General features: G+C 43.9%; 1 protein-coding gene across 1 annotated transcript; it reads left to right on the top strand.

The window, feature by feature from the left end:
- The first annotated feature begins 9,377 nt into the window (after positions 1–9,377).
- LOC115152797 (potassium channel subfamily K member 1) lies at positions 9,378–27,977 on the top strand. The gene is made up of 3 exons (XM_029697602.1): positions 9,378–10,258; positions 20,027–20,422; positions 23,938–27,977. Exons 1-3 carry the CDS (start codon positions 9,904–9,906, stop codon positions 24,201–24,203), a joined length of 1,017 nt encoding a protein of 338 aa, XP_029553462.1. The 5' UTR covers positions 9,378–9,903; the 3' UTR covers positions 24,204–27,977.
- Positions 27,978–60,948: the final 32,971 nt, after the last annotated feature.

Here is a 60,948-nt window from a genome sequence, read left to right as displayed (position 1 = left end):
AACAGGCTGAGTTGGACTGGGCTGACGTACTGGAAGCATAGTGCGTGGGGCTGGTAGTGGAGCTACCAGACTGGAGACACGCACTTTAAGGCTAGTGCGAGGAGTGGGAACAGGCTGAGTTGGACTGGGCTGACGTACTGGAGGCCTGGTGCGTGGTGCTGGTACTGGATATACCGGGCCATGGAGACGCACTGGCGGTCTTGATCGCACCTCCTGCACAACCCGTCCTGGCTGGATGGAACTAGTAGCCCTGTATGAGCGAAGTGCTGGTACAGGGCGAACTGGGCTGTGCAGGGTCCTGATGGTTGCCGTGCGTAGAGCGGGCGTAGGGTAGCCTGGACCTAGGAGGCGCACCGGTGACCAGATGCACTGCGCAGGCATCCTCCTACCAGGCTGGATGCCCACTCTAGCACGGCACTTGCGAGGGGCTGGGATCACTCGCACCGGACTGTGCGTGCGTATGGGCGAGATCGTGCGCACTTCAGCATACCTCGGCGCTCTCCACTTCATACGTTCCCCATAATAATCATGGGGAGCTGGCTTAAGGCTCACCCTTGGCCCAGCCAAACTACCCGTGTGCCCCCCCCAAAAAAATTATTGGGGATGCCGCTCCGGCTTCCTCGCCAGCCGTGTTCCCCAGTAGCGTTCCCGGTCCTCACCAGACTTCCTCCATGGGCCCTCTCCAGCCAGAATCTCCTCCCAAGTCCATGACTCACGACAGTCCACCCGTTGCTCCTTCCTCCGCTGCTTCGTCCGTGTTTGGTGGGTAGTTCTGTCACGGCTGTCGAAGTGTAGAGACCAAGGCGCAGCGGGTTGCGTGCTCATAATTATATTTATAGCGAACACAGAAAAACAAAGAACGACAGATAACAGATTTGCAGGCTAAACAAACAGCAGTGCAAATACAACTACCCACAAACAACCAGATGAAAACAAGCTCCCTATATATGACTCTCAATCAGGAACAACGATGTACAGCTGTTCCTGATCGAGAGCCACACAGACTGACAAAGAAATATACAAACTAGAAAAACCTAGAATACCAAAACAAGAACATACACCAAAACCCCGGAACACATAAATAAAACACCCCTCTACATACACATAACTCCCGAACCACATAAAACAAATACCCCCTGCCACGTTCTGACCAAACTACAATAACAAATAACCCCTATTACTGGTCAGCACGTGACAATGATTTAACAAGCGCATTTGTGAAAAAAGCACTGTCGTTGCATCAATGTACCTAACCATGAACATCAATGCCTTTCTTAAAATCAATACACAAGTATATATTTTTAAACCTGCATATTTAGTTAATATTGCCTGCTAACATGAAATTGTGTCACTGCTCTTGCGTTCATTGCCTGGCTCGTTGCGAACTAATTTGCCAGAATTTTACGTAATTATGACATACCATTGAAGGTTGTGCAATGTAACAGGAATATTTAGACTTAGAGATGCCACCCGTTAGATAAAATACGGACCGGTTCCGTATTTCACTGAAAGAAAAAAACGTTTGTTTTTGAGATGATAGTTTCCGGATTCGACCATATTAATGACCTAAGGCTCGTATTTCTGTGTGTTTATTATATTATAATTAAGTCTATGATTTGATAGAGCAGTCTGACTGAGCGGTGGTAGGCACCAGCAGGCTCGTAAGCATTCATTCAAACAGCACTTTCGTGCATTTTGCCAGCAGCTCTTTGCAATGCAATGCACTGTTTATGACTTCAAGCCTGTCAACTCCCAAGATTAGGCTGGTGTAACCGATGTGAAATGGCTAGCTAGTTAGCGGGTGTGCGCTTATAGCGTTTCAAACGTCACTCGCTCTGAGACTTGGAGTAGTTGTTTCCCTTGCACTACATGGGTAACGCTGCTTTGAGGGTGGCTGTTGTCGATGTGTTCCTGGTTTGAGCCCATGTAGGAGCGAGGAGAGGGACAGAAGCTATACTGTTACACTCGCAATACTAAAGTGCCTATAAGAACATCCAATAGTCAAAGGTATATGAAATAAAAATCGTTAGAGAGAAATAGTCCTATAATTCCTATAATAACTACAACCTAAAACTTCTTACCTGGGAATATTGAAGACTCATGTTAAAAGGAACCACCAGCTTTCATATGTTCCCATGTTCTGAGCAAGGCACTTAAACGTTAGCTTTCATACATGGCACATATTGCACTTTTACTTTCTTCTCCAACACTTTGTTTTTGTATTATTTAAACCAAATTGAACATGTTTCATTATTTATTTGAGGCTAAATTGATTTTATTGATGTATTATATTAAGTTAAAATAAGTGTTCATTCAGTATTGTTGTAATTGTCATTATAACAAATTAATAAAACACATTGCAAAAAAAAATCGGCTGATTAATCGGTATCGGCATTTTCTGGTCCTCCAATAATTGGTATCGGTATCGGCGCTGAAAAATCATAATCGGCCGACCTCTAGAGGAAATATATGCTAGGCAGGACATTAGATACTCTAGTGCATGCAGACAGTATTGTCAGTGGAGGATGTGATGACCCTCCCACTCTGTCTGCCGTATTCTGTCTCTTTGTTCTTGTTTCCTTATTAGGATGCCGGTGGGCGGAGTTGGAAGGGTCGTCAGCTAAATGGGAAGCACCTGGACCCGGCTGTGTCCCAGGATAAATAGACCTCTTCCACAGTCATTGGGGAGACTCTCTCCATGCAGACACCTTGTTTTTGGATGTGCTAGTTGTGGTATCTAATAAATATATATTTTGATACTCCTTGTCTCCACGTTGTCTCCCTTTTGTTGCGAACTCTGAGTCGGTTCGTAACAAGTGGGGGCTCATCCGGGATCTTGTGTTTGGGAGAAAACGTGGAGGTATGTTCAATTCTGTAGGTGCTTTGTTTGAGTGTGGTGCTCAGTACTGGTTGCCTTTTTGTTTGGTTTGTGTGCTGTGTTGGAGAGAGTACATTGGTTAGTTTCCAGACCCCTGCCTAGCCTGGAAACGCTTGTTCTACTCGCTGTTGGGACATCGGTCTGAGGTGAGTGCAATCAGCTGTGTACCTCGGTGGGAGATTTGGATAGGGTAGTGAACCTTACCACCTGGAGCTATAGCCTTTTTCCCCTGATAGGCTTAGCGACGTGTTTCATTTTGGAATATGTTGGGCATTGTTAATGTTTATTATTTTTGTGTGGTGTCTGTGGACAGAGCAGTTGTCTCGGGGGCACATCCGTGGCTTGGTGGAATCTACCAGCGTGCTGGGGGGTTACTTCCTTGCCAGCGAGCTACAGTGCATAATTACCCACTGCAAATCTGCATGAAGACTAGGGTTGAGTTATTTTAGGTTTTGGGGAAGCTCCATATCATCTCTTTTCTGTGGTGCTCGGTGTGATTGTGTTTTCTCTTGTTGTGGTCTGGTGTGCTCAGCAGAACCGTTGGAGTGACTATGAACCGTTGGAGTGACTATGAACCGTTGGAGTGACTATGAACCGTTGGAGTGACTATGAACCGTTGGGAGATGTTGTTTGTAGCTGATGTGGTCTCTCGTGTGCCCTGTTCCTGAGTGTTATGTGACTGACCATTGTTTGGTTTTGTCATGTTCTAACTTTCCTGTCTGTTCCCTCCTGGTCTTGTGTTCTTCTTTCCTCTTAAATGTTGCTTCCTGTGCGCAAAGGTTGCTGAGGTCTGGGGAGAAGGAGGTTGGCTGGGGCAAGTGGAAGGTGAACATGTAAGCCCTCATAAATTTGGGACGCAGAGGGCCGTGTCAATTTGGGACGCAGAGGGCCGTGTCAATTTGGGACGCAGAGGGCCGTGTCAATTTGGGACGCAGAGGCTGGTACGTTGTTCCCGGGGCCCTTGTTGGTCCCCGGTTTTATGGGGGGGTGTGTGACGACCCTCCCACTCTGTCTGCCGTATTCTGTCTCTTTGTTCTTGTTTCCTTATTAGGATGCCGGTGGGCGGAGTTGGAAGGGTCGTCAGCTAAATGGGAAGCACCTGGACCCGGCTGTGTCCCAGGATAGACAACTCTTCCACAGTCATTGGGAGACTCTCTCCATGCAGACACCTTGTTTTTGGATGTGCTAGTTGTGGTATCTAATAAATATATATTTTGATACTCCTTGTCTCCACGTTGTCTCCCTTTTGTTGCGAACTCTGAGCCGGTTCGTAACAAGGAGTGTTGACACACGCACATTGTTTGATTTGATTTCAGCTGCCAGTGATGGGCAGGACTTACAGGAGATATGTTGATAAATCTTATTAAGATGGCGCCAGAACAGAAGGCTGACATTTTACGTGTTCTTATCCAATTGTGTTTTTTGTTTTCTTTGCGTTTGTAACTTATTTTTGAACTCATTTTTTACATAATGTTGCTGCTACCATCTCTTATGACCGAAAATAACTTATGGATATCAGAACTGCGATTACTCATCACGAACTGGCAGAATCCTTTTTTACCTTTAACGAGTCCGTTGAGCCTGATGTGAATGACATACTGCTTTCTCTGGAACAGGCCCAGATCCCCATCATTTGCGTGTAGAGTAGGCGGAGAAAAAGGGGCCGGAGGGCGGGCTGCCTTCTGAGAATTTGTTGACTTTTGAATAAACCTACACTGCCTTCCATTCTGCTAGTAAACTTTGGAAAATAACATTTTGAATAAAGAGGAAGATTAAACTGCCAATGGGACATTCAAAACTGTATCTTAAGATTCACGGAGTCGTGGCTGAACGACGACATTATCAACATACAGCTGGCTGGTTATACACTATATCGGCAGGATAGAACAGAAGCGTCTGGTAAGACAAGGGGCGGCTGTAAATAACAGCTGAGGCATGATATCTAAGGAAGTCTTGAGGTTTTGCTTGCCTGAGGTAGAGTATCTCATGATAAGCTGTAGACCACACTATCTACCTAGAGAGTTTCCATATGTATTTTTCGTAGCTGTCTACATACCACCACAGACTGATGATGGCACTAAGACAGGCAAAGCATCAATACAGGACTAAGATCGAATCGTACTACACCGGCTCTGGCACTCGTCGGATGTGGCAGGGCTTGCAAACCATTACAGACTACAAAGGGAAGCACAGCCGAGAGCTACCCAGTGACACGAGCTTACCAGATGAGCTAAACTACTTCTATGCTCGCCTCGAGGCAAATAACACTGAAACATGCATGAGAGCACCAGCTCTTCTGGAAGACTGTGTGATCACGCTCCCTGCTGCTGATGTGAGTAAGACCTTTGAACAGGTAAACATTCACAAGGCCGCAGGGCCAGATTACCAGGATGTGTACTGCAAGCATGCACTGACCAACTGGCAAATGTCTTCACTGACATTTTTAACCTCTCCCTGTCCAAGTCTGTAATACCAACATGTTTTAAGCAGACCACCATAGTCCCTGTGCCCAAGAACACTAAGGTAACCTGCCTAAATGACTACTGACCTGTAGCACTCACGTCTGTAGCCATGAAGTGATTTGAAAGGCTGGTCATGGCTCACATCAACACCATTATCCCAGAAACCCTAGACCCACTCCAATTTGCGTACCACCCTAACATATCCACAGATGATGCAATCTCTATTGCACTCCACACTGCCCTTTCCCACCTGGACAAAAGGAACACCTATGTGAGAATTATATTCTTCGACTACAGCTCAGCGTTCAACACCATAGTGCCCTCAAAGCTCATCAGTAAGCTAAGGACCCTGGGACTAAACACCTCCCTCTGCAACTGGATCCTGGACTTCCTGACGGGCCGCCCCCAGGTGGTAAGGGTAGGTAACAACACATCTGCCACGCTGATCCTCAACACAGGGCCCCTCAGGGCTGTGTGCTCAGTCCCCTCCTGTACTCCCTGTTCCCTCATGACTGCACGGCCAGGCATGACTCCAACACCATCATTAAGTTTGCCGATAACACAACAGTGGTAGGCCTGATCACCGACAACAACGAGACAGCCTATAGGGACGAGGTCAGAGACATGGCCATGTGGTGCCAGGACAAGAACCTCGCCCTCAATGTGATCAACGCAAAGGAGATGATTGTGGACTACAGGAAGAGGACCGAGCATGCCCCCATTCTCATCGACGGGGCTGTAGTGGAGCAGGTTGAGAGCTTCAAGTTCCTTGGTGTCCACCTCACCAACAAAATAACATGGTCCAAGCACACCAAGACAGTCGTGAAGAGGGCACAACAAAACCTATTCCCCCTCAGGATGACTGAAAAGATTTGGCACGGGTCCTCAGATCCTCAAAAGGTTCTACAGCTGCACCATCGAGAGCATCCTGACTGGTTGCATCACTGCCTGGTATTGCAACTGCTCAGCCTCTGACCGCAAGGCACTACAGAGTATAGTGCGTACGGCCCAGTACCTCACTGGAGCAAAGCTTCCTGCCATCCAGGACCTCTATACCAGGCGGTAACAAAGAAAGACCCTAAAAATTGCAAAAGACTCCAGCCACCCTAGTCATAGACTGTTCTCTCTGCTACCGCACAGCAAGTGTGACTGGAGCGCCAAGTCTAGGTCCCAGAGGGTTCTAAACAGCTTCTACCCCCAAGCCATAAGACTCCTGAACATCTAATCAAATGACTACCCAGACTATTTGTATAGCTAAACTACTGTAGCTAAACTACACTCTGTTGATGAGCCGTTTCTCATGAGAAACTGTTAACATAAATCTAACCACACACACACCCACCCACGCAAACACACACACACACACACGCACACACACATACACACACACACACACCCACGCAAACACACACACACACCCACGCAAACACACACACACACACACACACACACACACACACACATACACGCACGCACACACACATACACCCACGCACACACACACACACACACACACACACACAGCAGAGTGGAGTGCTGCAGTCAGGGAGATGTGGTCTGTCAGTGCACAACATCTGGTGCCAGTCTAGGTACTCTGTAAAGGTTGTTTCCATAGAGATACTTTGCCAGCTTGCGTTGAAATGAGAAAGGTATTGAGGGGATAGTGGAAGAAAGGAAAAGTAGTGGAGGAAAGGCGGATGAGAGAAAGAGAAGTGCTGGTGGATATGAGCTTATCATAAGAAAGTAACAAAGTTAGTAGGGTACAAATAAATGCCGTATGAAGGCCTATCCATTTATCTTAAAAGAGCAAAAGACTATTAAGTCTCATAGGCTGTGTTTACACAGGCAGCCTAATTCTGATATTTTTCACTAATTGGTCTTTTTGACCAATCAGATCAGCTCTGAAAAAGATCTGATGTGGAACAATCTGTGATTTGTCAAAATACCAATTAGAGGAAAAACATATCAGAATTGATCTGCCTGTGTAAACGCAGCCTTAGATTGTTAACTTCTTACAGCTAGCGGAACTCCTCACCAATATCCATTGGAATCGCGTGGCGCAAAATGCAAATACCTCAAAAATGCAATAATTTCAATTTTTCAAACATACAACTATTTTACACCATTTTAAAGATAAGACTCTCATTAATCTAACCACATTGTCCAATTTGAAAAAGGCTTTACAGTGAAAGCAAAACATTAGATTATGTTAGGAGAGTACATAGCCAAAAATAATCACACAGCCATTTTCAAAGCAAGCATATATGTCACAAAAACCCAAAACACAGCTAAATGAAGCACTAACCTTTGATGATCTTCATCAGATGACACTCCTAGGACATTATGTTATACAATACATGCATGTTTTGTTCAATCAAGTTCATATTTATATCAAAAAACAGCTTTTTACATTGGCGTGTGATGTTCAGAAAATGTATTCCCACCGAAAACTTCTGATGAATTTACTAAATTACTCATCATAAACGTTGACAAAATACAGAACAATTATTTTAAGAATTATAGATACAGAACTCCTTTATGCAATCGCTATGTCAGATTTTAAAATAGCTTTCCGGCGAAAGCACATTTTGCAATATTCTGAGTACATAGCTCAGCCATCACGGTGAGCTATTCAGACACCCGCCAAGTTCGGGGCAACCTAAACTCAGAATTAGTATTAGAAAAATTGTATTACCTTTGCTGATCTTCGTCAGAATGCACTCCCAGGACTGCTACTTCCACAAGAAATGTTGTTTTTGTTCCAAATAATCCATAGTTATGTCCAAATACCTCCGTTTTGTTCGTGCGTTCAGGTCACTATCCAAAGGGTAGCACAATTCGAGACAAAAAAAATCAAAATGTTCCATTACCATACTTAGAAGCATGTCAAACGCTGTTTAAAATCAATTTTTATGGTATTTTCCTCGTAAAATAGCGATAATATTCCAACCGGACAATAGTGTTCAAAGAGGAAAGAAAAAACAGCGTGGTCGCGTGAACGCGCATATCCAATCTCTTTGTCACCAGGCAGACCACTGAGAAACTGAGCTACTATACTCTGCCCAGAGACAGGAGACACCTCAATCCGCTTTCTGAAGGCTTTAGAGAGCTATTGGAAGCCTTAGAAAGTGCTACGTAACCCCACAGATACTGTAGTTTTGATAGAGAATCAAAAGAACTACAAATTCTCAGACAGGCCACTCCTGCTTGGAATTTTCTCAGGTTTTTGCCTGCCATATGAGTTCTGTTATACTCACAGACACCATTCAAACAGTTTTAGAAACTTCTGAGTGTACCCAAATCGACTAATGATATGCAAATATTTGACTCTGGGCCCGAGAAGTAGGCCGTTTAATTAGGGTACGTTTTTCATCCGGCCGTGAAAATACTGCCCCCTATAGCGAAGAGGTTAAATTACACTGCAGGTCAAAGTGCATAAAACATTATGCAATACAGGATCTGGAAAGAAGCCAATTTGACAACTGGCCTCTAATCCTTATTGAAATGCTGTCGATGGGGACGGGGCCTGGGACAGCGACGGGGTGCTGGAGATACTTTTTGGAGATTTAAAAATATATGTATATACATTTGTATTACTATTTATCAGGGGTAGCAGCAGCACCCTCAGCACCTCTACTTAGATTTGTGTGTATTAGGTTGCTGTTGTGGAATTGTTAGATTACTTGTTAGATATTGCTGCACTGTTGGAACTAGAAGCACAAGCATTTCTCTACACCCACAATAACATCTGCTAAACACCTGTATGTGACCAATAAAGTTTTATTTGATTTATGGGTGAACCTGCAATAAAGCATTTCCTTGCACCTTGTACTCCATGTACAGTATATTATATACTGTCTACAGTATATACAGTGTATATGACAAATAAACAAACGTGTCTTGACATACACACACACACACACTGGTAGTCTATTGAAAGAGGGATGAGACAGGCCACAGCACAACCTACTAAAATAATAAAGTTGTCCCTCTAATGCATTGCTCTCATGTCTGTCAGTCTCTTTGGTAGGGGTTAACTCACAGTCAACAGTCAACCCCCCAATGTCACTTTCAGCAATAGCATCTAATGTTAGAAAACGGTGTGGTTTCACTACGCCCTTGGCTTTCTCACTGATCGTATGTTACCTTCGTGAACAATGACTAAAGACAAAGAGGTGCTATATACTAGCTCTCTACGCCCACGTGTCTGTCTCGATGTGTTTCACCTAGGAGGAGAAGAGGGGAACAGACTGACGTAACATAGTCCGGCACCCTCCGCCGCCACATCATCCTCTTCTCAGCAGCAGAACGACCCTTCTCGGTGAAAGTGAACAGAATATACACAGGACAGACAGAGGAGACGGAAAAGAAACCAAAACGTATAGAGTAACGATTCTCACATGCTTGCTTTGGTCGTAGTTGATAAGGACCGCGCGCTTGAACTAGAAATAAGCTACATGATATTTTAGCCGACGTGTTACTATTTTAGCGTCTATAAACTATTCATTGTTTATGTCAAGAGTATAAACTGTAACACATTGAAATTTCAAGAACTATTGGAAAATGCTACAATCTCTAACTAGCAATTCGTGTGTGCGGTTGATACAAAGTCACAAATCGACATGGTATTTTTTTATTTTAGTCTTGGGATATATTCTTTATCTTATATTCGGAGCTGTTGTCTTTTCATCGGTGGAACTGCCTTATGAAGACCGGCTAAGACAGGAGTTACGAACCATCAAAAAACTGTTCCTCCAAGACAACGAATGTCTGTCGGAAGAACGTCTTGAGGAGTTTTTGGAGAAAGCGCTCGAGGCCAGTAACTATGGGGTGTCCATTCTCAATAACGCATCGGCAAATTGGAATTGGGACTTCACCTCCTCGCTCTTTTTCGCCAGTACTGTATTGTCTACCACAGGTGAGTCCGTCATTGGCCTATTAAAGTGTACTGCATTTCAGCCATCTAGGGTTGGGCTGGCTGGAGGTGATGCATGCTGCGCGTCATAGCTCGTTCTACGTTGGCGCAATGACATCGGTCCCAGAAATGAATAGGTGACGTTCAGAAATGTGTTGCCCTATATCTATTTTCGGAAAAATAAGGGAGTTGCTTGCTTATTTAGTTATGGATGATGGTTATACAGTTGATTATTGTCATAACCTTCTTGTAACTAGGCACACGACCTGAAAGCAGTTTGCGTTTTGTTGCCTGTGACACTGAAATGTACCCTTTCGAGACACTGTACACCCAAGTATCACCTGGCTATGTTACCTGAACTCAGCTCAGTGATGACAATACATATATGCCCCCAATGCAGCCATTGCACACAACAAAGGCCTACTATATAGGCCTACCCCCCAAAATAGATGTCTGCATAGCTGTGGGATGTGGGCTGCTGCAGCACTCCCTGACACATTAGAATAATAAAATAGATGTCTGCATAGCTGTGGGATGTGGGCTGCTGCAGCACTCCCTGACACATTAGAATAATAAAATAGATGTCTGCATAGCTGTGGGATGTGGGCTGCTGCAGCACTCCCTGACACATTAGAATAATAAAATAGATGTCTGCATAGCTGTGGGATGTGGGCTGCTGCAGCACTCCCTGACACATTAGAATAATAAAATAGATGTCTGCATAGCTGTGGGATGTGGGCTGCTGCAGCACCCCCTGACACATTAGAATAATACAATAGATGTCTGCATAGCTGTGGGATGTGGGCTGCTGCAGCACCCCCTGACACATTAGAATAATAAAATAGATGTCTGCATAGCTGTGGGATGTGGGGTGCTGCAGCACTCCCTGACACATTAGAATAATAAAGGACAAATTAATTTTAAAAAGTAAGATATATTTTTTCGCAAAAGTAGTGCACTGGGCGTTTACTAGTCCTGTATTAGCGGACAAATATAGGCGTCTGTAGCGCAGGCCAAAAACAATTGTGCTCTGCCACACCCTCCCCCCTGATCTCATGACCTGGTCAGGTAAAACTCTGGGTCCTATTCGTAGGCTATGACAAAACATTATTATTATTCCCTTTTCATCTGTGTTATGACTATAGGGCTGAGGGTTTTCTTGTCGGGTCATGTGAATTGGAAACCCTTTCAAACTACCACAAACCTTGTTATTATTCATTCTGAATCTGATATCAAAAGAGCCAGAGACAACAATTTAAATGGACTGTTGTTGTTGTTCTGTAGTATAGTTAAGCTGCAGCCGGCCCAGAACAGAGATGCACGTCTTGCTCTTCATTGTAATCAGAGGGCTAATATTAATACTATGCATGCATGTCTCTCTTGGCTAAGAGTTGAGGAGAGACTGACTGCATCATTTCTTGTTTTTATAAGAAGCATTAATGTGTTGGAAATTCCAAATTATTTGCATAGTCAACTTATACACAGCTCTGATGCACACACTTACCCCACCAGACATGCCACCAGGGGTCTTTTCATAGTCCCAAATCCAGAACAAATGCAAGTAGGCATACACTGACTTGTTATAGATAAAAACCAGTGGTGTGTTTCCACCAAACTGACTTGTTGTAGATAAAAACCAGTGGTGTGTTTCCACCAAACTGACTTGTTGTAGATAAAAACCAGTGGTGTGTTTCCACCAAACTGACTTGTTGTAGATAAAAACCAGTGGTGTGTTTCCACCAAACTGACTTGTTATAGATAAAAACCAGTGGTGTGTTTCCACCAAACTGACTTGTTGTAGATAAAAACCAGTGGTGTGTTTCCACCAAACTGACTTGTTGTAGATAAAAACCAGTGGTGTGTTTCCACCAAACTGACTTGTTGTAGATAAAAACCAGTGGTGTGTTTCCACCAAACTGACTTGTTGTAGATAAAAACCAGTGGTGTGTTTCCACCAAACTGACTTGTTGTAGATAAAAACCAGTGGTGTGTTTCCACCAAACTGACTTGTTGTAGATAAAAACCAGTGGTGTGTTTCCACCAAACTGACTTGTTGTAGATAAAAAACAGTGGGTGATGTCATAGTGCACACAAAATGTACTTTTTCGCATCAGATTTCATGTACCTATTATTATTATTATTATTATTTGTATCTATAGTTTTGTCACAAAAACTGTTGCGTTAAATAGCAAATGTGTCTACTCTGGTCTTGGCAGGTGTGCTCTAGCCAACAGCTGGCAGATACAGTGCAAGAGGGCTGTGTGGGTAGGCTCATCTACATGATGACATTATTATCGATAAGAGCAAGAATAGTTTTATTTGTCAGATGGCAGTCAAGCATCAATCATCATGTCACCAGAATAAGACCCTGGATAGTTATTGGAAAGGAGCATCAATCATCATGTCACCAGAATAAGACCCTGGATAGTAATTGGAAAGGAGCATCAATCATCATGTCACCAGAATAAGACCCTGGATAGTTATTGGAAAGGAGCATCAATCATCATGTCACCAGAATAAGACCCTGGATAGTAATTGGAAAGGAGCATCAATCATCATGTCACCAGAATAAGACCCTGGATAGTTATTGGAAAGGAGCATCAATCATCACGTCACCAGAATAAGACCCTGGATAGTTATTGGAAAGGAGCATCAATCATCACGTCACCAGAATAAGACCCTGGATAGTTATTGGAAAGGAGCATCAATCATCATGTCACCAGAATAAGACCCTGGATAGTTATTGGAAAGGAGCATCAATCATCACGTCACCAGAATAAGACCCTGGACAGTTATTGGAAAGGAGCATCAATCATCACGTCACCAGAATAAGACCCTGGATAGTTATTGGAAAGGAGCATCAATCATCATGTCACCAGAATAAGACCCTGGATAGTTATTGGAAAGGAGCATCAATCATCATGTCACCAGAATAAGACCCTGGATAGTTATTGGAAAGGAGCATCAAGCTCATCACCTTGCACTTTCACCCCCCTGTGAAGTTCATCATAACTTATTTCATCTGTAGCCTAATTAACTGCATGCTTCCCCAGTCGTAGTGGGATGATCACTCACCATGTCATCGTGTGACTCCAAGTATACTTCCATATGACGCTTATTATATCAATATTTGCGCATAGAGGTGTTTCCAGCACCATTTCTCAAATAATCTCTTTTACAGATACAGAAAGATCCCACCGTCGCGAACGAACAGATCTGTTGTCGTTTATAAAATTGTACCGAAACTAATTGTTCCATCACAGCTGCCATTCTTTTTTTATATGGTATGACTTTACACATGTAAAAACTGTGGATGAAAACATGGTTAGTGTCTTTCAATAATAATTGAACTCTATACACATACAATGTTAAACAGTGGACTTGACAGAAAGGTTTCAATGTAGAAAAGTATTTTCATTTTATGTCATAAAACCTAGTATGTGTTAGTCTGATTACAGTGCTCTTCTGGAATGATTCATTCTGTCAGCTTTATGCAAGGTAGGGTTACATTTAACACTATAGAGAGTAGACTGTTACAAGGCAGGGTTACATTTAACACTACAGACAGTAGACTGTAACAAGGCAGGGTAGACATTTAACACTATAGATAGTAGACTGTTACAAGGCAGGTTTACATTTAACACTATAGACAGTAGACTGTTACAAGGCAGGGTTACGTTTAACACTATAGATAGTAGACTGTAACAAGGCAGGGTTACATTTAACACTATAGATAGTAGACTGTTACAAGGCAGGGTTACATTTAACACTATAGACAGTAGACTGTAACAAGGCAGGGTTACGTTTAACACTATAGATAGTAGACTGTTACAAGGCAGGGTTACGTTTAACACTATAGATAGTAGACTGTAACAAGGCAGGGTTACATTTAACACTATAGATAGTAGACTGTAACAAGGCAGGGTTACGTTTAACACTATAGATAGTAGACTAACAAGGCAGGGTTACGTTTAACACTATAGATAGTAGACTGTTACAAGGCAGGGCTACGTTTAACACTATAGATAGTAGACTGTTACAAGGCAGGGTTACGTTTAACACTATAGATAGTAGACTGTTACAAGGCAGGGTTACATTTAACACTATAGATAGTAGACTGTTACAAGGCAGGGTTACGTTTAACACTATAGATAGTAGACCCTAACAAGGCAGGGTTACGTTTAACACTATAGATAGTAGACTAACAAGGCAGGGTTACGTTTAACACTATAGATAGTAGACTGTTAAAAGGCAGGGTTACGTTTAACACTATAGATAGTAGACTGTTACAAGGCAGGGTTACGTTTAACACTATAGATAGTAGACTGTAACAAGGCAGGGTTACATTTAACACTATAGATAGTAGACTAACAAGGCAGGGTTACGTTTAACACTATAGACAGTAGACTGTTACAAGGTAGGATTACATTTAACACTATAGACAGTAGACTGTTACAAGGCAGGGTTACGTTTAACACTATAGACAGTAGACTGTAACAAGGCACGGTTACGTTTAACACTATAGACAGTAGACTGTTACAAGGTAGGATTACATTTAACACTATAGACAGTAGACTGTTACAAGGCAGGGTTACGTTTAACACTATAGACAGTAGACTGTAACAAGGCAGGGTTACATTTAACACTATAGACAGTAGACTGTTACAAGGTAGGATTACATTTAACACTATAGACAGTAGACTGTTACAAGGCAGGGTTACGTTTAACACTATAGACAGTAGACTGTTACAAGGCAGGGTTACGTTTAACACTATAGACAGTAGACTGTTACAAGGCAGGGGGGGCAGGGAGTCTATTGGGGTCAAGGAGCCTATTGGCCAGGGAGCCTAGAGACCTGTCAGCCTAGAGGCCAGGGAGCCTAGAGGCCTGTGAGCCTAGAGGCCTGGGAGCCTAGGGGCCAGGGAGCCTAGGGGCCAGGGAGCCTAGGGTGGGGAGGAGGCTGGGGAGGTGGTGGGGAGGAGGCTGGGGAGGTGGTGGGGAGGAGGCTGGGGAGGTGGTGGGAAGGAGGCTGGGGAGGTGGCTGGGGAGGAGGCTGGGGAGGTGGTGGGGAGGAGGCTGGGGAGGAGGCTGGGGAGGTGGTGGGATATCAGAACACAAGAAGCATATGAGTAGCAGCTTGTGACAGCAGCAATGCAATGGCAGCAAGATACACCAGTGCATACGTGCCCGTGACATCCGGCATCGAGGACGCGTGTGCAGAGCTGGTCAACTTAAATAGACCACAGAACTGATCAAAATAGACCACATAACTGGTCAACTTAAATAGACCACAGAACTGATCAAAATAGACCACAGAACTGATCAAAATAGACCACAGAACTGATCAAAATAGACCACAGAACTGGTCAACTTAAATAGGCCACAGATCTAGTCATCTTAAATAGACCACAGAACTGATCAACTTAAATAGACCACAGAACTGGTCAACTTAAATAGACCACAGAACTGATCAAAATAGACCACAGAACTGGTCAACTTAAATAGGCCACAGAACTGGTCATCTTAAATAGACCACAGAACTGGTCAACTTAAATAGACCACAGAACTGGTCAACTTAAATAGACCACAGAACTGATCAAAATAGACCACAGAACTGATCAAAATAGACCACATAACTGGTCAACTTAAATAGACCACAGAACTGATCAAAATAGACCACAGAACTGATCAAAATAGACCACAGAACTGATCAAAATAGACCACAGAACTGGTCAACTTAAATAGGCCACAGATCTAGTCATCTTAAATAGACCACAGAACTGATCAACTTAAATAGACCACAGAACTGGTCAACTTAAATAGACCACAGAACTGATCAAAATAGACCACAGAACTGGTCAACTTAAATAGGCCACAGAACTGGTCATCTTAAATAGACCACAGAACTGGTCAACTTAAATAGACCACAGAACTGGTCAACTTAAATAGACCACAGAACTGATCAACTTAAATAGACCACAGAACTGATCAACTTAAATAGGCCACAGATCTAGTCATCTTAAATAGACCACAGAACTGATCAACTTAAATAGACCACAGAACTGGTCAACTTAAATAGACCACAGAACTGATCAAAATAGACCACAGAACTGGTCAACTTAAATAGGCCACATAACTGGTCATATTAAATAGACCACAGAACTGGTCAACTTAAATAGACCACAGAACTGGTCAACTTAAATAGACCACAGAACTGATCAAAATAGACCACAGAACTGGTCAACTTAAATAGGCCACAGATCTAGTCATCTTAAATAGACCATAGAACTGATCAACTTAAATAGACCACAGAACTGGTCAACTTAAATAGACCACAGAACTGATCAAAATAGACCACAGAACTGGTCAACTTAAATAGGCCACAGAACTGGTCATCTTAAATAGACCACAGAACTGGTCAACTTAAATAGACCACAGAACTAGTCATCTTAAATAGACCACAGAACTGGTCATCTTAAATAGACCACAGAACTGGTCGTCTTAAATAGACCACAGAACTGGTCATCTTAAATAGACCACAGAACTGGTCAACTTAAATAGACCACAGAACTGGTCAACTTAAATAGACCACAGAACTGGTCATCTTAAATAGACCACAGAACTGATCAACTTAAATAGATCACGGAACTGATCAACTTAAATAGACCACAGAACTGGTCAACTTAAATAGATCACAGAACTGATCAACTTAAATAGATCACAGAACTGATCAACTTAAATAGATCACAGAACTGATCAACTTAAATAGACCACAGAACTGATCAAGTTAAATAGACCACAGAACTGATCAAGTTAAATAGACCACAGAACTGATCAAGTTAAATAGACCACAGAACTGATCAAGTTAAATAGACCACAGAACTGGTCAACTTAAATAGACCACAGAACTGGTCAACTTAAATAGACCACAGAACTGGTCAACTTAAATAGACCACAGAACTGGTCAACTTAAATAGACCACAGAACTGATCAACTTAAATAGACCACAGAACTGATCAACTTAAATAGATCACAAAACTGGTCATCTTAAATAGACCACAGAACTGGTCAACTTAAATAGACCACAGAACTGATCAACTTAAATAGACCACAGAACTGATCAAAATAGACCACAGAACTGATCAACTTAAATAGACCACAGAACTGATCAACTTAAATAGACCACAGAACTGGTCAACTTAAATAGACCACAGAACTGGTCAACTTAAATAGACAACAAGTAGACTGTGAATCCAATTGGTGTAATATCCGCTGATGTCACCACACTGGGGCTCCCCTTCTAAACAGGCATTGCTTCATTTTACTGCAGGGTTTGATTCCTAACATAACTTTCTATCCATTTTGACTTAATAAAGATATTGAAAATCATGGTAGGCCTACTCTGACATGAACTAGCCTAGTTTTCCATGATTGTGTAGGAGGGCCATGGCATTTTGAACACTCATGATAGGAACACTTCAACCAAAACATGCTACATGCTCTTTTCTTTAAAGGGGCAATCTAGAGGTGGGGCAATCTAGAGGTGGAACAATATCCAAACGGGCACCACACTACTGTTTTGGTAAAAAGCTAAGAGATGTGGCTGGAGAAATGTAACCACTCTCATCTTCATGTAAAGTTTTAACCATGTTTTGAAGCTATATAGTGTTTGTTTACATTTACATTGTTACAAACATTGGATTAAAACAAGCTTCTATTTTGGGTTCTGATGGGGTAAGACAGTTGTATGTATGTATGTATAAGCTATATTCTTGAAGAATCAATGGGTACATACAGGTAACTGCCAAAATAAAGGAAACACTTGAGTAAATGAGGGATACTAATTACAGTCAGGGAAAAAAGTATTTGATCCCCTGCTGATTTTGTACGTTTGCCCACTGACAAAGAAATGATCAGTCTATAATTTTAATGGTAGGTTTATTTGGACAGTAAGAGACAGAATAACAACAACAAAATCCAGAAAACGCATGTCAAAAATGTTATAAATTGATTTGCATTTTAATGAGGGAAATAAGTATTTGACCCCTCTGCAAAACATGACTTAGTACTTGGTGGCAAAACCCTTGTTGGCAATCACAGAGGTCAGACGTTTCTTGTAGTTGGCCACCAGGTTTGCACACATCTCAGGAGGGATTTTGTCCCACTCCTCTTTGCAGATCTTCTCCAAGTCATTAAGGTTTCGAGGCTGACATTTGGCAACTCGAACCTTCAGCTCCCTCCACAGATTTTCTATGGGATTAAGGTCTGGAGACTGGCTAGGCCACTCCAGGACCTTAATGTGCTTCTTCTTGAGCAACTCCTTTGTTCCCTTGGCCGTGTGTTTTGGGTCATTGTCATGCTGGAATACCCATCCACGACCCATTTTCAATGCCCTGGCTGAGGGAAGGAAGTTCTCACCCAAGATTTGACGGTACATGGCCCCGTCCATCGTCCCTTTGATGCGGTGAAGTTGTCCTGTCCCCTTAGCAGAAAAACACCCCCAAAGCATAATGTTTCCACCTCCATGTTTGACGGTGGGGATGGTGTTCTTGGGGTCATAGGCAGCATTCCTCCTCCTCCTCCAAACACGGCAAGTTGAGTTGATGCCAAAGAGCTCCATTTTGGTCTCATCTGACCACAACACTTTCACCCAGTTGTCCTCTGAATCATTCAGATGTTCATTGGCAAACTTCAGACGGACATGTATATGTGCTTTCTTGAGCAGGGGGACCTTGCGAGCGCTGCAGGATTTCAGTCCTTCACGGGCGTAGTGTGTTACCAATTGTTTTCTTGGTGACTATGGTCCCAGCTGCCTTGAGATCATTGACAAGATCCTCCCATGTAGTTCTGGGCTGATTCCTCACCGTTCTCATGATCATTGCAACTCCACGAGGTGAGATCTTGCATGGAGCCCCAGGCCGAGGGAGATTGACAGTTCTTTTGTGTTTCTTCCATTTGCGAATAATCGCACCAACTGTTGTCACCTTCTCACCAAGCTGCTTGGCGATGGTCTTGTAGCCCATTCCAGCCTTGTGTAGGTCTACAATCTTGTCCCTGACATCCTTGGAGAGCTCTTGGGTCTTGGCCATGGTGGAGAGTTTGAAATCTGATTGATTGATTGCTTCTGTGGACAGGTGTCTTTTATACAGGTAGCAAACTGAGATTAGGAGCACTCCCTTTAAGAGTGTGCTCCTAATCTCAGCTCGTTATCCGTATAAAAGACACCTGGGAGCCAGAAATCTTTCTGATTGAGAGGGGGTCAAATACTTATTTCCCTCATTAAAATGCAAATCAATTTATAACATTTTTGACATGCGTTTTTCTGGATTTTTTTGTTGTTATTCTGTCTCTCACTGTTCAAGTAAACCTACCATTAAAATTATAGACTGATCATTTCTTTGTCAGTGGGCAAACGTACAAAATCAGCAGGGGATCAAATACTTTTTTCCCTCACTGTATGTGGTTCAGCTGGGCAGTAGACTACTGTCATCACTACTACTGCCTTATATGTGGTTCAGCTGGTTAATAGACTACTGTCATCACTACTACTGCCTTGTATGTGGTTCAGCTGGGCAGTAGACTACTGTCATCACTTTTACTGCCTTGAACGTGTAGATGAAAAAAGTGATGCAAATATTTGGGAAGTGGGTAACACTTTGTATTAACGTTGGTCTTAACTAATATCAATATTGTATTAACATGTCGTTAGATAATGCTGTACTTTAACATTGATCATAATCTTAATTAAACACTGCTTTGTGTTTCCTCCAGGATATGGTCACACCGCTCCGCTCTCCGACGGGGGAAAAGCTTTCTGTATCGTCTACTCTGTGCTCGGCATCCCCTTCACCCTCCTCTTCCTCACCGCCGTGGTCCAACGCATCATGATCTTCAGCACCCGCCGGCCCGTCCTATATGTGTCCACCCGCTGGGGCCTGTCCAAACCTTTGGTAGCCATGGTCCACGCCACGCTCCTCGCCATCCTGGCTGCTTCCTGTTTCTTCCTCATCCCGGCGGCCATCTTCTCCTCCCTAGAGGAGAACTGGAACTTCCTGGAGAGTTTCTACTTTTGTTTTATATCTCTCAGTACCATCGGACTGGGAGATTACGTACCAGGAGAGTCCTTCAACCAGAGGTTCAGACAGATCTATAAAGTGGGCATCACTGGTGAGTGTTCACATTTGTTTGCTTAAATTTCTTTTAGCCCACAATAGGTGCTGGTGTTCCAATAGTCCATGAAAGATTGATGAATGATCTAGAACTGGGGTGATGAATGATCTAGAACTGGGTTGATGAATGATATAGAACTGGGGTGATGAATGATCTAGAACTGGGGTGATGAATGATCTAGAACTGGGGTGATGAATGATCTAGAACTGGGTTGATGAATGATCCAGAACTGGGGTGATGAATGATCTAGAACTGGGTTGATGAATGATCGAGAACTGGGTGATGAATGATCCAGAACTGGGTTGTCCAAATTAAAGTGAACTTAAATAAACAGATAAATAGAGATACAGCAACATCCAACACCTTGAGGCTCGATGCTATTGGACAGGTTTGTCTTGAGGCTCTGCATTGGACAGGTTCGTCTTGAGGCTCTGGATGCTATTGGACAGGTTCGTCTTCAGGCTCTGGATGCTATTGGACAGGTTCGTCTTGAGGCTCTGGATGCTATTGGACAGGTTCGTCTTGAGGCTCTGCATTGGACAGGTTTGTCTTGAGGCTCTGCATTGGACAGGTTTGTCTTGAGGCTCTGCATTGGACAGGTTTGTCTTGAGGCTCTGCATTGGACAGGTTTGACTTGAGGCTCTGCATTGGACAGGTTTGTCTTGAGGCTCTGCATTGGACAGGTTTGTCTTGAGGCTCTGCATTGGACAGGTTTGTCTTGAGGCTCTGCATTGGACAGGTTTGTCTTGAGGCTCTGCATTGGACAGGTTTGTCTTGAGACTCTGCATTGGACAGGTTTGTCTTGAGACTCTGCATTGGACAGGTTCGTCTTGAGGCTCTGCATTGGACAGGTTTGTCTTGAGGCTCTGCATTGGACAGGTTCGTCTTGAGGCTCAGCATTGGACAGGTTCGTCTTGAGGCTCTGCATTGGACAGGTTCGTCTTGAGGCTCTGCATTGGACAGGTTCGTCTTGAGGCTCTGCATTGGACAGGTTCGTCTTGAGGCTCTGCATTGGACAGGTTTGTCTTGAGACTCTGGATGCTATTGGACAGGTTCGTCTTCAGGCTCTGGATGCTATTGGACAGGTTCGTCTTGAGGCTCTGCATTGGACAGGTTTGTCTTGAGACTCTGGATGCTATTGGACAGGTTCGTCTTCAGGCTCTGGATGCTATTGGACAGGTTCGTCTTGAGGCTCTGCATTGGACAGGTTCGTCTTGAGGCTCTGCATTGGACAGGTTCGTCTTGAGGCTCTGCATTGGACAGGTTCGTCTTGAGGCTCTGCATTGGACAGGTTTGTCTTGAGACTCTGGATGCTATTGGACAGGTTCGTCTTCAGGCTCTGGATGCTATTGGACAGGTTCGTCTTGAGGCTCTGCATTGGACAGGTTTGTCTTGAGACTCTGGATGCTATTGGACAGGTTCGTCTTCAGGCTCTGGATGCTATTGGACAGGTTCGTCTTGAGGCTCTGGATGCTATTGGACAGGTTCGTCTTGAGACTCTGGATGCTATTGGACAGGTTCGTCTTGAGACTCTGGATGCTATTGGACAGGTTCGTGTTGAGGCTCTGGATGCTATTGGACAGGTTTGTCTTGAGGCTCTGGATGCTATTGGACAGGTTTGTCTTGAGGCTCTGGATGCTATTGGACAGGTTTGTCTTGAGACTCTGGATGCTATTGGACAGGTTCGTCTTGAGACTCTGGATGCTATTGGACAGGTTCGTCTTGAGGCTCTGGATGCTATTGGACAGGTTTGTCTTGAGGCTCTGGATGCTATTGGACAGGTTCGTCTTGAGGCTCTGGATGCTATTGGACAGGTTCGTTTTGAGGCTCTGGATGCTATTGGACAGGTTCGTCTTGAGGCTCTGGATGCTATTGGACAGGTTTGTCTTGAGACTCTGGATGCTATTGGACAGGTTTGTCTTGAGGCTCTGGATGCTATTGGACAGGTTTGTCTTGAGTCTCTGGATGCTATTGGACAGGTTTGTCTTGAGTCTCTGGATGCTATTGGACAGGTTTGTCTTGAGGCTCTGGATGCTATTGGACAGGTTCGTCTTGAGACTCTGGATGCTATTGGACAGGTTTGTCTTGAGGCTCTGGATGCTATTGGACAGGTTTGTCTTGAGACTCTGGATGCTATTGGACAGGTTCGCCGTGAGGCTCTGGATGCTATTGGACAGGTTCGTCTTGAGGCTCTGGATGCTATTGGACAGGTTCGTGTTGAGGCTCTGGATGCTATTGGACAGGTTCGTCTTGAGGCTCTGGATGCTATTGGACAGGTTTGTCTTGAGGCTCTGGATGCTATTGGACAGGTTTGTCTTGAGACTCTGGATGCTATGGGACAGGTTCGTGTTGAGGCTCTGGATGCTATTGGACAGGTTTGTCTTGAGGCTCTGGATGCTATTGGACAGGCTCGTCTTGAGGCTCTGGATGCTATTGGACAGGCTCGTCTTGAGGCTCTGGATGCTATTGGACAGGTTCGTCTTGAGGCTCTAGATGCTATTGGACAGGTTTGTCTTGAGGCTCTAGATGCTATTGGACAGGTTCGTCTTGAGGCTCTAGATGCTATTGGACAGGTTCGTCTTGAGTCTCTAGATGCTATTGGACAGACTCATCTTGCTCTTTAGAAGCCAAAAACCAGAAGCCTTTTGATGTGAAAGAGAAGACAGCTCTTGGCTAAGAAGAGAGAGAAAAAGGCTGATTTTAACTTAATAGTGGGTCCTGTATATTTTATTTGGATTTCCCTCAGCACTTCTGGTATGTTTTTGAAGTTTGGCTGACTCTGAGATAGGAGAATCTTCACATATCTTTCCTGAACATCCCCTCTTCCCTCATCAATACACAGAATGGCTTGGCATCATTGTAGACCTCTAAATTAATGTAGACTGCTACTGCTATTCAGAGACTTTAGTTGATCTAAATTCTAGTTAAAAAATGATTATGACCATAGTAATGATCATGATAATAATGAACTCATCAATTATTGGGAAATCCAACACCAAAACCTTTCTACTGACTACACACTGCTTGCTGGGCTCATCAGTGCCCTCTCCCTCCCCCTAGTGGTTAGATAGAAAAACGAACAATGTTGTGAGGTTGTGATTTCCATGATATGAACTGAGTCAGCTGAGGGTTTCAATGAGCCAGTGATGAGTTGGAGAAGAGGAGAAGAGGAGAGCTGCAGATAGCCTATTCAGTATTTATATCACACTATGCATGTGAGGATATGAACCATGGAGGGAGAGTGATCAAATGACAATATTAATGTCCAGGGATAATACCTCTCTGTCTCTGTCTCTCTCTCTGTCTCTCGCTCTCTCTCTCTCTCTCTCTGTCTCTGTCTCTCTCACTCTCTCTCTTTCTCTCTCTTTGTCTCTGTCTCTCTCGCTCTCACACTCACTCTCTCTCTCGCTCTGTCCCTCTCTATCTCTCTCTCGCTCTCTCTTTTCTCTCTCTATCTCTCTCTCTCGCTCTCTCTATCTCTCTCTCTCTTTTCTCTCTCTCTCTCTCTCCAGTCTACCTCCTCCTGGGCCTGGTCGTGATGCTGGTGGTCCTGGAGACACTCTGTGAGCTGCAGCAACTGAAGACCCTGAGGAAGATGTTCTATCTGAAGAAGGAGAAACCACAGGACCGCTTGGCTATACTGGAGCACGACCATCTGTCCTTCACCTCAGTGTCCCACCGGAACAACTCCTCCTCGCTCAGGGAGGACAAGAACGTGCCCTTCGTTAGTGTCCCCGAGCTGGCCTCGCCCGGTGGGGACGACCCCATGATCGGCTAGAAAGGGGGTTTGGATAGTTAAAATGTTGGGGTGAAACTAGGGAAGGACAAGGAGAGTAGAAGTGTAGTGAGGGGGGAGGGATGGTGAAACTAGGAAAGGACAAGGAGAGTAGAAGTGTAGTGAGGGGGGAGGGATGGTGAAACTAGGGAAGGACAAGGAGAGTATAAGTGTAGTGAGGGGGGAGGGATGGTGAAACTAGGGAAGGACAAGGAGAGTAGAAGTGTAGTGAGGGGGGAGGGATGGTGAAACTAGGGAAGGACAAGGAGAGTAGAAGTGTAGTGAGGGGGGAGGGATGGTGAAACTAGGGAAGGACAAGGAGAGTAGAAGTGTAGTGAGGGGGGAGGGATGGTGAAACTAAGGAAGGACAAGGAGAGTAGAAGTGTAGTGAGGGGGAGGGATGGTGAAACTAGGGAAGGACAAGGAGAGTAGAAGTGTAGTGAGGGGGAGGGATGGTGAAACTAAGGAAGGACAAGGAGAGTAGAAGTGTAGTGAGGGGGGAGGGATGGTGAAACTAGGGAAGGACAAGGAGAGTAGAAGTGTAGTGAGGGGGGAGGGATGGTGAAACTAAGGAAGGACAAGGAGAGTAGAAGTGTAGTGAGGGGGGAGGGATGGTGAAACTAGGGAAGGACAAGGAGAGTATAAGTGTAGTGAGGGGGAGGGATGGTGAAACTAGGGAAGGACAAGGAGAGTAGAAGTGTAGTGAGGGGGAGGGATGGTGAAACTAGGGAAGGACAAGGAGAGTATAAGTGTAGTGAGGGGGGAGGGATGGTGAAACTAGGGAAGGACAAGGAGAGTAGAAGTGTAGTGAGGGGGGAGGGATGGTGAAACTAGGGAAGGACAAGGAGAGTAGAAGTGTAGTGAGGGGGGAGGGATGGTGAAACTAAGGAAGGACAAGGAGAGTAGAAGTGTAGTGAGGGGGGAGGGATGGTGAAACTAGGGAAGGACAAGGAGAGTAGAAGTGTAGTGAGGGGGGAGGGATGGTGAAACTAGGGAAGGACAAGGAGAGTAGAAGTGTAGTGAGGGGGGAGGGATGGTGAAACTAGGGAAGGACAAGGAGAGTAGAAGTGTAGTGAGGGGGGAGGGATGGTGAAACTAAGGAAGGGCAAGGAGAGTAGAAGTGTAGTGAGGGGGAGGGATGGTGAAACTAGGAAAGGACAAGGAGAGTAGAAGTGTAGTGAGGGGGAGGGATGGTGAAACTAAGGAAGGACAAGGAGAGTAGAAGTGTAGTGAGGGGGGAGGGATGGTGAAACTAGGAAAGGACAAGGAGAGTAGAAGTGTAGTGAGGGGGGAGGGATGGTGAAACTAGGGAAGGACAAGGAGAGTAAAAGTGTAGTGAGGGGGGAGGGATGGTGAAACTAAGGAAGGACAAGGAGAGTAGAAGTGTAGTGAGGGGGGAGGGATGGTGAAACTAGGGAAGGACAAGGAGAGTAGAAGTGTAGTGAGGGGGGAGGGATGGTGAAACTAAGGAAGGACAAGGAGAGTAGAAGTGTAGTGAGGGGGGAGGGATGGTGAAACTAGGGAAGGACAAGGAGAGTAGAAGTGTAGTGAGGGGGAGGGATGGTGAAACTAGGGAAGGACAAGGAGAGTAGAAGTGTAGTGAGGGGGGAGGGATGGTGAAACTAGGGAAGGACAAGGGGAGTAGAAGTGTAGTGAGGGGGGAGGGATGGTGAAACTAAGGAAGGACAAGGAGAGTATAAGTGTAGTGAGGGGGAGGGATGGTGAAACTAAGGTTGCATCCCAGTTCTCTATCCTTCTTCTGAAGTGTGCACTTGATCACTGCATTTGTCGTTATACCCCGATGAAGACAGCTTGTCTGTGGAAACGTTGGTTATTAGGTGATTAAATGGTTGCATCTGAGCCCCTGGGTGTGCAGCTCTCCTGTTCTTTTCCAAGTGTTCTACTCCCTAAGACAGCACCTCGCCTAAACACGTGTGTGTTTCTATCGCCTCTTGATCACTGCCTACCATCAATTCTCTCTAGGTGAAACTCTCTGTAACATTAGCTGAAAATCTCTAGGCGAAACTCTCCCCAGTCGATGCTAACACCAATTCAATGCTTTTCAATAAGAAGGGTAGAGAATCGGGATGCAGCCTATGAAGGAAGGCGTGGGAACGGGGATACCGGGGACTCATAGGAGAGTAGAAGGGTATTTCAGAGAACTTCAGAACTTAAGCTTCAGCAAAAGGACACATTTTAAAAACAAAAGCTTGACTTCAAACCACTGTTAGTAATATTGAATACGATAGTATTGTAGCCCTTTATCATCCACGGGGAACTTAACTATCCCGCTCGTATTGACACAAAACATGTAGCCTTCATATGTCTAGTTGATGTGTACGCTGGTTAACTTAACGATAAGGGAAATGTCAGCCTTACTATTGGAGCTTGGCTCATTGCCAGGATCCTTGTTCAGAACAGCCTTGCTATCTATCTACTGTTCTTATATAGACTATATCCATATCTATCATGTGTTATCAACACGCACATAGTGAGTTATGATGCAGTCATAATGCGTTATGAGCACAGTTATAAACACATAGATATGGGCTTGGTAGAAAGTTGCTAGAAAGTCCTACTAACTTGACAATAGCACAGTTGGGAACATTTACTAGGACATCCACCTGGGAAAATGGATTCTAATATCACATTATACTGTTAGCGTCTGTACACATAGTACTGGATGTAGTTCTAAGGTATATTTTACAGGAGTGAACTGAAACACATGTATTCAGGTTAACTGGATCAGGTATACAACCGTAGCACATTTCATCATTGTGAAATGCCCTGAATATGAATTACAGTAAGATGTTTATTTGATGCTAGTTTAAAGTACAAGTTGTGATGTTATTTTGAGGCAGTTAAATGTTTGTTGACTAGTGCTGTACTGTGTGTATTTATCATGTTATTTAGTCTGAAAGAAAGGGACTTACTGTGTCTGTGTGGTTTATTGTATGTTAAAGGGACGGTTAAAAGGGGAACACGAACAAGGCAGTCTGAATCCTTTTACACTGCGAGAAGAAATGATGCTGTATAGAACCATAAAAGGTTCAGTGACTCATCTCATAAGGCCCTCATAAAGCACCTTATTTTTACCAGTGTATTCTCATCAATCATATGACCACAGCAGGTTACTGAACACCTTATGTGAACCACTCAGAAATGGGAAATGACCGGGTTGAACATTTTGGACCAAAAATGATTGGTTCTGGAAAGTACAAAAGTGATATCCTGTACTTCAGATTTAAGTGAAAGGATAAAGAAGAACTGAATTTAGAAGAAGTGATGTTGTTGTTAGAAGACTTGCAGTGTGTGTACAGATATAGGATCTTAATTTGACCAGTATTGTCACAGCAAAATAATCCTGCAGGAACAGGATTTTAACATTTAGTCCATAATGTTGCTTGATTAGTGGTTAGGCTATTAGCTGGCCAAAAGTAGGCTACATGAAAAGTGCAATACTGTTAATATAACTGTGTTAGTGCGGGTTTTTAGTGAATGTATGTAAATCACAAAGCTCATCTGCAACAAAAGAGTGATCAAATTAAGAGCCTACATCTGTAAAGCTTCAGGACTGCTCTGTGACAGACAAGAAACGTCTGATTATTTGATACTGCAAATCACTATTTAAAAACATGACTATAAACTAGTTTTGAACTATTTTAGAAAGAGCTTAGTATTTCTGGGGGATGTTAAGAGTAGTGTTTACAAATGCGTGTTTGTAATTTATGCCAATGATGATTCTAATAAAGGTATTCCGTGAGAGACTCAGAGGAACTTGACTACAGAAAACACTGATTGACTGCAGGCAGACAGGACTGCTTTACAGTACAATGCAGTAGAAACATTTCCCTGGACAACTGTTTAACTGATTTGTAATAGCTACATTATAATGAATTAACTGACATATATTGCCCAAATTAAGATCTACAAATAACAACTAAATTAAGATTTAAGTTAAGATGTACATAAGGGAATATTAATTTATTTGCTTGTACATATTTGTCATGATGTCATCCTGTATTTGAAACTTATTTGTTTGACATACAGGTGAGTACAAGATGACTTGTGGACATACTGGTATTATTATTGTGGACATCCTGGTATTATTATTGTGGACATACTGGTATTAATATTGTGGACATCCTGGTATTAATATTGTGGACATCCTGGTATTATTATTGTGGACATCCTGGTATTATTATTGTGGACATCCTGGTATTATTATTGTGGACATCCTGGTATTATTATTGTGGACATACTGGTATTAATATTGTGGACATCCTGGTATTATTATTGTGGACATCCTGGTATTATTATTGTGGACATACTGGTATTAATATTGTGGACATCCTGGTATTAATATTGTGGACATCCTGGTATTATTATTGTGGACATCCTGGTATTATTATTGTGGACATCCTGGTATTAATATTGTGGACATCCTGGTATTAATATTGTGGACATCCTGGTATTATTATTGTGGACATCCTGGTATTAATATTGTGGACATACTGGTATTATTGTGGACATCCTGGTATTATTATTGTGGACATCCTGGTATTATTATTGTGGACATCCTGGTATTAATATTGTGGACATCCTGGTATTAATATTGTGGACATCTTGGTACTATTACTATGTTGGTCTTATAGTAACTGTAACAGTCCTGGTCAGTGTTACTGTAGGGTGATGGTCTTATAGTAACTGTAACAGTCCTGGTCAGTGTTACTGTAGGGTGATGGTCTTATAGTAACTGTAACAGTCCTGGTCAGTGTTACTGTAGAGTGTTGGTCTTATAGTAACTGTAACAGTCCTGGTCAGTGTTACTGTAAGGTGTTGGTCTTATAGTAACTGTAACAGTCCTGGTCAGTGTTACTGTAGGGTGTTGGTCTTATAGTAACTGTAACAGTCCTGGTCAGTGTTACTGTAGGGTGATGGTCTTATTGTAACTGTAACAGTCCTGGTCAGTGTTACTGTAGGGTGTTGGTCTTATAGTAACTGTAACAGTCCTGGTCAGTGTTACTGTAGGGTGATGGTCTTATAGAAACTGTAACAGTCCTGGTCAGTGTTACTGTAGAGTGTTGGTCTTATAGAAACTGTAACAGTCCTGGTCAGTGTTACTGTAGAGTGCTGGTCTTATAGTAACTGTAACAGTCCTGGTGTTACTGTAGGGTGTTGGTCTTATAGTAACTGTAACAGTCCTGGTCAGTGTTACTGTAGGGTGTTGGTCTTATAGTAACTGTAACAGTCCTGGTCAGTGTTACTGTAGGGTTGGTCTTATAGTAACTGTAACAGTCCTGGTCAGTGTTACTGTAGGGTGTTGGTCTTATAGAAACTGTAACAGTCCTGGTGTTACTGTAGGGTGTTGGTCTTATAGAAACTGTAACAGTCCTGGTCAGTGTTACTGTAGGGTGTTGGTCTTATAGTAACTGTAACAGTCCTGGTGTTACTGTAGGGTGTTGGTCTTATAATAACTGTAACAGTCCTGGTCAGTGTTACTGTAGGGTGTTGGTCTTATAGTAACTGTAACAGTCCTGGTGTTACTGTAGAGTGTTGGTCTTATAGTAACTGTAACAGTCCTGGTGTTACTGTAGGGTGTTGGTCTTATAGAAACTGTAACAGTCCTGGTCAGTGTTACTGTAGGGTGTTGGTCTTATAGAAACTGTAACAGTCCTGGTGTTACTGTAGGGTGTTGGTCTTATAGTAACTGTAACAGTCCTGGTCAGTGTTACTGTAGAGTGTTGGTCTATTTCAGTGGCCTGTGTATCTGTGCAACAACACATTACATATTTATTAGTGTGCTCTGTTTGGTTTGTCATAGAAATAAATGCACATTTAGACTCTTATAATGCAGGATTGGGAATATAATGTTGTGGAACTGTTTGATCGATATGGTTGTGTTTTCCAAACCATTACATGCGCCGTATTGGTCTTATTGCACACAAAATCTGTAAATGTCGGAATATAATATAGAGGAAAACCAGCATGATGTAGAGGAAAACCAGCATAATGTAGAGGTAAACCAGCATAATGTAGAGGAAAACCAGCATGCTCTTGTCTTGACTTCTTTATCGTCAGGCTACGATGATTCATGTGACATAAGGACTACATAATTGAAGGAAACCGTTACGTCACTGAGCTCCACTCTCTGACGTCTACTTATTAAGTCAGATATGTTAGTCAGACAAGACCATTCTATTAAAGAACTACCCTCAGTTAGCCTGGTCTGTTTCTGCATCTTGCATGACAATTCCATGAGGACTTCCATGAAACTCTCTCTCACTCTCACTCTCTCTGTGCTTTTTACAGTCAAACTGTCCTCACGAGAGTGGGAGAGAGGAGGGGAGAGAGAGAGAAAGGGAGAGAGAGATGGGAGGGGGGGGTTGCTGATGATCTGGTGCTTCTGTCCCCAACCAAGGAGGACGTACAGCAGCACCTAGATCTTCTGCACAGATTCTGTCAGACCTGGGCCCTGACAGTAAATCTCAGTAAGAAAAAAAAAGAATACAAATTCCATCTAGACAATGTTGCCCTAGAGCAAAAAACGATTCATACCTCGGCCTAAACATCAGCGCCACAGGTAACTTCCACAAAGCTCTGAACGAACTGAGAGACAAGGCAAGAAGGGCATTCTATGCCATCAAAAGGAACATAAAATTCAACATACCAATTAGGATCTGGCTAAAAATACTTGAATCAGTTATAATACACACTGCCCTTTATGGTTGTGAGGTCTGGTGTCTGATCACCAACCAAGAATTCACAAAATGGGACAAACACCAAATTGAGACTCTGCATGCAGAATTCTGTAAAGATATAATCAGTGTATAACGTAAAACACAAAATAATGCATGCAGAGCAGAATTAGGCTGATACCCGCTAACTTTCGAAATCCAGAAATTAGCCGTTAAATTCTACAACCAAGGAAGCGATTCCCAAACTTTACATAACAAAGCCATCACCTACAGAGAGATGAACCTGGAGAAGAGTCCCCTGAGCAAGCTGGTCCTGGGGCTCGATTCACAAACACAAACAGACCCCACAGAGCCCCAGGACAGCAACACAATTAGACCCAACCAAATCAAATTTTAAAAAAAGATAATTACTTGACACATTGGAAAGACTTTACCAACAAACTGAGCAAACTAGAATGCTATTTGGCCCTAAACAGAGAGTACACAGTGGCAGAATACCTGACCACTGTGACTGACCCAAAAATAAGGAATGTACAGACTCAGTGAGCATAACCTTGCTATTGAGAAAGGCCGTCGAAGGCAGACCTGGCTCTCAAGAAAAGACAGGCTATGTGCACACTGCCCACAAAATGAGGTGGAAACTGAGCTGCACTTCCTAACCTCCTGCCAAATGTATGACCATATTGGAGACACATATTTCCCTCAGATTACACAGACCCACAAAGAATTTGAAAACAAATCCAATTTTGATAAACTCCCATATCTATTAGATGAAATACCACAGTGTGCCATCACAACATTATGATGTGTGACCTGTTGCACAAGAAAAGGGCAACCAGTGAAGAACAAACACCATTGTAAATACAACCTATATTTATGTTTATTTATTTTCCGTTTTGTACTTTAACTATTTGCACATCATTACAACACTGTATAAAGACATAATATGACATTTGAAATGTCTTTATTATTTTGTAACTTTTGTGAGTGTAATGTTTACTGTTCATTTTTTGTCTATTTCACTTGCTTATGTTACCCATGCCAATAAAGCCATTAAATTGAAATTGAATTGAGAGCGCGAGAGAGAGAGAGAAAGGGGGGAGAGAGAAATGGAAAGAGAGAGGGAGAGAGAGAGAGAGGGGGGAGAGAGAGGGGGGAAAGAGAGAGGGAGAGAGATAAAGGGGGAGAGAGAGAGGGAGAGAGGGGGGGGGTAAAAAGCGCAGGAGGAGGGTAGATTAGAGGAGGGAAAGGACCATTATAATCGTTGAGTTGCAATGCAGTGCAGCTGTGAGAAGTTCAAACCTGGTCAAGAACAGAAATACTAAGAGCCAGTAAAGCTATAGAAATGGGTATGTTCCTGCATGAATCAGAGAGGCTAACATTGAGAGAGACATGTGGTATGAGGAAAGAGAGGAGAAGAAAAATCAGATGGGCAGATGGTAACGAAGGTGCTTTGATCTTCCACAGCCTTGAAGTAATGGTGGTCTCTTTTAACAAGGAAGAAATAAAATGGCTAGGACACTTTGAATCTTCTCTATTTGATGTCATTCTTCTCATGCTTCTCATCAGGGTGGGAGAAATAAAGATGGGCGGCTACAGATATCTTAGACAGCCTTTGTCTCAGTCTGTGTGAAGAGCACTAATCAAAGACTTGGGATGAACAGGAGGGAATGAAAGAGTCTTTGATTAAAGACAGTCCTGACCTCTGACCCCTGAATCATGATGAAGAGACACACTGACGAAAACATGAGAGGTGGTGATTTACACATCAGACTGAAAGGTGGACTGTGTGTGTGTGTGTGTGTGTGTGTGTGTGTGTGTGTGTGTGTGTGTGTGTGTGTGTGTGTCTGTGTCTGTGTCTGTGTGTGTGCGTCTGTGTGTGTGTGTGTGTGTGTATGTATGTGTGTCATAGCTGTGAGTGAGGCCATTGAACAAGATGTTGTCCACAGTTTAAGAGAAACTGGAAGAAGGGAGTTTTAACACCTGTTTACATTACTGTTCTTCTCTCACTGTCACTCCCTTTCTCCTCACCATATCTCTCCAGTTCATCCTTCCTTCAATCACTGTATCAGCTTACTTTGAATTTGTAAGCCTATAACAGCAACAAGCACAACACTGTGATTGGTCTGTCACAGCGCTAGGCTACAGGAAATACAGTGACTGATTGGTCTGTCACAGCGCTAGGCTACAGGATATACAGTGACTGATTGGTCTGTCACAGCGCTAGGCTACAGGATATACAGTGACTGATTGGTCTGTCACAGCGCAAGGCTACAGGATATACAGTGACTGATTGGTTGGTCTGTCACAGCGCTAGGCTACAGGATATACAGTGACTGATTGGTTGGTCTGTCACAGCGCTAGGCTACAGGATATACAGTGACTAATTGGTTGGTCTGTCACAGCGCTAGGCTACAGGATATACAGTGACTGATTGGTCTGTCACAGTGCTAGGCTACAGGATATACAGTGACTGATTGGTCTGTCACAGCGCAAGGCTACAGGATATACAGTGACTGATTGGTTGGTCTGTCACAGCGCTAGGCTACAGGATATACAGTGACTAATTGGTTGGTCTGTCACAGCGCTAGGCTACAGGATATACAGTGACTGATTGGTCTGTCACAGCGCTAGGCTACAGGATATACAGTGACTGATTGGTCTGTCACAGTGCTAGGCTATAGGATATACAGTGACTGATTGGTCTGTCACAGCGCTAGGCTACAGGATATACAGTGACTGATTGGTCTGTCACAGCGCTAGGCTACAGGAAATACAGTGACTGATTGGTCTGTCACAGCGCTAGGCTACAGGATATACAGTAACTGATTGGTTGGTCTGTCACAGCGCTAGGCTACAGGATATACAGTGACTGATTGGTCTGTCACAGCGCTAGGCTACAGGAAATACAGTGACTGATTGGTCTGTCACAGCGCTAGGCTACAGGATATACAGTGACTGATTGGTCTGTCACAGCGCTAGGCTACAGGATATACAGTGACTGATTGGTTGGTCTGTCACAGTGCTAGGCTACAGGATATACAGTGACTGATTGGTCTGTCACAGCGCTAGGCTACAGGATATACAGTGACTGATTGGTCTGTCACAGCGCTAGGCTACAGGATATACAGTGACTGATTGGTCTGTCACAGCGCTAGGCTACAGGATATACAGTGACTGATTGGTCTGTCACAGCGCTAGGCTACAGGATATACAGTGACTGATTGGTCTGTCACAGCGCTAGGCTACAGGATATACAGTGACTGATTGGTCTGTCACAGCGCAAGGCTACAGGATATACAGTGACTGATTGGTTGGTCTGTCACAGCGCTAGGCTACAGGATATACAGTGACTGATTGGTTGGTCTGTCACAGCGCTAGGCTACAGGATATACAGTGACTAATTGGTTGGTCTGTCACAGCGCTAGGCTACAGGATATACAGTGACTGATTGGTCTGTCACAGCGCTAGGCTACAGGATATACAGTGACTGATTGGTCTGTCACAGCGCAAGGCTACAGGATATACAGTGACTGATTGGTTGGTCTGTCACAGCGCTAGGCTACAGGATATACAGTGACTAATTGGTTGGTCTGTCACAGCGCTAGGCTACAGGATATACAGTGACTGATTGGTCTGTCACAGCGCTAGGCTACAGGATATACAGTGACTGATTGGTCTGTCACAGTGCTAGGCTATAGGATATACAGTGACTGATTGGTCTGTCACAGCGCTAGGCTACAGGATATACAGTGACTGATTGGTCTGTCACAGCGCTAGGCTACAGGAAATACAGTGACTGATTGGTCTGTCACAGCGCTAGGCTACAGGATATACAGTAACTGATTGGTTGGTCTGTCACAGCGCTAGGCTACAGGATATACAGTGACTGATTGGTCTGTCACAGCGCTAGGCTACAGGAAATACAGTGACTGATTGGTCTGTCACAGCGCTAGGCTACAGGATATACAGTGACTGATTGGTCTGTCACAGCGCTAGGCTACAGGATATACAGTGACTGATTGGTTGGTCTGTCACAGTGCTAGGCTACAGGATATACAGTGACTGATTGGTCTGTCACAGCGCTAGGCTACAGGATATACAGTGACTGATTGGTCTGTCACAGCGCTAGGCTACAGGATATACAGTGACTGATTGGTCTGTCACAGCGCTAGGCTACAGGATATACAGTGACTGATTGGTCTGTCACAGCGCTAGGCTACAGGATATACAGTGACTGATTGGTCTGTCACAGCGCTAGGCTACAGGATATACAGTGACTGATTGGTCTGTCACAGCGCTAGGCTACAGGATATACAGTGACTGATTGGTCTGTCACAGCGCTAGGCTACAGGATATACAGTGCATTCGGAAAAGTATTCAGACTCCTTTTCCTTTTTCCATATTTTGTTACGTTACAGCCTTATTATAAAATTGATTAAATAGCTTTTTCCCCCTCATCAATCTACATACAATACATTACTTACATAAGTATTCAGACTCTTTGCTATGAGACCCTTTGCTCTTAGCTCAGGTCCATCCTATTTCCATTGATCATCCTTGAGATGTTTCTACAACTTGATTGAAGTACACCTGTGGTAAATTCAATTGATTGGGCATGATTTGGAAAGGCACACACCTGTCTATATAAGGTCCCACAGTTGACAGTACATGTCAGAGCAAAAACCAAGCCATGAGGTTGAAGGAATTGTCCGTAGAGCTCCGAGTCAGGATTGTGTCGAGGCACAGATCTGGGGAAGGGTACCAAAAAATGTCTGCAGCATTGAAGGTCCTCAAGAACACAGTGGCCCACATCATTCTTAAATGGATGAAGTTTGGAACCACCAAGACTCTTCCAAGAGCTGGGCGCCCTGTGAAACTGAGCAATCGGGGGATAAGGGCCTTGGTCCGGGTGGTGCCCCAGCACCCGATGGTCACTCTGACAGAGCTCTAGAGTTCCTCTGTGGAGATGGGAGAACCTTCCAGAAAGACAACCATCTCTGCAGCACTCCACCAATCAGGCCTTTATGGTAGAGTGGCCAGATGGAAGCCACTCCTCAGTAAAAGGCATGACAGCCTGCTTGAAGTTTGCCAAAAGGCACCTAAAGACTCAGACCATGAGAAACAAGATTCTCTGGTCTGATGAAACCAAGATTGAAGTTTCTGGCCTGAGTGCCAAGTGTCACATCTGGAGGAAACCTGGCACCATCCCTATGGTGAACCTGCTCCAGAGCGCTCAGAACTTCAGACTGGGGTGAAGGTTCGCCTTCCAACAGGACAACCACCCTAAGCACACAGCCAAGACAACGCAGGAGTGGCTTCGGGACAAGTCTCTGAATGTCCTGAGTGGCCCAGCCAGAGCCTGGACTTGAACCCGATCTAACATCTCTAAAGAGATGTGAAAATAGCTGTGCAGCGACGCTCCCTATCCAACCTGACAGAGCTGGAGAGGATCTGCAGATAAGAATGGGAGAAACTCCCCAAATACAGGTGTGCCAAGCTTGTAGCATCATAACCAAGAAGACTCAAGACTGCCAAAGGTGCTTCAACAAAGTACTGAGTAAAGGGTCTGAATACTTGTAAATGTATTTTTTTAATATTTTTTTATTTTTAATACATTTGCAAGAATTTGTAAAAACGTGTTTTTGCTTCATCATTATGGGGTATCGTGTGTAGATTGATGATATTTTTTTTTAATCAATTTTAGAATAAGGCTGTATTGTAACAAAATGTGGAAAAAGTCAAGGGGTCTGAATACTTTCCGAATGCACTGTAACTGTCTCTGATGTGCCAGTGCCTCTCATTTCAAATCGACTCATCTGACCGACACCATGAACATTATCAAGCATAAATAGCTTCATAATTACAGGGAATGTGGAATGGAGTTTACGTGTTACTTTTCTCTGGGGGTTGTGAAGAGAGGGAACCACATCTTTACTCCAACAACAACACTGCTACTGTCAAAACTCCTCTAAGTCCTCTGGGAAAAGTTTGTTTATTCATAAAATAGCTTAGCCCTGTCTGAAACCAATCCTCCTAAAAGAGACACTGCCCTGTTGCTCAACGCAATCATGTGAATAAAAAATAAAGCTCTTCACCCTGCTGTTCAGAATCAGAATAGAAAATATACATGTTTTTGTTATAATTTAGGTTAGAAAACAGAAAATGGAAAAGTACCTAAGTGCAGTAACCATCTCCCATTTACCTCAACCATCACATCACAGTGGTACAGTAGCCTACAGGCGAGTGCAGTACATCATGTTTAACTGAGAAGATCCTCTCCCTGGCCCTCAAAATCCACCGGTTACATAAACTTCAAAGATAATTCGTAAAAATCCAAAAAACTTCACAGATCTTCATTGTTAAGGGTTTAAACACTGTTTCCCATGCTTGTTCAATGAACCACAAACAATTAATGAACATGCACCTGTGGAACGGTCGTTAAGACACTAACAGCTTACAGATGGTGGGCAGTTAAGGTCACTTAGGACACTAAAGAGGCCTTTATACTGACTCTGAAAAAACACCAAAAGAAAGATGCCCAGGTTCCCTGCTCATCTGCGTGAACGTGCCTTAGGCATGCTGCAAGGAGGAATGAGGACTGCAGATGTGGCCAGGGCAATACATTGCAATGTCTGTACTGTGAGACGCCTAAGACAGCGCTACAGGGAGACAGGACGGACAAGATTGGTATGTTGGGTTTACCTCAACTTCTGTCTGCAATTGCCTTAATAAATGAATGATTGATTTACTTAAAGATATTGTCTGAATGCTAATTTCACCAATATGCAAATGATTGACAAGGAACAAGGAACGAACCCCAATAGGTACATCCGAACAACACACCTGCAGGACAGGTACAGGATGGCAACAACAACTGCCCAAGTTACACCAGGAACGCACAATCCCTCCATCAGTGCTCAGACTGTCCGCAATAGGCTGAGAGAGGCTGGACTGAGGGCTTGTAGGCCTGTTGTAAAGCAGGTCCTCACCAGACATCACCAGCAACAACATCGCCTATGGGCACAAACCCACCGTCGCTGGACCAGACAGGACTGGCAAAAAGTGCTCTTCACTGACGAGTCGCAGTTTTGTCTCACCAGGGGTGATGGTCGGATTCGCGTTTATCGTCGAAGGAATGAGCGTTACACCGAGGCTTGTACTCTGGAGCCGGATCGATTTGGAGGTGCAGGGTCCGTCATGGTCTGGGGCGGTGTGTCACAGTATCATCGGACTGAGCTTGTTGTCATTGCAGGCAATCTAAACACTGTGCATTACAGGGAAGACATCCTCCTCCCTCATGTGGTACCCTTCCTGCAGGCTCATTCTGACATGACCCTCCAGCATGACAATACCACCAGCCATACTGCTCATTCTGAGCGTGATTTCCTGCAAGACAGGAATGTCAGTGTTCTGCCATGACCAGCGAAGAGCGTCTGGGACCTGTTGAATCGGAGGGTGAGGGCTAGGGCCATTCCCCCCAGAAATGTCAGGGAACTTGCAGGTGCCTTGGTGGAAGAGTGGGGTAACATCTCAAAGCAAGAACTGGCAAATCTGGTGCTGTCCATGAGGAGTAGATGCACTGCAGTACTTAATGCAGCTGGTGGCCACACCAGATACTGACTGTTACTTTTGATTTTGACCCCCCCTCCACTTTGTTCAGGGACACATTATTCCATTTCTGTTAGTCACATGTCTGTGGAACTTGTTCAGTTTATGTCTCAGTTGTTGAATCTTGTTATGTTCTTACAAATATTTACACATGTTAAGTTTGCAGAAAACAAACGCAGTTGACAGTGAGAGGACTTATTTTTTTCTGAGTTTATGTGCACATGAAACCAAGTTACACTCCACAATCAAAACCACAAGGTGTGTGTGTGTGTGTGTGTGTGTGTGTGTGTGTGTGTGTGTGTGTGTGTGTGTGTGTGTGTGTGTGTGTGTGTGTGTGTGTGTGTGTGTGAGTGTGAGAGAGAGAGAGAGAGAGAGAGAGAAAGCAGAAATATACTTAATATTTCATCATTAACATTTCCATTTGATCTCTCTCCCTCCATCATATCCTCACATACAGGTATATTGGACTGAACAGCAGGCTAGATGACCAAACCCAGCGTCCCAAATGGCACCCTATTCCCTTTATAGGACTTCTGACCAGGGCCCAGTCTGGTACAAAGTAGTGCACGATACAGGAAATAGGGGGCCATCTGGGATGCAGCCTTCTGCCTCTATCCTGCCACTGGAATATGCATTATATTGGTTCAGAGACATTAAACGAAAGGGAATTATAATGATGCATGTTATTTGCCCCAATATCTAGATGCACTGGGGGGCAGTCCCTATAGTAATAGATGGTTGATGCTTGTGGTTGCCTTTATGTACAGTATTCTGCATCTCTCATAGACAGTAAGAGTGCAACGGAGAGACCAGATCGTGCTGATATCAAACCAGTGGGACTAATTTCTGTGTCTTTGTGGCTAGACATATCTGTATTCATCCACAAACATGTAGACATATCTGTATTCATCCACAAACATATAGACATGTCTGTATTCATCCACAAACATATAGACATGTCTGTTGTCATCCACAAACATGTAGACATATCTGTATTCATCCACAAACATACAGACATATCTGTGTTCATCCACAAACATATAGACATGTCTGTTGTCATCCATCCACATACATATAGACATGTCTGTATTCATCCATTCATGTACATATAAACATGTCTGTATCATCCATCCACATACATATAGACATGTCTGTATCATCCACATACATATAGACATGTCTGTATCATCCATCCACATACATATAGACATGTCTGTATCATCCACATACATATAGACATGTCTGTATCATCCATCCACATACATATAGACATGTCTGTATCATCCATCCACATACATATAGACATGTCTGTATCATCCATCCACATACATATAGACATGTCTGTATCATCCATCCACATACATATAAACATGTCTGTATCATCCACATACATATAGACATGTCTGTATCATCCACATACATATAGACATGTCTGTATCATCCATCCACATACATATAGACATGTCTGTATCATCCATCCACATACATATAGACATGTCTGTATCGTCCACATACATATAGACATGTCTGTATCATCCATCCACATACATATAGACATGTCTGTATCATCCATCCACATACATATAGACATGTCTGTATCATCCACATACATATAGACATGTCTGTATCATCCATCCACATACATATAAACATGTCTGTATCATCCATCCACATACATATAAACATGTCTGTATCATCCATCCACATACATATAGACATGTCTGTATCATCCATCCACATACATATAAACATGTCTGTATCATCCATCCACATACATATAAACATGTCTGTATCATCCATCCACATACATATAGACATGTCTGTATCATCCATCCACATACATATAGACATGTCTATATCATCCATCCACATATAACCACGAGATCCTTTCAAATACCTACATTAGCATACAACATAGAACTAAGCCATTTGTATGGTATTTATATATTGTAACTGGTATTCTGTTGTGGATATTGGACCGTAGCCTGTGTCTCTGACATCATCAAGCCATTAGCTACACACTCCGTGTCATAACAGCTGTAGCAGTGGAGATGTTACACGCGTGTGTTGGAGGGACCAATAAATGAAGCCTGTGGGAATACCACTAGAAAGACAGAGTGTATCATCGTCTGTGTCTCTCTGAGACCACCGGCTGCTGGTCCCACACCCCACATCGCCTGGCTGGCCACTGTGGTGGGGTCGGAAGCCAGTTGGAGAGGGGGCTTGTATGTGCCTGAGGTCCCTCTGGAGGATACACACGCGAGCGCACGTGCACCCACACAAACAGTCACCTACCCCATAGTTCTGTTCTCTGGTGGCAGTGCAGAGCTATTTTCATCCTGACAGAGACATGGGGTACTGTGGGACTTTCACTGGAGGAGAACATTTTAGGAGGCCTCAAGCACAATCATCATCACCTATTAACCATTAACTGTGAAGGGACTGGAAACTTTTAAGAGACTGTTCCCATTTACAGTTTCATAGGGATAGTTGTATTTCTGGAATCAGGAATGAATACATGAGGTGGTATTGCACTTTTCTTGGGCATGTTACCGTGTACTGTAACCTATAGCCTAATGTGTTGAGATCATTTGGTTGTTTAAGTGTTACAGTATGCCTCTGAGGTTTGAAAAGAGCTTATGCAGAAGTACAGTGTCTGTTGTGATGACTTGGGCAGTTAAATCACACACATACAGTAACCTAAACAAACTGAACTTACACACTGAACCTACAGTAAACATAATGAACCTACAGTAAACACACTGAACCTACAGTAAGCACAATAAACCTACAGTACACACACTGAACCTACAGTAAACACACTGAACCTACAGTAAACACAATGAACCTACAGTAAACACACTGAACCTACAATAAACACAATGAACCTACAGTAAACACACTGAACCTACAGTAAACACAATGAACCTACAGTAAACACACTGAACCTACAGTAAACACAATGAACTTACAGTAAACACACTGAACCTACAGTAAACACACTGAACCTACAGTAAACACAATGAACCTACAGTAAACACAATGAACCTACAGTAAACACACTGAACTTACAGTACATACACTGAACCTACAGTAAACACACTGAACCTACAGTACACACACTGAACCTACAGTAAACACACTGAACCTACACTAAACACACTGAACTTACAGTAAACACAACAAAACTACAGTAAACACAATGAACCTACAGTAAACTGTATACTTCGTCAACCATTTTGAAAAGAAGGTTGATGACATCCGATCCTCGTTTGCTAAGTCAAACGACACCGCTGGTCCTGCTCACACTGCCCTACCCTGTGCTTTGACCTCTTTCTCCCCTCTCTCTCCAGATGAAATCTCGTGTCTTGTGACGGCCGGCCGCCCAACAACCTGCCCACTTGACCCTATCCCCTCCTCTCTTCTCCAGACCATTTCCGGAGACCTTCTCCCCTACCTCACCTCGCTCATCAACTCATCCTTGACCGCTGGCTACGTCCCTTCCGTCTTCAAGAGAGTGAGAGTTGCACCCCAACTGAAAAAACCTACACTCGATCCCTCCGATGTCAACAACTACAGACCAGTATCCCTTCTTTCTTTTCTCTCCAAAACTCTTGAACGTGCCGTCCTTGGCCAGCTCTCCTGCTATCTCTCTCAGAATGACCTTCTTGATCCTAATCAGTCAGGTTTCAAGACTGGGCATTCAACTGAGACTGCTCTTCTCTGTGTCACGGAGGCTCTCCGCACTGCTAAAGCTAACTCTCTCTCCTCTGCTCTCATCCTCCTAGACCTATCTGCTGCCTTTGATACTGTGAACCATCAGATCCTCCTCTCCACCCTCTCCGAGCTGGGCATCTCCGGCGCGGCCCACGCTTGGATTGCGTCCTACCTGACAGGTCGCTCCTACCAGGTGGCGTGGCGAGAATCTGTCTCCGCACCACGTGCTCTCACCACTGGTGTCCCCCAGGGCTCTGTTCTAGGCCCTCTCCTATTCTCACTATACACCAAGTCACTTGGCTCTGTCATATCCTCACATGGTCTCTCCTATCATGGCTATGCAGACGACACACAATTAATCTTCTCCTTTCCCCCTTCTGATAACCAGGTGGCGAATCGCATCTCTACATGTCTGGCAGACATATCAGTGTGGATGACGGATCACCACCTCAAGCTGAACCTCGGCAAGACGGAGCTGCTCTTCCTCCCGGGGAAGGACTGCCCGTTCCATGATCTCACCATCACGGTTGACAACTCCCTTGTGTCCTCCTCCCAGAGTGCTAAGAACCTTGGCGTGACCCTGGACAACACCCTGTCGTTCTCCACTAACTTCAAGGAGGTGACCCGATCCTGTAGGTTCATGCTCTACAACATTCGCAGAGTACGACCCTGCCTCACACAGGAAGCGGCGCAGGTCCTAGTCCAGGCACTTGTCATCTCCCGTCTGGATTACTGCAACTCACTGTTGGCTGGGCTCCCTGCCTGTGCCATTAAACCCCTACAACTCATCCAGAACGCCGCAGCCCGTCTGGTGTTCAACCTTCCCAAGTTCTCTCACGTCACCCCGCTCCTCCGCTCTCTCCACTGGCTTCCAGTTGAAGCTCGCATCCGCTACAAGTCCATGGTGCTTGCCTACGGAGCTGTGAGGGGAACGGCACCTCCGTACCTTCAGGCTCTGATCAGGCCCTACACCCAAACAAGGGCACTGCGTTCATCCACCTCTGGCCTGCTCGCCTCCCTACCTCTGAGGAAGCACAGATCCCGCTCAGCCCAGTCAAAACTGTTCGCTGCTCTGGCACCCCAATGGTGGAACAAGCTCCCTCACGACGCCAGGACAGCGGAGTCAATCACCACCTTCCGGAGACACCTGAAACCCCAAGTCTTTAATTAATAATGGGATAAGATAAAGTAATCCTTCTAACCCCCCCCCCCTAAAAGATTTAGATGCACTATTGTAAAGTGGTTATTCCACTGGATATCATAAGGTGAATGCACCAATTTGTAAGTCACTCTGGATAAGAGCGTCTGCTAAATGACTTAAATGTAAATGTAAATGTAAACACACTGAACCTACAGTAAACACAATGGACCTACAGTAAACACACTGAACCTACAGTAAACACAATGAACCTACAGTAAACACACTGAACCTACAGTAAACACACTGAACCTACAGTAAACACACTGAACTTACAGTAAACACAATGAACCTACAGTACACACACTGAACCTACTGTACACACAATGAACCTACAGTAAACACACGGAACCTACAGTAAACACAATGAATCTACAGTGATAACACTGAATCTACAGTAAACACACTGAACCTACAGTACACACACTGAACCTACAGTAAACACAATGAACCTACAGTACACACACTGAACCTACAGTAAACACACTGAACCTACAGTAAACACACTGAACCTACAGTAAACACAATGAACCTACAGTAAACACACTGAACCTACAGTAAGCACAAGAACCTACAGTAAACACACTGAACCTACAGTAAACACAATGAACCTACAGTAAACACAATGAACCTACAGTAAACACACTGAACCTACAGTAAACACACTGACCTTACAGTAAACACCACAAAATTACAGAAAACACAATGAACCTACAGTAAACACACTGAACTTACAGTAAACACAACGAAACTACAGTAAACACAATGAACCAACAGTAAACACACGGAACCTACAGTAAACACAATGGACCTACAGTAAACACGCTGAACCTACAGTAAGCACAATGAACCTACAGTAAACACACTGAACCTACAGTAAACACACTGAACCTACAGTAAACACACTGAACTTACAGTAAACACAATGAACCTACAGTACACACACTGAACCTACTGTACACACAATGAACCTACAGTAAACACACTGAACCTACAGTACACACACGGAACCTACAGTAAACACAATGAATCTACAGTAATAACACTGAATCTACAGTAAACACACTGAACCTACAGTACACACACTGAACCTACAGTACACACGGAACCTACAGTAAGCACACTGAACCTACAGTAAACACACTGAACCTACAGTAAACACACTGAACCTACAGTAAACACAATGAACCTACAGTAAACACAATGAACCTACAGTAAACACACTGAACCTACAGTAAACACACTGAACTTACAGTAAACACCACAAAATTACAGAAAACACAATGAACCTACAGTAAACACACTGAACTTACAGTAAACACATTGAACCTACAGTAAACACAATGGTCCTACAGTAAACACACTGAACCTACAGTAAGCACAATGAACCTACAGTACACACACTGAACCTACAGTAAACACACTGAACCTACAGTAAGCACAATGAACCTACAGTAAACACAATGAACCTACAGTAAACTCACTGAACCTACAGTAAACACAATGGACCTACAGTAAACACAATGGACCTACAGTAAACACACTGAACCTACAGTAAGCACAATGAACCTATAGTAAACACATTGAACCTACAGTAAACACAATGGTCCTACAGTAAACACACTGAACCTACAGTAAGCACAATGAACCTACAGTACACACACTGAACCTACAGTAAACACAATGAACCTACAGTAAACACAATGAACCTACAGTAAGCACACTGAACCTACAGTAAACACAATGGACCTACAGTAAGCACAATGAACCTACAGTACACACACTGAACCTACAGTAAACACACTGAACTTACAGTAAACACATTGAACCTACAGTAAACACAATGGTCCTACAGTAAACACACTGAACCTACAGTAAGCACAATGAACCTACAGTACACACACTGAACCTACAGTAAACACACTGAACCTACAGTAAGCACAATGAACCTACAGTAAACACAATGAACCTACAGTAAACTCACTGAACCTACAGTAAACACAATGGACCTACAGTAAACACAATGGACCTACAGTAAACACACTGAACCTACAGTAAGCACAATGAACCTATAGTAAACACATTGAACCTACAGTAAACACAATGGTCCTACAGTAAACACACTGAACCTACAGTAAGCACAATGAACCTACAGTACACACACTGAACCTACAGTAAACACAATGAACCTACAGTAAACACAATGAACCTACAGTAAGCACACTGAACCTACAGTAAACACAATGGACCTACAGTAAGCACAATGAACCTACAGTACACACACTGAACCTACAGTAAACACACTGAACCTACAGTAAACACAATGAACCTACAGTACACACACTGAACCTACAGTAAACACAATGGACCTACAGTAAACACACTGAACCTACTGTACACGCACTGAACTTACAGTAAACACCACAAAACTACAGAAAACACAATGAACCTACAGTAAACACACTGAACTTACAGTAAACACACTGAACCTACAGTAAGCACACTGAACCTACAGTAAACACACTGAACCTACAGTAAGCACACTGAACCTACAGTAAACACAATGGACCTACAGTAAACACACTGAACCTACAGTAAACACACTGAACCTACTGTACACGCACTGAACTTACAGTAAACACCACAAAACTACAGTAAACACACTGAACCTACAGTAAGCACACTGAACCTACAGTAAACACACTGAACCTACAGTAAACACAGTTACAGTTTTTTTTTACAATCTCTTACAGGCTAAAAGTGGTACTTGAGGCACACTCAGTGAAACCATTACCTCCTGTCCCTAATCTTCAGACCAAGTCTGCAAAACTGCAAGCACATTATCTGCATTACACTCAGTTTGAAATTGTAAAACACACTTTTTGCAAAACACTAAACACAGTTCTCTACATTAGACACATCATTCAAAACTAACAGGTATTGTGTTTCATTTGGCATGAAAGGCATTGCAATATGTGGGAATAAATACAAATCAAATGAAATGTATTTATATAGATAGGCTACAGGTTGGCTTTCTTGGTTTGGACAACAATGGAGGCCAATTAAAGGAGAGAGAGTTAGAGGAGGAGGAGTGAGAGTAAGAGGGGGACGAGGACGAGGAGGGGGCCATGCCAGGGCAGGATACGCCACTCCAGACGCTACTTCCCCCACTGTTTAGCCAGAGAGAACATGGCTTGTGATGTTGATGAGGTACTGTGGCCAGACCCAAATAGGAGACAGGATGCACCCTAATTGTTTTTTTCTTTATAGTAACAAACCTGTATGTTTATCTTATACTGTATTTGTTTTGTTTGTTACTGTTCATCCCGAAATCTGGATGAAAATACAATGTTTTGAAAAATAAATATATTTTGTTTTCCCCCCTTGCATTTCTGTTAATACTGTAAATATATACTGAATATGCATACATACTGTATATATTTGTACACATACATGTACGTGTGAGTGCTATGAAAAACTGCTGTGGACTCCACTGCACACTGAACATGCAAAAGACACACGATAGTAGTGTTTTACATTTGTCACGTCTGTGTGTAGTTGGCGGGTATAAGAGCTAATCATTTGATGGTTTGTGTGTAGAGTTTTGATGCAAAAACACAATTTTGAGAAGAGTTAAAATAGTTTTGAATAAAGTGTTTGGTTTTGCAAGAGATGTGTGACGTTTTGTATGTTGTGTGTGTGTTTTGGGGTTCTGTCTGTCTGTTATTTATTATCTCCCCTCTTTCCATCGGCGCACAGGGAAGCAAATATGCAAAACAGACCTTTGTGAGATTTTTAGATTCAGAATGATTTCCCCAACCAGCTGTGTGGAAGCTATGGAATATGGAGGCTTAGATAGTCTATAACAGAGAGATCACTAGGGGAGTTATTGGAGGCCAAAACAGTAGCAAACCTCTGGTAGAGAGGCAAAAACAGAGACTACAATGTGATCCCTCTGGTAGAGAGGCCAAAACAGTGGGACTGCATCATGGCCCCTCTGGTAGAGAGGCCAAAACAGTGGGACTGCATCATGGCCCCTCTGGTAGAGAGGCCAAAACAGTGGGGCTACAATGTGATCCCTCTGGTAGAGAGGCCAAAACAGTGAGACTACATCATGGCCCCTCTGGTAGAGAGGCCAAAACAGAGAGACTACAACGTGATCCCTCTGGTAGAGAGACCAAAACAGAGAGACTACAATGTGATCCCTCTGGTAGAGAGGCCAAAACAGAGAGACTACAATGTGATCCCTCTGTTAGAGAGGCCAAAACAGTGAGGCTACAATGTGATCCCTCTGGTAGAGAGGCTAAAAGAGTGACACTACAATGTGATCCCTCTGGTAGAGAGGCTAAAACAGAGAGACTACAATGTGATCCCTCTGTTAGAGAGGCCAAAACAGAGAGACTACAATGTGATCCCTCTGGTAGAGAGGCTAAAACAGAGAGACTACAATGTGATCCCTCTGGTAGAGAGGCCAAAACAGAGAGACTACAATGTGATCCCTCTGTTAGAGAGATCAAAACAGTGAGACTACATCATGGCCCCTCTGGTAGAGAGACCAAAACAGAGAGTCTACAATGTGATCCCTCTGGTAGAGAGGCCAAAACAGAGAGCCTACAATGTGATCCCTCTGGTAGAGAGGCCAAAACAGTGAGACTACATCATGGCCCTTCTGGTAGAGAGGCCAAAAGAGTGAGACTACATCATGGCCCCTCTGGTAGAGAGGCCAAAACAGTCAGACTACATCATGGCCCCTCTGGTAGAGAGGCCAAAACAGTCAGACTACATCATGGCCCCTCTGGTAGAGAGGCCAAAACAGTGGGACTACATCATGGCCCCTCTGGTAGAGAGGCCAAAACAGTGGGACTGCATCATGGCCCCTCTGGTAGAGAGGCTAAAACAGTGAAACTACATCATGGCCCCTCTGGTAGAGAGGCCAAAACAGAGAGACTACATCATGGCCCCTCTGGTAAAGAGGCTAAAACAGTGAAACTACATCATGGCCCCTCTGGTAGAGAGGCCAAAACAGAGAGACTACAACGTGATCCCTCTGGTAAAGAGGCTAAAACAGTGAAACTGCATCATGGCCCCTCTGGTAAAGAGGCTAAAACAGTGAAACTACATCATGGCCCCTCTGGTAGAGAGGCCCCTCTGTTAATAAACAGCATAATAAGACAGATGGAAACAATATAATTTATGCATGTAGATGACATCAACAGCAGGGTTGCGGACAATTCCATTTCAGTCCAGTCAATTCAGCTAAGTAAACTGAAATGCCATTGCCATCAGCTAGGAACATTTTAATGAGTGACACTCCAACCCTGATTAACAGTTGAGTTGTGTGGCAGCCTGCCAGTTCTAAGACTAAGAGTGTTTTCCTGTTGTTTTGGTCATACATAACACATTAACCCCCCCCTCAACGATATAGTGTGAGGAAGAGAGAGAGTGTATGTGTGTGAGAGAGAGAGAGAGAGAGAGAGAGAGAGAGAGAGAGAGAGAGACAGTGAGCGTGCAAGAGAACAAGAGAAAGCAAGAGAGAGCCAAGGAGAGAGAGTGAGATAGTGTGTGAGGGAGAGAGAGAGTGTGTGTGTGTGAAAGAGAGAGAGAGAGAGAGCGACAGTGAGCGAGCAAGAGAACAAGAGAACGCAAGAGAGAGGCAAGGAGAGAGAGTGTGTGAAAAGCATTGTGAAAGGTCGGCTGCAGAGTGAACTGTTGGGAAGATTATCTTACTAGAGAGTCCCACTGAAGTACCACTGGTTAACTGGTATTATTAATATCTGACTGTGTGTGTGTGTGTGTGTGTGTGTGTGTGTGTGTGTGTGTGTGTGTGTGTGTGTGTGTGTGTGTGTGTGTGTGTGCGTGCGTTTATCTGAGGACTGAAGGAAGACCAAAACATAACTATATTGGGGCCAATCTCGTATAAATCTCGCATAGGAGCTTTACATTAACCCAAAGGAGCTTTACAATAAGCAATATGTCAATCACTTAATTCCAGGCCCGTTAACAACCTTTTCCTTAGCACAGATAAGGAACTGGTTGGAATGACGTGCGTATTCTTGGTTGTAAACAGGTGATAGCCACATCCTACACGTTTCCATCACAACTGGGCCAAATAATACTAAGTATTTCACTGCCCTGTTGGAGCTAGTAACACAATACATTCTACTGCCCTGTTGGAGGTATAACATAAGACATTCTACTGCCCTGTTGGAGCTGGTAACATAAGACATTCTACTGCCCTGTTGGAGCTGGTAACATAAGACATTCTACTGCCCTGTTGGAGCTGGTAACATAAGACATTCTACTGCCCTGTTGGAGCTGGTAACATAAGACATTCTACTGCCCTGTTGGAGCTGGTAACATAAGACAATCTACTGCCCTGTTGGTGCTGGTAACATAAGACATTCTACTGCCCTGTTGGAGCTGGTAACATAAGACATTATACTGCCCTGTTGGAGGTATAACATAAGACATTCTACTGCCCTGTTGGAGCTGGTAACACAATACATTCTACTGCCCTGTTGGAGGTATAACAGAAGACATTCTACTGCCCTGTTGGAGCTGGTATCATAAGACATTCTACTGCCCTGTTGGAGCTTGAAAATATAAGACATTCTACTGCCCTGTTGGAGCTGGTAACATAAGACCATCTACTGCCCTGTTGGAACTGTCATAATAAGACCATCTACTGCCCTGTTGGAACTGTCATAATAAGACATTCTACTGCCCTGTTGGAGGTATAACATAAGACATTCTACTGCCCTGTTGGAGCTGGTAACATAAAACATTCTACTGCCCTGTTGGAGGTATAACATAAGATATTCTACTGCCCTGTTGGAGCTGGCAACACAAGACATGCTACTGCCCTGTTGGAGCCGGTAAATTAAGACATTCTACTGCCCTGTTGGAGCTGGTAACATAAGACATTCTACTGCCCTGTTGGAGCTGGTAACATAAGACATTCTACTGCCCTGTTGGAGCTGGTAACATTAGACATTCTACTGCCCTGTTGGAGCTGGTAACATTAGACATTCTAGTGCCCTGTTGGAGCTGGTAACATAAGACATTCCACAGCCCTGTTGGAGCTGGTAACATTAGACATTCTACTGCCCTGTTGGAGCTGGTAACATAAGACATTCTACTGCCCTGTTGGAGCTGGTAACATAAGACATTCTACTGCCCTGTTGGAGCTGGTAACATAAGACATTCTACTGCCCTGTTGGAGCTGGTAACATACGACATTCTACTGCCCTGTTGGAGCTGGTAACATAAGACATTCTACTGCCCTGTTGGAGCTGGTAACATAAGACATTCTACTGCCCTGTTGGAGCTGGTAACATAAGACATTCTACTGCCCTGTTGGAGCTGGTAACATAAGACATTCTACTGCCCTGTTGGAGCTGGTAACACAAGACATGCTACTGCCCTGTTGGAGCTGGTAACATAAGACATTCTACTGCCCTGCTGGAGCTAGTAACATTAAACATTCTACTGCCCTGTTGGAGCTAGTAACATTAAACATTCTACTGCCCTGTTGGAGCTGGTAACATAAGACATTCTACTGCCCTGCTGGAGCTAGTAACATTAAACATTCTACTGCCCTGTTGGAGCTGGTAACATAAGACATTCTACTGCCCTGTTGGAGCTAGTAACATAAGACATGCTACTGCCCTGTTGGAGCTGGTAACATAAGACATTCTACTGCCCTGCTGGAGCTAGTAACATTAAACATTCTACTTCCCTGTTGGAGCTAGTAACATAAGACATTCTACTGCCCTGCTGGAGCTAGTAACATTAAACATTCTACTGCCCTGTTGGAGCTAGTATTACAAGACATTCCTCTGCCCTGTTGGAGCTGGTAACATTAGACATTCTACTGCCCTGTTGAAGCTGGTAACATAAGACATTCTACTGCCCTGTTGGAGCTGGTAATACAATACATTCTACTGCCCTGTTGGGTTGGAGCTGGTAACAAAACATTCTACTGCCCTGTTGGAGCTGGTATTACAAGACATTCCACTGCCCTGTTGGAGCCGGTAACTTAAGACATTCTAGTGCCCTGTTGGAATTGGTAACATAAGACATTCTAGTGCCCTGTTGGAGCTGGTAACATAAGACATTCTAGCAAGGTCCACAGTCCACTCTATCAAAAATCCATCAAAAGAATCTTGGTCCAATTTAGAAGGCTTTTTCTGCAATGGCTTCCACCTGGCAGACCCAACACTGGTTCCTTTCTTCCACATAGTTTATTTCAGTACATTGATAAAAATGAGTTAGTGTCCAGGAATTGGTTATGTAAGGTTGTATCGATCGCAGAGAACTTGGATAACCAACTTGGATAACCAGCTTGGATAACCAACATGTTACAGTAAGAAGACTGTACACAATGCACTGTCAATATGGATTTAATGGGACTCCTCAGTGCTCCTCCTTAGTGCTCTCTCTTCCTTCCAGCACTCTTTATTTTCATTCTGTTTGGTCTTGTCTGCCTGAACTCTCGTCTCTAATCCTTTTATAATAAGACCCAGTGCTGAGCACAGAGCGACACACACACACACACACACGCGCACACACACACACACACACACTAGCCTGCTGTTCAGTCCAATGCATGTGAGAATATGAAAGATGGAGGGAGAGAGATCAAATGGCAATATTAATGACGGGAATATTTCTGCTTTCCCTCTCGCTCTCTCCCTCTCTCACTTTCTCTCTGTCTCTCTCTCTCTCTTTCGCACACACACACACACACACACACACACACACACACACACACACACACACACACACACACACACACACACACACACACACACACACACACACACACACACACACACACACACACACACACACAGTGCTGAGAATCACATTGGTCTGCAGACTGAGAAGTCAGTTGGTGTTCTATTTAAAGCTGTGTCAGAAGGAGATTACTCTGATTGGCTCATTTCGTCTGGCATTATGAATACTGAATAGGACTACTATTCTATTCACTTCCTTTATCCTTGAGGGGAACTATAGAACCTGTTCTCTATCTCCTGTGTGTTCTAGAATGTAGAGACCTGTTCCTATATATCATCACAGCCAGGAAACAACACAATCCTACGTCTACCCGGGCCAGTACAGCATCTCAAAGGTTTCAGAAGATATCGTTGGATTGTGTCGGAAGTTGACGTGTACCACAATGAGAATTGATTAAGGTCTTGCCTCTGGGAGTTTCTAACTGAGAGGAGAGGCACTATGCAAGATGAACTTGATCCCTCCATCTTGGAGCGGAGACACACTGAATCTAAGTCCCAAATGGCACCCTATTCCCTATGTAGTGCACTACTTTTGACCAGGCCTCATAGGGTTCTTGTCAAAAGTATAGCACTAAATAGGTAACAGGGTGCCATTTGGGCAGAGGCCACACTGCCGATGAGGGGTGTTGACCTGCCTACCTATTGATGACTGGACTGCACTTTTTTGCTAGAGTAAGCATTGGTTCCCCTGGCCTCTCCCCGCAGGTTCACACACACACACACACACACACACACACACACACACACACACACACACACACACACACACACACACACACACACACACACACACACACATATATACCCCCCTACCAACACACATACACAATGCAACAAAAAAATCTTTAAAATAAACACCACCCTGCCAGCCGGGCCGTTGTACTTCTGTCACTCGCTGCAGTCCAGTCCAGACAGGAGCCCAAAGGATGCCGACGCAATGCAGGGGAGAGAGCAGCACAGAGCAGGGGGGAACTACGGGACTGGGACCTACGCTTACGGACAACGACTATTACGGACAACGACCATACCAGGGCCATGCAAGGTACCTGGACCACTACTCCACTCCTACTTCTTAATGCCCTACTCCTTTAGAGTGTTGTAGTCCTCCAGGATAGTACTGTATGTTTCACTTTTCATAGTGTTGTAGTCCTCCAGGATTGTACTGTATGTTTCACTTTTCATAGTGTTGTAGTCCTCCAGGATAGTACTGTATGTTTCACTTTTCATAGTGTTGTAGTCCTCCAGGATTGTACTGTATGTTTCACTTTTCATAGTGTTGTAGTCCCCCAGGATAGTACTGTATGTTTCACTTTTCATAGTGTTGTAGTCCTCCAGGATAGTACTGTATGTTTCACTTTTCATAGTGTTGTAGTCCTCCAGGATAGTACTGTATGTTTCACTTTTCATAGTGTTGTAGTCCTCCAGGATAGTACTGTATGTTTCACTTTTCATAGTGTTGTAGTCCTCCAGGATAGTACTGTATGTTTCACTTTTCATAGTGTTGTAGTCCTCCAGGATAGTACTGTATGTTTCACTTTTCATAGTGTTGTAGTCCTCCAGGATAGTACTGTATGTTTCACTTTTCATAGTGTTGTAGTCCTCCAGGATTGTACTGTATGTTTCACTTTTCATAGTGTTGTAGTCCTCCAGGATAGTACTGTATGTTTCACTTTTCATAGTGTTGTAGTCCTCCAGGATTGTACTGTATGTTTCACTTTTCATAGTGTTGTAGTCCTCCAGGATAGTACTATATGTTTCACTTTTCATAGTGTTGTAGTCCTCCAGGATAGTACTGTATTTGGGTTAACTAAAATGTTACCGTGTTCTTCATCTCACTTTTGATTGACAGGTTTGACATTCATTAATGTTAGTGTAGTAAATGTTTTTTCTGAGTTCATATTTGAAATGTGTTCATGTTTGAGTTCATATTTGAAATGTGTTCATGTTTGAGTTCATATCTGAAATGTGCAGTAAGGTGGTTTACCTACAGTAAGGTGGTTTACCGCGAGTTGCCTTTGACATCTCCCGCAGCAGTACTCATATTGGTTACATTACATTACAGTTGGATGGATGGATCTGATTGACTTTAGTCAGTCTATAACCATCTGATTTTCCCTTCATGTTTTGGAGCGATAGAGTAACAGAAATAACAGTATACAGTCTTACACAACACAATCAGTAGATTTCGAGACGTTTAGAAGTGTCTAGCAGGAGTTCTGATCTAGGATAAGTTTGACTTTTTAAATCATAATGAATTAGATTATATGGAGAGGGGGAAGCTGATCCTGGATCAGAACTTCTCTGAGAGGCTCTATCTCCCTATATCCCTAGTCTTCCTGTCCAATAGTTTGACATACACTATCAATTCAGGTCCCCTGGCGGCCTGACATTAGGTTGATCTTCTGCCAGTCAGTTTGCGGATGGTAGAGCCACTAGCCAGTCAGTGTGATAATAAATAGTGGAAGGCCAGAGGGTTATAGAGGGCTTAGGGGGCCAATGAATTACTGGACTGCCCTGGGAGTGGCTTGAACTGTGTCCCAAATAGCACCCTATTCCCTACATAGTGCACTACTTTTGACCAGAACAAGCCGTGTCGGAGCGCCAAGTCTAGGACCTAATGGCTCCTTAACAGCTTCTACCCCCAAGCCATAAGACTACTAATCAATTAATCAAATGGCCACCGGACTACTTTATTGACCCCCCCCTCCCCTCCACCCAGCATTTGTTGTGTACACTGCTGCTATTAGCTGTCTATTGTCTAAGAAATATTCACTTCACCCCCACCTACATGTACAAATGACCTCCACTAACCTGTACCCCCACCTACATGTACAAATGACCTCGACTAACCTGTACCCCCACCTACATGTACAAATGACCTCGACTAACCTGTACCCCCACCTACATGTACAAATGACCTCCACTAACCTGTACCCCCACCTACATGTACAAATGACCTCCACTAACCTGTACCCCCACCTACATGTACAAATGACCTCCACTAACCTGTACCCCCACCTACATGTACAAATGACCTCCACTAACCTGTACCCCCACCTACATGTACAAATGACCTCCACTAACCTGTACCCCCACCTACATGTACAAATGACCTCGACTAACCTGTACCCCCACCTAAATGTACAAATCTTCTCCACTAACCTGTACCCCCACCTACATGTACAAATGACCTCCACTAACCTGTACCCCCACCTACATGTACAAATGACCTCCACTAACCTGTACCCCCACCTAGATGTCCAAATGACCTCCTCTAACCTGTACCCCCACCTACATGTACAAATGACCTCCACTAACCTGTACCCCCACCTACATGTACAAATGACCTCCACTAACCTGTACCCCCACCTACATGTACAAATGACCTCCTCTAACCTGTACCCCCACCTACATGTACAAATCTTCTCCACTAACCTGTACCCCCACCTACATGTGCAAATGACCCTCCTCTAACCTGTACCCCCACCTACATGTACAAATGACCTCCTCTAACCTGTACCCCCACCTACATTTACAAATGACCTCCACAAACCTGTACCCCCGCACATTGACTCGGTAGCAGTACTCCCTGTATATAACCTCCACATTGACTCGGTACCAGTACTCCCTGTATATAGCCTCCACACTGACTCGGTACCGTTACTCCCTGTATATAACCTCCACATTGACTCGCTACCGGTACCCCCTGTATATAACCTCCACATTGACTCGGTACCAGTACTCCCTGTATATAACCTCCATATTGACTCGGTACCAGTACTCCCTGTATATAACCTCCACATTGACTCGGTACCGGTACTCCCTGTATATAACCTCCACATTGACTTGGTACCAGTACTCCCTGTATATAACCTCCACATTGACTCAGTACCAGTACTCCCTGTATATAACCTCCACATTGACTCGAAACCAGTACCCCCTGTATGTGACCTCCACATTGACTCGGTACCGGTACCCCCTGTATATAACCTCCACATTGACTCGGTACCAGTACCCCCTGTATGTGACCTCCACATTGACTCGGTACCGGTACCCCCTGTATATAACCTCCACATTGACTCGGTACCAGTACTCACTGTATATAACCTCCACATTGACTCGGTACCGGTACCCCCTGTATATAACCTCCACATTGACTCGGTACCAGTACTCCCTGTATATAACCTCCACATTGACTCGGTACCGGTACCCCCTGTATATAACCTCCACATTGACTCGGTACCGGTACCCCCTGTATATAACCTCCACATTGACTCGGTACCGGTACCCCCTGTATATAACCTCCACATTGACTCGGTACCAGTACTCCCTGTATATAACCTCCACATTGACTCGGTACCGGTACCCCCTGTATATAACCTCCACATTGACTCGGTACCGGTACCCCCTGTATATAACCTCCACATTGACTCGGTACCGGTACCCCCTGTATATAACCTCCACATTGACTCGGTACCAGTACTCCCTGTATATAACCTCCACATTGACTCGGTACCAGTACTCCCTGTATATAACCTCCACATTGACTCTGTACCAGTACTCCCTGTATATAACCTCCACATTGACTCGGTACCGGTACCCCCTGTATATAACCTCCACATTGACTCGGTACCAGTACTCCCTGTATATAACCTCCACATTGACTCGGTACCGGTAACCCCTGTATATAACCTCCACATTGACTCGGTACCAGTACTCCCTGTATATAACCTCCACATTGACTCGGTACCGGTACTCCCCTGTATATAACCTCCACATTGACTCGGTACCAGTACTCCCTGTATATAACCTCCACATTGACTCGGTACCAGTACTCCCTGTATGTGACCTCCACATTGACTCGGTACCGGTACTCCCTGTATATAACCTCCACATTGACTCGGTACCAGTACTCCCTGTATATAACCTCCAGATTGACTCTGTACCAGTACTCCCTGTATATAACCTCCACATTGACTCAGTACCAGTACTCCCTGTATATAACCTCCACATTGACTCTGTACCGGTACTCCCTGTATATAACCTCCACATTGACTCGGTACCGGTACTCCCTGTATATAACCTCCACATTGACTCGGTACCGGTACTCCCCTGTATATAACCTCCACATTGACTCGGTACCGGTACTCCCTGTATATAACCTCCACATTGACTCGGTACCGGTACTCCCTGTATATAACCTCCACATTGACTCGGTACCGGTACCCCCTGTATATAACCTCCACATTGACTCGGTACCAGTACTCCCTGTATATAACCTCCACATTGACTCTGTACCAGTACTCCCTGTATATAACCTCCACATTGACTCTGTACCGGTACTCCCTGTATATAACATCCACATTGACTCTGTACCAGTACTCCCTGTATATAACCTACACATTGACTCGGTACCGGTACTCCCTGTATATAACCTCCACATTGACTCTGTACCGGTACTCCCTGTATATAACCTCCACATTGACTCGGTACCGGTACCCCCTGTATATAGCCTCCACATTGACTCGGTACCGGTACCCCCTGTATATACCCTCATTATTGTTATGTTATTGTGTTACTTTGTATTATTTTTTACTTTAGTTTATTTGTCAAATATTTTGTTAACTCTTCTTGAACTGCATTGTTGGTTAAGGGCTTGTAAGTAAGCATTTCACCGTAAGGTCTACACTTGTTGTATTCGGGGTATGTGACAAATAAAGTTTGATTTGATTTGATATAGGGTGCTATTTGGGAAACAGACCTGGTGGTGGGAACACACTATCTGGTAACACCTGCCCTGGTCCCTCTGTGCCAACTGCACCTGAGATCTCCTCACCAGCTGTACATGACGTACGTCCATTAACAGGCCATGACAACAGGACCAGCAATAGGCTCCCATGAGAGACAGAATGCAGGGCCTCTATGTTGCCTATGAGTTACCCAAGTCCTCAGCATGTATGTAGTTCTTATGACATATTTTAAAACCCTTTTAAGTTGTAGATCATTTAAATTGCTTGGTGGGACCATGAGAAGCCCTTTGTTCTGGTTAATCATGTCACATGACCTGGATTTGAACATTTATTTTAAACTTCCAGAAATGAGAATTAGACCAAAAATGTATGCAATTGTCTGAGGATGATGCAGGACCATCTGACATAAAAAGAAAATGGGACAGTTTGATGAAAAAGCTTTAAACAAAGACAAAAATCCAGGTCATGTGACATGATTAGCTAAAATACAGGGCCCTCCCCCTGAAACCTCCTCCTTGGTGAAATAAATATGGTATCTTGTTTGTTTAATGTGGGAGCGAGGTAGTCTTTTAAATCATGCAACCATTTAATGTGATACAATCAGGGACCTCCTGTTTCCTTTGAAGAACACTAAACTGCATGAATTAGAGCACTTCAAATGTTGCCTATTTATAGACTGTTGAAGGGCGGCTTTCTTTTAAAAGGCGCATTAATGACTTGATGGAGCGTTTGTGTGTTCTCTAAGAAAAACAGATACAAACAGAGTATAAGAATCATGTGACATCATAGAACGAGGAGATGCTGGTCTATCTCTATCTTTTAACACATGCCCTTCATTCTAGACAGTTCGTTAAGACATGCAGATTCCTGCCCTCCTCTCTCTCTTCATTCTAGACAGTTCATTACGACCTCATGCATACTCCTGCGCCATGTCTCTCTCTTCATTCTAGACAGTTCATTAAGACCTCATGCATATCCTGTCCTCCTCTCTCTCTTCATTCTAGACAGTTCATTAAGACCTCATGCATATCCTGGACTCCTCTCTCTCTTCATTCTAGACAGTTCATTAAGACCTCATGCTTATTCCTGCCCTCCTCTCTCCCTTCATCCCTTCATTCCTTGACCCATAACCTGCTACCCATGCATCTTTTATGATAAGAGAGATACGTGCGTTTGCACAAAATTCTTCCTTTATGTTGTCACCCTGCCCTACTTAACAATTACTTCTGCTCACCCCCACCTCTAGAGGCATGATATTCATTCACTATATTCCTCTATCCTTCCTTCCCTCTATCCTTCCTTCCCTCTATCCTTCCTTCCCTCTATCCTTCCTTCCCTCTATCCTTCCTTCTCTCTATCCTTCCTTCCCTCTATCCTTCCTTCCCTCTATCCTTCCTTCCCTCTGTCCTTCCTTCCCTCTATCCTTCCTTCTCACAATCCTTCCTTCCCTCTGTCCTTCCTTCCCTCTATCCTTCCTTCCCTCTATCCTTCCTTCTCACTATCCTTCCTTCCCTCTATCCTTCCTTCCCTCTATCCTTCCTTCTCACAATCCTTCCTTCCCTCTGTCCTTCCTTCCCTCTATCCTTCCTTCCCTCTATCCTTCCTTCCCTCTATCCTTCCTTACCTCTATCCTTCCTTCTCTCTGTCCTTCCTTCCCTCTATCCTTCCTTCCCTCTATCCTTCCTTCCCTCTGTCCTTCCTTCCCTCTATCCTTCCTTCCCTCTATGCTTCCTTCCCTCTGTCCTTCCTTCCCTCTATCCTTCCTTCCCTCTATCCTTCCTTCCCTCTATCCTTCCTTCCCTCTATCCTTCCTTCCCTCTATCCTTCCTTCCCTCTATCCTTCCTTCCCTCTGTCCTTCCTTCCCTCTATCCTTCCTTCCCTCTATCCTTCCTTCCTCTGTCCTTCCTTCCCTCTATCCTTCCTTCCCTCTATCCTTCCTTCCCTCTATCCTTCCTTCCCTCTATCCTTCCTTCCCTCTGTCCTTCCTTCCCTCTATCCTTCCTTCCCTCTATCCTTCCTTCCCTCTATCCTTCCTTCCCTCTATCCTTCCTTACTCCCACCTCCAGAGGCATGTGTTATTCATTGACAATATTCCTCTATCCTTCCTTCCCTCTATCCTTCCTTCTCTCTATCCTTCCTTCCCTCTATCCTTCCTTACTCCCACCTCCAGAAGCATGTGTTATTCATTGACTATACTCCTCTGTCTTTCCCCACTTTCATCTACACTGAGTAAATATTCCAAACTCCTCCATCATTCTCCCTCTCCTCCTCACACCATTCTACCTCTACTTCTCCTTTCTTGTCACCTCTCTCCTCCTCACACCATTCTACCTCTACTTCTCCTTTCTTGTCACCTCTCTCCTCCTCACTTCCTCTAAATCTTCCTTTCTCTTTCCCCCTTTTCTGTCTATGGTGTTGACTGACTGACTGACTGACTGACTGACTGACTGACTGAATGACTGACTGTACTGACTGTACTGACTGACTGACTGACTGACTGACTGACTGTACTGACTGACTGACTGACTGACTGACTGACTGACTGATTGACTGACTGACTGTACTGACTGACTGTACTGACTGACTGACTGACTGACTGTACTGACTGACTGACTGACTGACTGACTGACTGACTGACCCCAATGCAAGACTGGCAATACTTCTGTTCTGTTCTATTCTATTCTCTTCTCTTCTCTTCTATTCTGTTCTATTCTGTTCTATTCTATTCTATTCTATTCTCTTCTCTTCTATTCTCTTCTCTTCTCTTCTCTTCTATTCTGTTCTATTCTATTCTCTTCTATTCTATTCTCTTCTCTTCTATTCTGTTCTATTCTGTTCTATTCTATTCTATTCTATTCTATTCTATTCTCTTCTATTCTCTTCTCTTCTATTCTGTTCTATTCTATTCTATTCTCTTCTATTCTATTCTATTCTCTTCTATTCTCTTCTCTTCTCTTCTATTCTGTTCTATTCTC

This window comes from Salmo trutta, chromosome 18 (genome assembly GCF_901001165.1).
Source record: "Salmo trutta chromosome 18, fSalTru1.1, whole genome shotgun sequence".
In the NCBI taxonomy this organism is placed as follows: domain Eukaryota; kingdom Metazoa; phylum Chordata; class Actinopteri; order Salmoniformes; family Salmonidae; genus Salmo; species Salmo trutta.
The sequence above is the reverse complement of the archived record's forward strand: the minus strand, read 5'-3'. Positions and strand labels throughout refer to the sequence as shown.

Coding starts and splice junctions, on each gene's coding strand:
- LOC115152797 (XM_029697602.1), top strand. CDS start 9,904: ATGCTACAATCTCTAACTAGCAATTCGTGTGTGCGGTTGATACAAAGT. Junction 10,259..20,026: donor TACTGTATTGTCTACCACAG/GTGAGTCCGTCA, acceptor TGTTTCCTCCAG/GATATGGTCACACCGCTCCG. Junction 20,423..23,937: donor CTATAAAGTGGGCATCACTG/GTGAGTGTTCAC, acceptor CTCTCTCTCCAG/TCTACCTCCTCCTGGGCCTG.